We start from the raw sequence: 59,589 nt of genomic DNA, 5'->3' as shown, positions 1-59,589 counted from the left end.
GAGAAGATACAAGAAATTAGGGTAATAATAATTAACAGACACCCAATCATTTTACGTACTTCTGTCCAAGTAAATTTGCCCCATAATCAATCAACCTCTGCGTCTGGTCAACTTGAGGTCCCCTTCTTTCCTTTTTTGATATGTAGCTGATACTTTTTGTTTTCTATTTGCAGGACCTTGTAGCAGAGCTAGAAACTGATCTGGACAGAGCTAACAAAGGGAAGCCTCCTCTGAAAGATTCTGAAGGAAAGCAAAAGAGGAACCTGGCTCCAGAAGCGTAATATGAACTTATATGCCCTTAGTACTCTCTTATTTTCTTCTGTTATCTTGAGTATGCCCTTTTACTGTGGTTAGCTACACTGTTCAATTTACAGGATTAAAAAGAAGATAGCTCAGTCCAATGCTAAGATAGAGAAAATGGAGCGGGATATGAAAACAAAAGAGGATCTTAAAACTGTTGCATTGGGCACGTCTAAAATAAACTATCTCGACCCTCGGATCTCTGTAGCATGGTGCAAACGCCATGAAGTACCCATCGAGAAGGTGAAAAATGATTTCGATGTCCTAGTAAGTTAATGCTTCTTTTGTCGAATGGATTTCTGTTCTGATACAATTTGTCATTCTGTAGATATTTAACAAGTCTCTCCTGGAAAAGTTTGCTTGGGCAATGGATGTGGACCCTGAATTCAGATTCTGATCTCTTCAAGTCAGTTTCTACTCTTCCCCATCTTTCCAGTCCGAGTAAAACGTAGAGTAAAGAAAAGAAGGAAAACTAAAAAGGATAAGATATAGACTTTCTCTCATCAATTTTCTGTCGAGACTTTTTTTCTTTCTTACTATTTCGAGGGGATAATTCTTGTTGTATGTTCATCTAATTTAATCATGGGCCATGATTGCACCTCCTTTACATTTTTCATCTTTGATGAGTTGATTTTAAGAACTTGCAACAAAGAATTGTTTGCTTGGAACTTGGAACATTTACTAACTAGTCAGAACTGTCTGGAAACACATTGAGCTGAGTAAAATTTATTTAATTATTGCCTTCTTATCTCGTCCTTTCAATCTGTGTCATGAAATTTCTTGTGCGGATATATAGCATCTCTGAACTTTAATGAATTTATAAGCTCTTCCTAATCCTAATTGTGATTCGAAGACATTTGATTATGAAGTTGTAACTAATAAAGTTTGTTCGTCACTCAACAATATGGAGAAGTAGTTGTTTGAAGTAAAACATAGTATGGATTTTCATTTTAATTGGACAAACTTGTAAAACGCTTATCACGAAAGGTAGTTAAGCACAAAGTGCTATTTTCATTTAACAATCGATTTCACTGCCCGAACGTAGAATGTTTACATGCCGATGGATCGATCAGTGCTAGAAACCCTAGCAATTTATTCTTTTATTCATTATCTTTTTAACACCAACCTTATTCGTTATATACATTGGTTGATCAATGCATGCATGCATATGTATACTCTTTATTTTTCTTATTAGGAGCTAGTTATTTTATACAAGTCTTCTAGCTTAATTTAGTTCTTGCCATATCCTCCTTTACCGCCGTGGCCATAATTTCCATAACCGCTGCCTTTGCCTCCGTATCCGTAGTTGCTCCCTCCTTTACCTGATCCATAGCCACCTTTGTTTCCATATCCGTACCCTCCTTTGCTTCCGTGGTCATAGTTCCCGCCTTTACTTCCATGGTCGTAATTACTGCCTTTGCCTCCATATCCATAATCGTACCCTCCTTTACTTCCATGGTCGTGGTTGCTCCCGCCCTTACTTCCGTGGGCATAATTTCCGTAGTTGCCGCCTTTGCCTCCCTTTGATCCGTAGTTATACCCTCCTTTGCCGTAACCATAACCGTCATGCTGGCCTTCTTTTTCATATATCGTGTCAGCAGATGAGTTCGCCTTATCCTCTACGTGATCAAAGGGGAATTAAAAAATCATGTTAAACCATGAGTTTGCATAATCATTTTCTAATTGTATTGATTCTTACAGTCTACTCCAATCAACAATAAAACTTGGATCGTATTTTATTTTTCTTTTTTATCTGATTATAAATAATTTAAAATAGTATAGATGCTCACTTTCAGTTGACTCGGGGAGATCGCGAGCTGAGACTTGGGAAGAGAAGAGAAGAACAGCAGCGAATGCGAGGCCAAGAACGACGAGGAATATCTTTGAGTTAGCCATATTTCTTATTGTAATAATCAATGACAATTAGTAAGAAAATGGCTGTGTGGAGGTTGATATTTTTGCAGAGGAGGGTCTCCATACTTATATAGTGCTTGGAGTGAGATTTGTGATGCAGATCAGTAGGGGGTTTCGTTTGGAAATCGATCATTTAATTTGGAATTTGTTAACCAACTACAAGGACCTCGTACGGGATGTGAAGTCAAATTAGGTAGGTAGGTTAAAGTCAGATTTTACTGAAATTAAATAAAATTAGTAATACAATACGTATGGAAAATTTGTACCTTAATTCGAGAAATTTTGGATTGCATTTAACGGCTTTCCCTAACTTTTTCGTTATTTATTTTGTTTTGTGAATATGATTATCAAATTAGATATTAAAATCAAGATTCGTATTATATTTTTATTTTTTAAGTAAAGAGAAAAATAACTATCTGTCGTCGTTAAGATGTTTATTAGATGAAGCGAAAACATACTTAATTAAAAGGTAAATCATCTCCTAGAATTATAGTTAAACCCAAGCGCTTGTTAAGTAACTCAATCTACCTATTTATACTACATGGGTTAATAGTTAGGTAATTAATCCATTTTGCTCGCAAGAATTGGAAAATGTGTACACTTATAGATGAATTGCTTTCAAGTTTTAATCTCTGTTAAAATAATTTATGATAATGAATAACACAATTTTAGAGAAACTCAATTTTTATTTTTATTTTGGAATTGAGAGAAACTCAATTTTTTTATTGATACAATTGAGAAAATACAGTTGTCTGGCTTTTCTCTTTTATACAATTTTTTAATTTTTATAATCGGCAAATGTCATCATTCATTCAATAAACCGTCCAAATGGACAATGTCGGCAGCTCACATAATGAAACACAGACTGGAAACACGGAAGAGTTAGAGTAAAGTTTTGCTCGACCATATGCTAACTTATTCCCCTCCCTTTCTACAAATGAAAATGAACATAAATCAAACTTCAACCTAAGTAACTTCATCTTATCAATCAATAAACATGGGCCTGTGAAGCTTTGGTTCTGAGACATCAACTCTGCTATCAACAATCGATAATCCCCCTCCAATACCACTCTACACACCTCAGTGCTTGCTGCCCAATTAAGAGCATGCCAGGCAGCAATCACATCTCGGCGAGAGACGAAGATTTTATCGACTAATGGATCATCGGCTCGAAGGACGGTTCTCTATCAGAGGCGCTCAAAAGGCAATGCAGTTGGCTGCACAATGCATTAATCGTGATCCGAAAGCCAGATCTCTAATGAGTGAAGTCGTCGAGATTCTAAAGCCTTTGCCTTTCCTAAAGGACATGGCATGTTCTTCCTCCTACTTTCAGGCCATGCAATCAGAAAACTATTCGCGGTCGTCGAGACCGATAACTAGAATTCCGGCCAGGAGCTTGTCGATGCCTAGCAATGGATGTATGCCTCTCCGTATCATAATAATAACAATATTGGCCAGCCTCGTATGCCCAATATTTTTATTTTTATAATAGGCATAGTCAAATTCATTCAATAATAATGTCTGATTGGACAAGTATAGCTACATCAGCCGATAATTCTGAAAAAGAAAAACACTGAAAAGGAGCAAATGACGTAGATTGTAGTTTAGCCATTGCATCGGCTACTTTATTCTCTCCTCGCTTTATAAAAGACAATAAACAAGTACTATAACAAACTGAAATCGACTTAATGGCATCGTTGTATATCTCATTAAATCAACAACATATAATCATCAAGTTCTTAGCCGTAAAATTTGTTTCTTTAACTACAAGTCATTAGAGCTAATATATATTTGATCTTAGATTGTATCTGCGTCATCTCTCTTTCCGTGGGATCAATTCGGAACAATCTATCAGCTCTAACATACGAAGAATACTTACAAATGGGTCCTACCGCATTAACCATTTAACAAAATTTATTATTTTTCTTTATTTTTTACATTATATACTGCAATTAAAACAAAGGTATGCAATGAAAATAAAGGTATGCATTATAAATCATAAATGTAGAAAAAACTATATAATATCTAATGGTCTGGGTTTGGTCGGGCTATGTTGTTCCTTGATAGACTTACTGACCTGGAAATGAACTTGAATGCTATTCCATTTTAGTTTATATACAGAGTAGCTTTGTTAAGTATTGAAGAACATGACTATGTCACCTTTGGAATTTTTACTCAACATTTTTACGAATTTTCGATGGTGGTGAATAATATTTAAACAGTTTTTCACTACCACTTGCTCATCTTTCCACACGCCTAAAATAAAATCCAGATGAGGAAAAAATTTATTTGAGTTGAACTGTTGTTATGCTTTTCTGGTTTATAGAATACTCGAAATTAATAAACATGGATGTTGATGTCATCACCTATGAAAACTTAAGATCGGATGAAAATATTCTTTGTCTTCGCTGAAGGAGTGAAGTATGGTGCGGGATCGAATTGGTCATGGTTGTAGACTTGAAGAGTGTATTGAGTTATACAATATTCATTAGACAAACTTCCTGTTAATGATGACTTATACTGGTATTTGTTATAATCCATCCAAGTAATTTTGATGCCATGAACGAATCCTAACTGAGGAATAGAAAATAGATTTAAAAAAATGCAAGGAGTAACGATAAGAATACATATTTCATCTATTTATCCCATAGTCAACTAACTTTATTACTCAGTTGTAAGATTTGATTATTATATTGATGCTCCATCTTCATTGTTTCATTAATTAATTCTAACAAAACAAACAACCTCATGTTCGAATAAAAGGAAATTAAAAAAAAAAATCGAAGCTATAAACATCATTTATCTCGTATGTCCACCCAAAAAATGATTACAACAGGATCCATTCAAAAAGACGCGCTCGCGATAATGCATTTGCGTACATGCTCTACCACGTCGCTTCCAAAAATAATCTTCCCTTTTCTTTTCTTTTTTCACTTTTGTCAATATTCCCTCTCCAAGGCGTATTTTTTTTTTGATAAGAGGACAAACCGACAATACATAGTCAAGGAAAAAAATAATACATCGAGAGAAATAAAAGATATAACAATGCATGTTAAACTAGAAAGCTATGACCATTGAGCAAGCCTGTTCTGCTTTTTCTTATGATCGCAGGGGGAATTCTTTAATGGCGTTGAATATGAAAGTAAATCTGATTGAAGCCTTTTCTTCGATGAATGTAAGATGACATTCCAGGAAAGCCAGCTGAGCGAACCAATGACAGAACACATAAAACAAGCAAAGCATCCCAAAAATCAAAGCTAACTGCCAGTAGGAACAATGATGTTCAGTAGCAGCATATTAACAATATTCTAACTTCTTCTCTGTGCCTTCGATGGGGAAGGTTTCCTCTCTCAAGTCTCAACTCAGCTAATGAAATCCTTCATGCACTTTTTGGATCTTGCAATTTATATTCCCATCAAAATTAAGGAAACTGGCCAAAAGATTACTACGTAATTATTATCAGTCCGGTTTCATTGCCCAGTTAAATTGGTGATTATTCTAGGATTTTTGCTTATTGGTAGCTGATAATTATTTTAGGTTATAATAATGTGCAAATTCGATAAAGTCTTTCTACTAGAACTTAAACGAGTACACAGTTCACTTCAAAAATCATTTTATGTTTGTAAATATTGGTTTAAATTAAAATTAATTAAGCTTCACATGTAATTCATGATGAAACGATACGATCGATTGATCAGCAATGAAACAAAGAGACTTTAATTACGAAATATTAACAACATATTAATAATTAGGAGGTTTTATTTAACAGTTGATTCCATGCTACACGAATTTAGAAAGTGCATATACTTGCGTCTAATCATGGATGGATGATCAACGGATCGATCATCGATCAACCAATGCTAGAAACCCTAGCAGTTTATCTTTTAATTATTTTTTTTGAACAAAGTTTATCTTTTAATTATTATTTTAAACACCATCCTTATTCATTGTAAATATACTGGCCAGTCAATGTATGCTAGCTAGCTCTTTATTTTTTGAAGGAGCTAGCTATTGTTATATATAAATAGTTTAGTTCTTGCCACCGCCATATCCTCCTTTGCCGCTGCCTTTAACTCCGTATCCGTAGTTGCTTCCTCCTTTACCCGATCCGTGGTCGTAATTTCCATAGCCTTTGCCTCCATATCCATAATTGCTCCCTCCCTTGCTTCCATGGTCATAGTTGTTTCCTCCCTTACTTCCGTGGTCGTAGTTGTTCCCTCCCTTGCTTCCGTGGTCGTAGTTGTTCCCTCCCTTGCTTCCATGGTCATAGTTTCCGTAGTTGCAACCTTTACTCCCGTAGTCGTAGTTGTTTCCGCCTTTACTCCAGTGGTCGTAGTTGTTTCCGCCCTTACTTCCGTGGTCGTAATTGTTTCCGCCTTTGCTTCCCATGGTCGTAATTGTTGCCTTTGCCTCCTTTTGACCCATAGTTGTACCCTCCTTTGTTGCCGTAACCGTCATACTGACCTTCTTTTGAGTATATAGTGTCAGCCGATGACTTGGCCTTATCCTCTACATCATCATAGGGGAAAAAAATATGTTATAATACATATATTTGCAGCTTCTTTTTTCCTAATTATCGTATACCTAGATCTTTTATTCTAGTCTAGGATAAATTTGATGTGAATTTGTGATAATGTCTATTTCTATATATTGACATGAATAAAATTACACATGGAGACATTAATGTTATGGCAATAATAGCCTAAGCTTCATCTTCTATGTTAGGAATTGGGGGTTTGGAGGGAGAGTGGCGGAGATAATTATTGTGCCTCTTTATGTCCAAGTCCTAGTCACAATAGATGAACTCGAGTCAGCATGGAGAGAGGTCAAAAGCAAGGGTCCTATTTCGGGATAGTCTTTACACAAGTTGATTTTCTATTGAGGGGAACAACTTATGATAGTGTGTTTGAAAGGTAAATGAGAGATGAACTTTTCCTACAGATAATTTGGGAAACGATGAGAATAGGAAGTTTACAGGCTAGGAAGGAGGAAAGATCAAGGATGAAAGAAGGGGGGATTAAAGCATGGAACGATTAAGAGTTGGAGATTCTCGATAGATTTACGGGGATGAAAGATGATGAATTATTAGGAGGGCCAAGGGTAGGGACAATTGCAGAGTCAGGTAAAATGCTCTGATATTGTAGGATGAACTATCATTTTCAGGCTAGTCTTCCAAATTGGGCAAATATAACTCTTTTGAATTTCCCTGAGAATCCAAAACTTGATTAAAACTCTCTTTCGAGCTTGAATTGCCGGGGTCATTAAGTGAGGGACTGGGCTGCTAACTAACATCTGAATCATCATACGAGATAACTCTTTGATATCAAGGAAAACATCTTGGCTGAGATCCTCATCTAAAACAATGTTGAAAATTTCGGAACAAAAAGGTCCATATGGGTACATTCGACACACATGAAGAAGCTGCGGTCGCTTACGACACAGCCGCTAGGTCATTCCATGGGGCCAAAGCTAATACAAACTTCCCTCCTAATCATCATCTTTCATCCTCCATTTCGTCTCCACCTCGAAAATAGAAGTATAGGGGCGTGAGGGAGAGAGGAGGGCATTACGCGGCAAAATTATGAGATCTATTAAAGAACAAAAAGGTCCATATAAGCACATTCAGCACGCCTGAAGAAGCTGCATTGGCTTTCGATAGAGCTGCGAGGTCATTCCATGGGGCCAAGGCTAGTGTCAACTTCCCTCCGCATCCTTCATCCTCCATGCCTCTTGTCAATAAAGAATGTCAAAAAGAAGAAAAAAATAGCGCCAAATGGTAAGAAATGCGTTAATTCATATTAAGATTTATGTATCTCTCCGTCTACACAAATCAAATGAACACTCATATAAAGAAAATTAAACATAAAAAAGCTACTTCAAATCTAAAAAACTTTTTAGAAATAGTCAATCTTAATGCTAATTGGTGTAGGGACAACAAATAATTAGGAGGGGGTTGGTCGATCTGGTGGTTGCGTGTAGTTAAGATGATGGAAACTGGATTTGCAATTAGTTATTGAGAACTTCTACAGTGAGAGTCTAAAGAGATAGCCATTTATTCTAAATCTGTAAAGCCCGGCACCTTATTTTGACTTCTATCTGGGTTATAGATATAATATACTCGCTTCTCATCTTCCACTAGATTTCATTATGAAACACACAACACTCATCTCAAAGACACGATAAAAATCCTAGATCTAACAATCATTTTTGAATTTCTTTTATTCTCCTCCTCACTGTGCTCCTTCTCCCACCAACAATCGATCCCTTTCCCTTTCTTATCATCATGCCTTCTTTCTCTTCCCGTAGTTCACTCTTCAGTTGTGATTCCGGCTTCACAAATCACATGGCAAGCTGAAGAGATCAGAGATCCGTCGGCTTCTTTATCTATAATTGATAAAAAGTTAGGGTTTGTTTAGAATGGCTTCTTCATCTGATTCGTCTCCACCTCATGAAAAGAACAAGTCTTCTATTGTTTCGTCTCTACCTCATGACAATAAGTACATAGGAGTGAGTAAGAATGCGAAGCGTTATGTGGCAAATATCATAGATCCGTTAAAGAACAAAAGAGTCCATTTGACTACATTCGACACACATGAAGAAGCTGGAGTCGCTTACGACACAGCCGCTAGGTCATTCCATGGGGCCAAAGTTAATACCAACTTCCCTCCTAATCATCATCCTTTATCCTTCTTTCGTCTCCACCTCGTAAAAAAGATGTACTGTATAGAGGCATGAGGGAGAGAGAGGGGCATTACGTAGCAGAAATCAAAGATTCATTAAAGAAAAAAAAGGTCCATTGAGTGCATTCAACACGCCTGAACAAGCTGCATTGGCTTTCGACAGAGCTGTGAGGTCATTCCATGGGGCCAAGGCTAGTGTCAACTTTCCTCATCATCCTTCATCCTCCATGCTCTTGTTAATAGAGAATGTGAAAGAGAAGAAAAATTAGAGCCAAATGGCAAGAAATGCGTTGATGGAAAGTGTAGAGGCGTGTGAGAGAGATAGGGTCATTACGTAGTAGAAATCAGAGATCCATTAAAGAACAAAAGGATTCATTTTAGCATATTAAGCACGCCTGAAGAAACTACATTGGCTTTTGATAGAGTTGCGAGGTCATTCATTGGGGCTAAGGATAATGTCAACTTCCCTCCTCATACTTCATCCTTCATGCCTCTTGTCAACAGAGAATGAGAAAAAAAAAAGAAATAGAGCCAAATGGCAAGAAATGCGTTGATGCAATTGAAAGCACAAATGACATCACAAATGGTTCTGTGGTTGTAGAAGGATTGCGAAAATTGATTGCACTAGGTACAGTTGAAGTTTCATCAAAATATAAAGCAACAAAAATTTCATCAAAATATAAATTTGACTGCTTTTGTTTTGTTGTATCTTCATCTCGAACTCAAAAAAAATACATACTAGAAAGTCAAAAGAAAAATTATGCATTGTTATTTGACATTAAAATTGTATCATGTTTAATTCATATTAGATTTACCCATCTCTCCGACTACGCAAATCAAATGAAACACTCGTATAAAGAAAATTAAACCAAAAAAAAAAAGCTACTTCAAATCTAGAAAACTTTTTAGAAATAGTCAGCCTTAACGCTAATTGGTGTAGGGACAACCATTAATTAGGAAGGAGTAGGTCGATCTGGTGTTTGAGTGTAGTTAAGATGATGGTAACTGAATTTGCAATTACTATGGTTTCATAACAGAGTGAGAACTTCTATGGTGAGAGTCTAGTGAGATAATCATTAATCCTAAATCTACAAAGTGCGTCCCCTTATTTTGACTTCTATCTAGGCTACAGATATAATATACTCCCTTGTCATCTTCCACTAGGTTTCATTATAAAACACACAACACTCATCTCAGAGACACGATAAAAATCCAAGATCCAACAATCATTTTGAATTCCTTTTCTTCTCCTCCTCGTTGTGCTCTATTTCAAACCATCAATCGATCCCCTTGCCTTTCTTATTACGCCTTTTTCTCTTCCCGTAGGTCACTCTTCAGCTGCGCTTCCGACTTCACAATCACACAGTAGGCGGCAGAGATCAGAGATTCGTCGACTTCTTCATCTATAATTGATAAAATAGTTAGGGTTTGTTTATAATGGCTTCTTCGGTTGCTTTGTCTCCACCTCATGAAAAGAACAAGTCTTCCGTTGTTTCGTCTCCACCTCATGAAAATAAGAACAGAGCCGTGAGTAAGGATGCGAAGCGTTATGCGGGAAAGATCATGGATCCGTAAAAAAAAACAACAGGGTCTATTTCGGTACATTTGACACACATGAAGAAGTTGCAGTCGCTTACGACACAGCCGCTAGATCATTCCATGGGGCCAAAGCTAATATTAACTTCCCTCCTTATCACCATCCTTCATCCTCCATTACGTCTCCACCTCGTAAAAAGAAGTATAGAGGGGTGAGGGAGAGAGGGGGCATTACACGGCATAAATTAAAGATCCATTAAAGAACAAAAAGGTCCATTTGAACACATTCAGCACGCCTGAAGAAGCTGCATTGGCTTCGACAGAGCTGCGAGGTTATTCCATTGTGCTAATGCTAGTGTCAACTTCACTCCTCATCCTTCAACCTCAATGCCTCTTGTCAATAGAGAATGTGAAAAAGAAGAAATAGAGCCAAATGGCAAGAAATGCGTTGATGGAAAGTATAGAGGCATGAGGGAGAGATAGGGGCATTATGGGGCAAAAATCAAAGATTCATTAAAGAACCAAAAGGTCCATTTTGGTACATTCAACACGCCTGAAGAAGCTGCATTGGCTGTCGATAGAGGTGCGAGGTCATTCAATGGGGCTAAGGATAGTGTCAACTTCCCTCCTCATAATTCATTCTCCATGCCTCTTGTCAATAGAGAATGTGAAAAATAAGAAGAAATAGAGCCAAATGGTAAGAAATACGTTGATGGAGTTGAAAGCACGGATGACACCGCAAATGGTTCCGCGACTGTAGAAGGATTGCAAAAATTGACTGCACTAGATACAATTGCAGTTTCTTCAAAAGATAATGCAACAAAGATTTCTATTGCAGGGGAAACATCAATCGGTATAGAAGTTGTTAGCATGAGTATTCTAGATGTGAACCATGTGAATCAAAGCTTGCCATTTAAGAAGTGTTGTCCACTTTGGGAAATTTTGGAATCCTTTGAAGTTTTCCAAAAGACGCTTCAAAACCTACATTTCTAACCTCTGCTTAATCTAAATGAGGAGGAGAAGCGTGAGAGGCTTGCTCTTGCTTATGGGAGAACGTGGTTTTGACATTGTCCCACTACAAAAGAGGCTTAGAGGATTACTTTCAAAGAAAGCCGAAATAGCACATCTTCAATTGCAAATGAAGGAAACCGAAGTCTAAGTGAAGGACATGGAAGACGGAAAAACAAGGATGAAAAAAGTAATAGATGAGCATGCCAAGAGTATCGATGAGCATGACAAGAAGATCTATTTAACATGTAAAAGAAAGAAGATGAAAGAGAAATCCATGGAGGCGGAAGTCGAATCCATGAAGGTTGGAAAAGTTTAGGAGATTTATAGGTTACGATCGACTCTGAATACCGTCTCTAGAGTGCTTGAAGCTGCCATCCGAGGATTACAGAATGAATGAAAATTCTTGATCATGTCTCTGGTCCTTGCCTTTTAGTATGTAAATTTGATTGTTTTTGTTATGTTGTATGTTATCTCGAACTCAAAAAATTTCCATACTAGAAAGTCAAAAGAAATATTTTGCATTGTTGTTTGACATTAATTCATATTAAGATCTACGCATCTCTCCGACAATGTAAATCAAATGAAACACTCGTATAAAATTAAACCAAAAAAAAGCTACTTCAAATCTAGAAAACTTTTAAGAAATAGTTAACCTAATTAGGAGGGGCAAGTCGATATGGTGGTTGGGTGTAGTTAAGACGATGGAAACTGGATTTGCAATTACTATGGTTGCATATCATAGTGAGAACTTCTACGGTGGGAGTCTAGTGAGAGAGTCATTTATCCTAAATCTACAAAGCACAATCCCTTAATTTGACTTTTATCTGGGCTACAGATATAATATACTCCCTTCTCATCTTCTACTAGGTTTTATTATGAAACACACAACACTCATCTCGGAGACGCGATAAAAATTCCAGATCTAACAATCATTTTGAATTCCTTTTCTTCTCCTCCTCGTTGCTCCTTCTCTCACCAGCAATCGATCCCTTTGCCTTTCTTATCAAGCCTTCTTCTCTTCCCATAGTTCACTCTTCAGTTATGCTTCCGACTTCAAAATTCACACGGGAGGCGGCATATCATAGCGCTGTCAGCTTCTTCATTTGTAATTGATAAAAAGTTAGGGTTTGCTTACAATGGCTTCTTCATTTGCTCCGTCTCCACCTCATGAAAAGAACAAGTCTTCATTGTTTCGTCTCCACCTCGTGAAAATAAGTACAGAGGTGTGAGTAAGAATGTGAAGCGTTATGCGGCAAAGATCATAGATCCGATAAAGAACAAAAGGGTCAATTTAGGTACATTCGACACACATGAAGAAGCTGTAGTCGTTTACAACACAGCCGCTAGGTCATTCTGTGGGGCCAAAGCTGATACCATCTTCCCTCCTAATCATTATCCTTAATCCTCCATTTCGTCTCCACCTTGTAAAAAGAAGTATAGAGGCGTGAGGGAGAGAGGGCATTACGTGGTAGAAATCGGAGATCCATTAAAGAACAAAAAGGTCCATTTGAGTACATTCAGTATGTCTGAATAAGAAACATTGACTTTCGACAGAGCTGTGATGTCATTCCATGAAGCCAAGGCTAGTATCAACTTCCCTCCTCATTCTTCGTCCTTCGTGCCTCTTGTCAATAAAGAATGTGAAAAAGAGGAAGAAATAGAGGAAAATGGCCATAAATGCATTAATAAAACGTATAGAAGCGTGAGGGAGAGAGGGGGGCATTACGCGGTAGAAATCAGAGATCCATTAAAGAACAAAAATGTCCATTTGAGTACATTTAGCAGTCCTGTAGAAGCTGCATTGTTCTTCGACATAGCTAGGAGGTCATTCCATGGGGCCAAGGCTTGTGTCAACTTCCCTCCTCATCCTTCATCCTCCATGCCTGTTGTTAGTAGAGAATGTGAAAAAGAAGAAGAAATAGAGCCAAATGGAAAGAAATGCGTTGATGAAAAGTATAGAGGCGTGAGGGAGAGATGGGGGCATTGGGCTGCAAAAATCAGAGTTCTGTTAAAGAACAAAAAGGTCTATTTGGGTAAATTTAACACGCTTGAAGAAGCTACATTGGCTTTCGTCAGAGGTGTGAGGTCATCCATGGGGATAAGTATAGTGTCAACTTTCCTCCTTATACCTCATCCTCCATGCCTCTTGTCAACATCGAATGTGAAAAAGAAGAAGAAATAGAGCCAAATGGCAAGAAATGCGTTGATAGAGTTGAAAGCACGGATGACATCACAAATGGTTCCGCGACCGTAGAAGGATTGCAAAATTGACTACACTAGATATAGTTGAAGTTTCTTCAAAAGACAAAGTAGCAAAGATTTCTATTGCAGGGGAAACATCAGTCGGTTTAGAAGTTGTTAGCATGAGTATTCTAGATGTGAAGCATGTGAATCAAATCTTGCCATTTAAGAAGTCCCGTCTACTTTGGGAAGTTGTGGAATCCTTAGAAGTTTTCCAAAGGATGCTCCAAAAACCACATTTCTGCCCTCTGCTTAATCTAAATGAGGAGGAGGAGAAGCGTGAAAGACTTGCTCTTGCTTATGGGAGAACATGGTTTTGACAAGAGGCTTAAGGAATTACATTAAAAAAAAGCCGAAATATCACAGCTTCAATTGCAAATGATGGAAACCGAAGTCCAAATGAAGGACATGGAAGACGAAAAAACAAGGATGGAAAATGAAGTAGATGAGCATGCCAAGAGGATCGATGAGCATGACAAGAGGATCTATAAAATTATTAACATGTTGGAGAAAGAAGAAGAGTAGAAGATGAAAGAGGAATCCATGAAGGTTGACAAAGATTAGGAGATTGCTAGGTTAGGATCGACTCTGGGTACCGTCTCTAGAGCGCTTGAAGCTGCCATTCGAGGATTGCATAATGAATAAAACTCTTGATCATCTCTCTGGTCCATGCCTTTTAGTATGTAAATTGCTTTTTGTTTTGTTGTATGTTCATCTCGAACTCAAAAGTTTTCATACTAGATAGTCCAAAGAAAAAATCAGCATTGTTATTTAACATTATAATTACATGTTTAATTCATATTAAGATTTATGCATCTCTCCGACTACGCAAATCAAATGAAACACTCGTATAAAGAAAAGTAAACCAAAAAGAGTCAACCTTAATGCTCCACCACGTCAATCTGGAATTGACTTTTTTGAGTAAGTTTAATTAGAAGTGGATGGCTTTTTCCAGATTGACGGATAATTATTAGAGGTGTTTTTCTTGTTTCTAATAATTGCTTGGCACTGGTTCGAGAGATGGGAGAGTGGTATAAGAGGATCGGTGTTGGAACCTCAAGTGGAGGCGAGGAATTTTGGTTAGGAATTAATTTGTTTTTTGTGGAGTTCTACCGATTGGGATCTTAGAAGACAGTTCGTGACTTGTGAAAGTAACGGAGAGATTGAAATTGCAGCTACTTTTAGCAATGTTGTCTACCATGACAATGATATTTCCATGTGTCATTGCTTAAAACTAATTTGTATGGGGTTGGATTCAGCTCGTTTTGGATTTGCTTTAATATATGGGCGTGTGTTAATGCAAATTTCTTTTATACGAGTGAGTGATGCAGTTGTTCCTCGTGCATAGATTGTTATTTGTTTAGCAATGAGGCCATAACTTATTTCATCGTGAAGCTGCTTGATGGTTCTTGGCATTTCTTCCTCGATCTGTTATTGAAGCTTTTTGTTAGTTCTCTGCTTTACTTCCGATGGCGCACTATGCTTTTGAGGCAGTTTTATGTTTTTATGAATTTTCGTTCGTCATCCGCTCCGGTAGTTGAATTGTGGACGATGTTATATCCACAGCTTTTGTGCTTCGGCCTCTAATTTTGAGGACTAGATTTTCATTCGAGAATTGTAGACAATTGACACGATTTGACTTGGCTACCTATAAGCTTAATTAATAAATTTACATCATTTATCAAAAAAATGACCAAATGATATGAATCGATAGAAATGAAACAAATTAAGAGACTTTTATCACGAAAAATTAACAAATATTGCAAATTTTATTTTACATTCGATTCCATGCATGCTACACGAATTTAGAATGTGCATACCAGTTGCAAATTTTATTTTACATGGATGATCAACGGATCGATAACCAATGCTAGAAACCCTAGCAGTTTATCTTTAAATTATATTTCAACACCAACCTTATTCATTGTATATATACACTGGTTGGTCAATGCATGCTAGCTCTTTCTTTTTTTTAAGGAGCTAGCTAGTCATAGTTATAAATTATTAAGCAGCTTCCAGCTTAATTTAATTCTTGCCACCACCATATCCTCCTTTGCCTCCGTAACCATTGCCTTTGCCTCCGTAACCGTAGTTGTTCCCACCTTTACTTCCATGGTCGTAGTTGTTCCCACCCTTGCTTCCATGGTCGTAGTTTCCGTAGTTACCGCCTTTACTTCCATGGTCGTAGTTGTTTCCTCCCTTGCTTCCATGGTCGTAGTTCCCATAGTTGCCGCCTTTACTTCCATGGTCGTAGTCGTTCCCTCCCTTACTCCCGTGGTCGTAGTTGTTCCCGCCTTTACTTCCATGGTCGTAGTTGTTGCCTTTGCCTCCATATCCATAATTGTTCCCTCCTTTACTTCCATGGTCGTAGTTGTTTCCTCCCTTGCCTCCATGGTCGTAGTTGTTGCCTTTGCCTCCTTTTGATCCGTAGTTCCCTCCTTTGTTGTTGTAACCGTCATACTGACCTTCTTTTGAATATACTGTATCAGCCGATGACGACTCATCCTCTACATGATCATAGGAGAAAAATATATTAAATATATGTATAAGCATCTTTTTTTCTTTTTCCTAATTATCGTATACCTAGATCTTGTATTCTAGTCTAGGATAAATTTGATGTGAATTTGTGATAATGTCTATTCTCTGTTGACAGGAATAATTACACGTGGAGACATTATTGTTATTTTCTACAAATGACGAGTATATATTTCGTTAGAAAGCAATTTTATCTAGGAATGGAGATATATATGTTCCGTCTATTACTAATTAAAAGCTTTAGAATGACATGAGAAATTTTGTTTCAAATACAGAATGCATATTAGGATTGGAATATAGATACTCACTTTCACTTGACTCATCAGGAACTAGATCAAGAGCTGAGACTTCAAAGGAGATGAGAAGAACAACAGCGAAAGTGAGGCCAAGAACTACGAAGATCTTTGAGTTAGCCATTTCCGATTAATCCCAAGTAATTATTTAAGAAATTAATGGTGTGGAGTGGAGGATGAGATTTTCCCAAAGGAGAGTGTCTGTATTTATAGAGATCTCAAGTGACATTTGTACATGGATCAGCAGTTAGACTATGTGGTGTGCAATTAGGTGTGCAAAAGTCAGGGTCTTCATGAGTAAAATAATACGTAAGAAACTGGGTTTATATTTATAATATACTTCCATTTAAAATTACTTAACTCATGTTGAATAATTTTTTACATCTTATATATTTTAATAATGACATGGAGAATAATTCATGCATGGTTTTAGTATTTTGCCCTAATTAATTATATATATATGTATATATATATATTTGGTGTGATTATTAAAGACATTAAAATGTAGGATATTTATTTTATACATGTTTTTTGGGTGAATTCTTTATCTATTGAAGTTCATAAATACCGTCGGCGTCAACGCTAAGATGTTTATTAGAACGAAAGCACGCACTACTTAAAGGAAATTAATCTCCTAGAAAAGTTTACCTAAGCACTTGGCAAAAAGTAACTCAATCTACCTATATTAAATTTCTTATATGGGTTAATAAAGCTTAGTTAGCTATAGTTGGTACGTAAATATTTTTTGCTTGTTAGAAGTAGAAAATCACTATCAGTACTCTTCAAGATGTTTATATAAATTTCAAGTTTCAACCACTTTTTTCAATGCGTTTAGACTTGCCGATGGGCAAATGAAGTTAATATTGAAGCACAAAAGTGTTTAGGTTTCACTTTGAACGTCTTTGGACATCCAACAAAACATAAGAGATCGGGTAGAATAAATAATATCGATGAATGAAATTGGAATATTTATATTCTATTTAATTTGAAGCTCTTTTCTCATACACAATCCTCTGTACACCGATCACAGTATTTATTTTTTAAAACCGGGTGCTTCAATTAAATTCATTAGCTAGCCATATCCAAAGCGTTTCCATGAACTTAATCACCGCCATATCCAAATTGTCAAATGAATAAAAAAAAAATTGTTCTTGCTTATAACCTTATAACAACAAGCATTTGTAGTCCAACGGTTAGGATAATTGTCTTCCAAGCAATAGACTCGGGTTTGTCTCCCGGCATACGCAATTTGTTTTTACACTGCCATTTTTCAAAGCGAAATACCTTTTTTCCAGCTTAAATTCTCTTGAAAGCGATTTTTTTTAAAATATTCCCAGCACAGCTCGAACCGCGGGTGCAGTACATTATTTTTAAGAAACTTTATAAATGTTTGAAATAATTAATAATTTTATCATCGTCCTTCTTGAATCGGGAAAGTGGTATAGCCTATATTTATCCATTTGCTTCTTTCATACTGCTAGCTGAGGATTATTATTTTATCAGGAATTAATATTGGTTAAATTTCAACTCTAGCTAGCTAGCTATAAGTTGGTGATGAATTTTCTCTCGTTTTGGTTGCTAACTAATTATGCACCTGATCATTCTGTTTTTTTTCCTTTTTCACCCCTTGGTAAGGCGATATATATAGGTAGGGCGTACGAAGAAATCAATAACTTTTTTTTATTAATAACAATATATTACAAAACAGTTACAATCAAAGAGTAATTCTTTCGAGTCGTACTGATAGATTGATATATAGTATGAACCAAGTCATTTTCTAATAATATACTACCATTTACACACCTTATTTCATATTCATTTGAAATGTCATTTATGGATGAAAGTACAAAAATCAGGGGTGATAAAACATATATTAACCTGATACTATGTCTACGAAATAATTTTGCGCTCTTCCCTTTATCGCATACCCCAATTGATATTTGGTTTCCATAATGAATCTCTTATTAGCTTTAGAAGTAGAAATAAAAGAATCCACATATGGAAAATAAACTAAATTATCTTTAGAAGAATTATAGGTTGAGAGGGTTGCCTCGCATTATACCAACTACCAAAAGTCTGACCATATATTGGAATTTAAAAAGAAAAATCATTTTCAAAACATTCAACTGTATATGGCGCTAAGTACTAATATAATGATGCATATATATATATATATATTGATAAAGGGATGAAATTTTATTAATTAAAATAATTAGGTGGCTGAGTTCGCTAATGTCAACTATTCCCGAACCGCCGGATGAAACCACATGAAAAAACCGTACGTGAGAGAGAGAGCGTCGTCCAAAAAAGAACTACCGGAAAAAAAAACCTCTATTTATCCATTAATTAAAATATGATGATGCATATGTTACTAGTTCGATTATAAGTTATAACCATTAAATCCTGAAGAGAGAAACTTTATTCATGTTGGATAGGAAATAGAAATTTCCGTTATGATCAATTTCTAGAGAATTGATAGTCAAATTAGGCCGGAAGGTGTTCTCAGTGAATAAACATATAGAATTATTTCCAAAACTAGAAACAAAGAAGAAAGGAATTTTTCCTTATAAGAGAAGTGAAATGTACCTTAATAAATATTAGATATATGGGTATATTTCACATCGATCATTCACCAAAGTGTCAAATGGTTTATATACCAATCAAGAACATACTATCCTTGAACTTAAGCTTTTGGATAAATCCGTGGATAATTGTACGTGGCTGGTAAAACCACTCGATTATTTTTTTGGATTAATCTGTGGACCATCAATATGGTATTAGAGTCCATTGACTAACATAAAAAATCTTGGGCAGTCGGGCCCTTATCTTGCGACGTTTCTCTCTTACTTACCACAACGAGAATATCGACTTTTATTATATCTGCCAAAGTACTGGACTTATCATTGGTGGGTGGGAAGGATTTGTAGGGGAAATATACGAAGTTTTTGCTTGGTGCTTCTCTTATGGATAATCCTTTTGCTATTGACGGATCTGGCTCTAGCCACCTCTATAGAATTTTCCGTTTATAATCCACTTTTATTATATCCGCCAGAGTACTGGACTTATCATTGGTGAGTGGGACGGATTTGTAGGGGGAAATATACGAAGTTCCGCTTGGTGCTTCTCTTAAAGATAATCCTTTTGCTATTGATGAGATATATATCTGGCTCTAGCCACTTCTATGGAATCTGCCGTTTCGCTGGCCATTACAAGAGAAGCATCAAGTGGAGGTGGTGTCCATTTGGTAGGGATCACCTCCGAGGGAGTCGTCCGGCGAGTTTTCCATCCAAGATTTCTATGATTAAACAAAAATTTCTCTACTTAAGTTTGTGGAACTCTTTTCCATGTTCTAAGGGTGAGTGTTTTGATCTATTTTCACAATCAAATTGAACATCATTTGGGATTTAATTTGAACTCTTTCATGTAAAAAAAAGAAAAGAAAAAAAGAGTGAATGATACATCCATATATCTAATAGTATATGTATTCTTAGAAACATTAATTTTTCTTGTGCTGAGGAACAGTAAACGAGTATGAGCCTTTGATTTCAACTTTGTGGCTGATCTGGACCATCATATCCTCTATATTTAAAAAAAATAAATATGCGATATAACTCTGCGACACAGAGTATATGTCGCAGATCATGCAACACAGAGTATGTGTCGCAGATCATGCGACACAACTGCGACACATATTACCAGCCTATTTTTAAAAAACAACAGCTATTATCAGCGACGCAGATTTGTGTCGCCAAATTAGCGAGACAAGTATGCACCACTGACTGTGTCGCATAAGGTAATTTGACTTTTCATATTTTCTGCGACAACCGTGTCGCAAATGTGTCGCAGAGTTAATGTGTGTTGTTGACCGCTATGCGACATGCCTTTTTCCGACACGTGTCGCATATCTGATTTGGGACACATATTTTGAAGTCTGCGACACATATCTGTGTCGCAACACTCCCAGTCTCGCGTAGTGTATATACACTCCATCCGTCCTAAATTTGATGTAAATCTAGACAAATTTTTTTGTCCCAAAATAAATGCAAGTTTGACAACGTTAAGGTAAAAAAACATTTTCTTCCAATTTCGTCTACTACCATAAGTCATGCATATATATTTTATATTTTATGTATACATTAAAGAGACATTTAAGTTTCAGGTCCTTGTGTTAGTAAAAATAGGTTTGTAGGTCCATGTATCCAAAAAAGAGGGTTGCGATCACTGTGTTATAAAAAATTTGAGTCGGAGATCCCTGTGTTGTTTTGAAGTTAATTTTTGTTGAGTTGTCATCGATGTGGCTGACACGTGTCATTATGACTAATAAAATGATGACACATGTCGTCTTCTGTGTAAAAATTGCCACATGGAAAATTTGGTTTCAATTTTTTAAAATTAAATTACTAACAATAATTTTTTTTAAAATAGTTTTTATTTAAAATAAATTTCATGAATTTATAATTTTATTTTATTTTATTTTATAAATTTTCTTTACTTATTTTCTCAACAAACAATAATTTCATGTAAAATTAATAAAATATAATAATTAATTAAATTAATTAATTAAAAAATATTTGCAATTTTAGCAAATTTGACAAAATCAAAAAAGTTTAATTTTGACTAAAGTATCTTATATAAAATTAAATACTCCTTTTATCCCAAATTAGATGTAAATATTGGATTTTTACATAGATTAAGGAAACAAGGATGAAATTAGTAATTTGACAAACAAATTATTAGTAATTATTTACATATAAGTGACGTATATACAATACTAAAATGTGTTGAAAAAATTGGTGGGTCAACCTAACTTTGACCAAATTTTGTGTGAGACCCGCTTATTATTTTATAAAAAAAATTACTCAAATGTGTTTTACATATGTTGCAGATAAATGTGGTATAATCACTAATAGAATTTGACTTTAAAATGAATTAAAAATTATATATTGAAATAAGTTGTTTAATATATATAAAGTGCAAAATATGCATAACTTATTGTGGTAGACAAAATGTAAAGAATATGCTCTTTTTACCTTAAACTTGTCACATTTGGATGTAGTTTGGGACAAAAAATATGTCGAGATTTGCATCTAATTTGAGACGGATGGAATAATAACAAAAAAGATTTGAAAGATATAAATTATAAATTAACTAAAAATGTTAAAAAAGATAATTAAAAATATGAAAAATTATTTTAAGAAAACGTATAAATAAAAATAAAAATTCATTAAAACAAAAAATATTTAAATAAAAAAATTCTTAAAATTAATTAATAATAATTTTATTTGAAAAAATAAAATATTAACTTTGAAAAATCAATTTTACTTCAAATAGAAAATAATTATTTAAAAAGATTCGGAATAAAATTGTCTACATGGCAATTCTTATATATAAAACTACATGTGCCATCTTTTTATTGGTCATAAGGACAATGCAGCCACATCGATGGCATTTTGGCAAAATTTAACTTCAAAACAGCATAAGGACCTCCAAATCAAATTTTTTAACATAGGGATCTCCAACCCTCTTTTTTGGATACAGGAACCTTTGGACATGTTTTTATCAACACGGGAACCCGAAACTTAAATATCCTTACAATAAAACTTATTTCAACATATAATTTTTAATTCATTTTAAAATCAAATTCTATAATTGAGTATACCAGATTTTCATCTACAACATATGTCTCATTTGAATAATGTTTTGGACAAAATAACGAGCGAGTCTCACACAAAATTCGATCAAAATTAGATTGACCACTAATTTTTTCAACACATTTTCCGTTATATATATATATCTCTCATATATTAATATTTATTAAGATTATGTTGGTCAAATTACTACATTCACCTTTATTTTTTTACTTTATGTGAAAATTCAAATATTTGTGAATTTAGGACGGAAGGAGAGTATATATACTGACAAGGGAAGAATAATAATATCAAAAATACAAAATGACCAAATCGAATCGTGTCAATCACCAATTTTATTTTATTTTTATTTTTATTTTTTTTGATAAACGTCAATTACCAATATTATAACTATATATATATGTATATTACATAGAAAACCTTCAATATATTATACATATCTTTTATTCAAATACATATACGTACATTGATTAGCAATTATTGGATGTAGTCCATTAATATAGTCATGATCATATTTTCAGAACATTATTAATATCGATCAGATAAATTTTTTCGCTTCAGTTTCCCGCTGCCACAGTGTTAATTAATTATCACCATCTCGGCCATATCCGCCTTTACCTCCATGATCGTATCCATAACCTCCTTTACCTCCATAATTACCGTAGTAGCCGCGATTGTCGCCATGGCCATAACCGCCGTAGTTCCCGCCATAGCCACCTTTCCCTCCGTAGTTACCACCACCATGACCCCCTTAGCCTCCGCGATTGCCACGGTCATAGCCACCGTAATTCCCTCCATAACCACCTTTACCTCCCTCATGATGGCCATAGCCACCGGTAAATTATAAATATACCATCAAACCTTAAAACGTAAACAAAACAGGATGTTTTTTAATGTCTGTAAACAAATGCACCCTTTCCGTAAATTTCATTCACGGAATAGGAAGTCATTAATTAGAAAAATGTCATTAATTAAAAACATTATTTTATCTGTTCACAAAAATACTTTCAAGTTTTAACAAAATAACAAAATAGTCCTTTTATTATGAATACTGTTTTACGTGACCAACTAATCGATTTAAGACAAAAAATACTAATAGCCAAAGGCATGATAGAAATTTATGAAGACAATATACAACATTTTCAAGAATTAATAAGAGCACATCATGAAATGAAAACAATATATTATGCTAGTTATCTTATAAATCAATATGAACATATTAGACAAATATTAAAAAAGGAGAAAAAATATTTGAGAACTTTAGAAACTTTAAAAGTACAATTAGAAACTACATGATGGCAATAACATCTGATATAGTAAAAATAAAAGAAGATTTAAAAGATATTAAAAATGAATTAAATAATCTAGAAAATATGATTATAGAAAATAAGAAAACTATTGAAGAATCGTTTTCTATAATAAATGAATATATAAACCAACACAAATCAAAAGACATATATCAAGAAATTAATGATTCAAAAATTTTCTTAAAAATATTAAAGATCTATTAGAAAATCAGAATGAAAAATTTTTTCAAGAAGAGGGAGATATTATAGAAAAATTAAACGAAAAATTATACAAATTTGAAAAACTAAATTCAGAAAAAGAAAAATCTATAATTCAATACCTAAATATCCAACAAGAAATTATTATTACAAAACCTAAAAGAATAATTACTCTAGAATTACCTCGTAGAATTGTATGATGGAACAAGAAAATATATCCGACCAAATATCAGAAGTTAGACAACTTCTATCTCAACTAAAAATTATTGAAGAAGAAAAAGAAACTTATGAGCATAAAAATTATAGCATAGATGATGATAAAGAAGAAGTAGTATATAGATATGAATCAGAAGATGATTTACCATTTAGAATGAAACTAGAAGAAATTCCAGAATCAACTTCAGGTCATAAAAGAAGAAAAGAATTTTATCATAATGATTATATGAACGAAAAGGGTTATACTAGACAAAATGACAGATGGAAAAAAATTCCTTGATGAATATACACCAACAATTAAAACTAATATAGATATCCTAAATCTAGATTGTGTTCAGAATAAAGAATAAGCTTTAACTCTTTGGATGAATAATAGAGGATTATTAATTCAACTAGAAAAAATATTTCAAGATTTTAATCCTAATCTAGTTTGGACTTTTGTTACTTACAAAGTAACAGGATCCGAGAAAAACTATTTACAAACTTTACCACAAGCACAAATAGATATTTTACCTAAGAGAAAAAATAACAAACTCAGAAGTTTTCTTCACATTAATACATACCATAAATAGAGAATTCCTAGGAAAAGATATGTAGATAAGAAAAAAGCGATTGAAGCCGCTGAAGCAGAAAAAGCTTTATGGTATCTTAATAATATACAAATTTGCAATATGTGTGATCTAGAATCTTATACATGTGAATTTCAAAAATATTATTATAAATTACCTGCAGAATCTAGAGAAGCACACAAAGAAACATATTTAAATAAATTACCATAGCCACTAAGTAAAACTATAAAAGATATATATATGGCAGAAGTATCAAATAATAGAATAGCCCATACACTAGGAGGAGCTATAGAAATAACTCAAAATTATATAGCTGAACAATGTTTACAACGATCTATAAAAAATCAACTTAAACACCCTATCGGACAACTATGTTGTAAAAATAATCCTAGAATACCCGGTAATTATGGATGTAACAAAGAAAAAAGAAAAATCATAAAGAAATATAGATGGAGGAAATTCCCGAAAAATAAATATAGAAAATACAACTATAAGAAAAATAACTTTCAAAAAAGAAAGTTTTTCAAAAGAAGATTACCATATAAAAAAGAAAATTATTGTCCTGAAAATAAGAAACATGTAGATGATGGCTATGTAATGAAGAAGATCATTATGCAAATAAATGTCCTAATAAAAAGAAAACTGAAAATAAAGAAAAATTAAAAATATTAAATATAGCAATAGAAAATCATCTAGAACCAATAGAAGATTCAGATTCTGAAATAGAAGAAATATATGAATGGGTATCTGATAGTAGTCAATCTTATGATTCGAAGAAGATTATTCATCTTCAAATGAATAAACCTAATCCTAATTGTACATTCATAGAAATAAAATATAAAGAAAAATCTTATGATGCATATATAGATACAGGAGCAACTTTGTGTTTTGCTTCAGCAAAAATTCCTTTTCAATGGAATAAACTACAAAAACCATTAGTTATATCAATAGCAGATGGTAGTAAACATCTTATATGGAAAGCATCATTTTTTAATAAAATAAAAATAAGAAATTTATATATTTATAGTACCATCGATATATCAACAAGAATCAGGATTACCTATAATAGGAAATAATTTTCTAAAATTATATCATCCATTTCTGTCAATACTTGCATCATATAGAGCTAACTGCACCATCTTACAAAAATCAGAAAAGTACAATTATAAAAATACCAATATTAGTAAGGTTAAATAAATTACAAATTACTCAAAAACTTAAAATTATAAATAAAAGGTTAGGTATACCTATAAAATTACAAAAAGAAGTAGAAAATCTATTAGAAGATGTATGTAGTGATAATCCACTAGATCAAAATAAAAATAATAATCAGGAACTAATAGAAATAAAATTAAAAGATCCTAATCAAGAAGTAAATGTAGAAAATAAAATCCCATATTCAAAAATTGATGTAGAAGAATTTACAAAAGAATGTGCTGAACTTCTAGAAAAATGAATGTTAGAAGAATCAACTAGTAGGCATGCTGCATCCGCATTTTATGTAGAAAATCATAATGAAATAAAACGAGAAAAAGAAGAATGGTAATTAATTATACAAAAATGAATGAAGCAACAATAGGAGATGCTTATAAATTACCTAGAAAAGATTATATACTTCAAAAGATTAGAGGAAGTCATTGGTTTAGTACTTTAGACGCTAAATCAGGATTTTGGCAATTAAGGTTACATGATAACCCAAACCATTAACAGCTTTTACATGTCCTCCTCATAAACATTACCAATGGACCGTATTACCATTTGGATTAAAACAAGCACCAGGAATCTATCAAAGATTTATGGATAAAAAACTAAAAGGATTAGAAGAATTCTGCTTAGTATACATAGATGATATATTAATCTATACAAATAATTCGTTAGAAGATCATTATAAGAAATTAAAACTAGTCTTAGAAAGAGTCAAAGAAGAAGGTTTAATTCTGAGTAAAAAAGAAAGCAATAATCGCTAGAAATGAAATAGATTATTTAGGATTAACTATATCAGGAAACAGAGAATTAAAATTACAAGATAACGTTATAAAAAAACTAAATAGTTTTCCTTCAAAAATAGAAGATAGAAAATAGCTACAAAAGTTTGTAGGATCCTTAAATTACATTTCAGATCAAGGATTTTTTAAGTCCTTAGCCAAAAAAAGAAGATTATTACAAAAGAAATTAAGTACAAAGGTCCTATGGACTTGGAATAATAATGATTCAATACTTATAGACAAGCTGAAAAATGCTTGTAAATATCTTCCGAAACTATACAATCCACAAAGTGATGATTATCTGATTGTGGAGACAGATGCCTCTCAAGAAACTTGGGCTGGCTGTATGAAAGCAAAAATCAATATACAGACTGAAAAGTCAAAAAATATACAAGTCGAAAGACTATGCAAATACATATCAGGAAATTTCTCAGAAACTGAGCAAAGATATCCTATACATGAAAAAGAGACACTTGCTTGTCTTAAAACAATGAGAAAATGGAGGATTGAACTTCTTCCCAAAGAATTTGAACTCCGTACTGATAGCAAATATATTCAGAATTTATTCAATACAAAATCTGAAACAACTTCAATCAAGGAAGACTGATCAGGTGGCAGCTAGAGCTACGACAATTTCCAGCAATAATAAAATACATAAAGTCGGAAAACAACGTCATCGCAGACACCCTAACAAGAGAATGGAAGAAATAATCAAAGGAATGACAGAACATATAACTATCAATAGAAAAGAAATTGAAGAGAAACAGAAAGAAATAATAGAAACAGAAGAAAATATCTCAACTCGAAGCAGCCATAATTCAACTAGGAGAAAAGATCCAACCATCAGAGCTATGCAGCAAAAACGTGGTGGATCCATTACCATTATCAACATCAACAACAGTAATTGGATCTTCATCTAATTCAGGCTCGTCGAACATTCCCTCAACATCACAGTACAACACTACAAAGTCATCCCAAACGAAATTCTATGCAATATTTAATGAACCCATGAAAGGAGTCTACGATCATTGGCACAAAATTTCTGCCTTTGTTACTTGACAATCCAATATTCAACATAAGTCATTCACAACCAGAGAAGAGGCTCAAAAAGCCTATGAAGAATACCAAATTCAACAAATCCAAACAGAAACTCCCTACTATAAATCCAAACTACTCTCAACACCATCATCTTCGATCAGGCATTCAGGAAAAATGACCCCAATAGGTAAAATTCCCAGCTCTAGTATTCTTAACATCCCCACTAGAGAAGAAAAACATAAAGCCAAACAACCATCAATTTCATCATTTAATGAGTGTTATTCAATGCTCAGTCATTATTCAGAAAAAGAAATGAGCCAACACTTCTATCCAACAGTCAAACTAGATTCCAGTCCAAAAGTAATATTTCTTCCTGATGCAAACCCTCTAACACTATATAAATTTCTTATTCATTGCTTAATAGATACTAACTATCTAAGGGGCACTAACCTACTTTCAGAATTCCCTCTAGGATCAGCTCATGCTATAAGAAACTATATGTCCCGAATAGGAAAAGATAGAGAAATATTTATAAAAATATATAGTTCTCTTCCAGTATTCAACAAAGAAAAAATAATGGTTCCAAGTTATGCAGTCATGGTTCTCGGAATATCAAATAAAAATTATCCACCAAGAGATGGATCAACTGGACGAAAACTATCAGAGAACGAGGTTGAAGAACTCAATGCCAAATATTTCGCTGGAATACTAAGAAACACCGGAAAGATTGATACTCATGAAAAGTATTTTATTAACTACAGAAGTGAAAATATTCTAATATACTCAAAGTATAATCAAGAAATAAGTGCTGAAGGATTAAGAGCAGTTCAGATTTTCGAAGGACCATTTTTGGATTTCTCTGGACCACTACAATACCTGTCTTATAGGACAAAAGAAATAATATGCACTCTCCTACACAGCAATAAAGACAACAACTCTACAGATTCTATCTCAATAATAATGGAAGACAACAAAGAGAAAGAAGACAAAGAAGAAAAGCTAAAGGAATCTAATAAAGATGATGAAATAATTGCATCCACTAGTTAGAGCAAGATGTAGACATATGTGTCTTCTTGCAATAAAACGTAAGCCCTGATGTAAATCTTTAAGGGCATCAATAATGTAATATCTAAGGGTATTAAGTGAAATATAGTCCACTTACTATGTGTATAAATATATACCCTCTGGTTCATTTAGAACTCAGAATTTTGAAGAGTGAAATAAAATTCTCTTTTGTTTGATAACAAAGCAACGTTTTGATTTCCCATTTGTAGGAAGTCTGTTTACTAAACAAAAATTCAAAAATCAATTAGAAATATTATCAATTACAACCAATCAAGCATCAAGCAAACCAGGAGCAAGAAATCAAGGAATCATCTACAAAATGTCCACAGACCAGACATATTCAGGTATGGATTCACCAACGAATACACTTGATTTAAGTTCACCAATAGATACACTTGATTTATCTTTATTAAATAATTTTAGTACTACAGAATTTTAGTACTACAGAATCATTGCGAAAATAAAATAGCCGAATGTCATAATGATCTCATAATTATCAGAAATTTAGATCCAGGAAATATCGGAATCCTAAATGATATGCGTCGAGAAATATCAAATAAAATTGATCTTTACTGCATCATTCTAGAACAACTTAGACTTTACAATAGATAAAAATGGAAAAAGAAATAGTTTCGACATCATCATCAATTAATACTATAGACTACTTAGATCTACAAGAAGAAAAAGGTACCTTCAAAAGAGACATCTTAGTTAGCAAAAATATAATCAAAAGAATTAAAAAAAGAAAAATTAAATCTAAAAGAAGGACAAGATATAAAAAATTCATTAAAAAATCTTCTAAGTAGAAAAAATATTCTTTACTTTGAAAAAATTACTGCAGAATATCCAATAGAAATTTCAACTACGAGTGGAGAAACTAGTATACCTATTATAAGTGGTAGTGAAATTAAAGAAAAAATTGATAAGTTAAAAATAAAACAAGCAGAAAAAGATAAAATAGGTTATATTCATATATCAACTATTCAGATCCTAATAAAATCAACATTTATGGAAGGAATAGATTCACCAATAAGATTAGCAATTTGTGATGATAGAATTCAGGATCCTCGAGATAGAATAATAGGAATAGTTAATGGAAACTTAGCTTATACAAAATTAAAATTTAATGTATCACTACAATTAGGAATACCCTTATGCACATAAAATTTAGATAGATCATTAATAATAGCATATAAATTTTATAGAAATAATTTAATGGCTAAAGAGGACTATCCATTCACTATAACTTATGAAATAGGATATGCCTTATCTAATAGTCATCATAATATACAATTTAAAGATAAAGATAAAATTTATTTAGAAGATCTATTTGGCATTACAGCAAAAGTAGGAACAATAAAAACAACACCTATAAGTTCGGTACCTAGAATAGACAATACAATAATAAAAGAACAAATATTTCGTAGGTCAAGTATGAAATTAATTAGAGATAATATTAATTACATAACAGAAGAAGAATCATCGTCTTCTAAAAATAATGATATACAAAAAGAATTATCAAAATTAAATAAACACTTACTAACAATAGAATCAAAATTAGAAAAAACTTTATAAGGACTAAACTTTAAATTTATAAAATTTATCAGGACTAAAATATAATATTAGATAAAAGCAAAATAGAAAAAACAAAAGTGGATCCCACGTGTAAGAGATTAATTAGGAAAATTAGTCATTCCGTATTCTCAGTTTACGGGAAAAGTTTTCCGTGTTCACCTTCTAGGGTTAACATGTACAAAAGTAGTACACCCCCATAACTACCGTAGCGGCCATGTCTGCCATTGTGGTCATCGTCGTCGTCGTCGTCATTATCATGATCATGGTCGTCTCCATCAGAACTACCCAATTTTCTGTATATATTGTGTGCTAGTGCCTTTGCCTTATTATCCTCTGTGCATGCATGGTAAAAAAACCATGAAATTAAAATATAAAATGTATAGAAGCTAGTGTGGATTATATAATTAATAATTAATTAGCAGCAATTATATTAATATATACTCACTTTTAGTGTCAACAGCCTGGTTTTTCTGATGATCATCACCAGCTGAAACCTGGTGGAAGGATATAAGAAGAACAAATGCGAATGCAAGACAAAGGATCACAAGTATCAAGTTTGTCTTCTTGTTACCCATTTTTTCCAAACAATTAATATTTATAATTCAAAAGATCGACGAGTTAAATTAGTGACACTTAATTAGTGATCAGGTGCTGGAGATGAGAATTTTGGAAATGGTGAGCTCCCTTATTTATAGATATCCTCTTGGCTTTTGATCAGTGATACTGATCATGAGTACTTGAGAATTAGGTTTTTTTATTTGCGAATCAATTAATTAGGGTTCTACCAACTTTTTTACTATAATAACTAGCTTAACTTTAATTAACCGTTAGGAAGTCTATTAAGGAGGGGAGATTCCCATACTACACGTACTAACCAAAGAAAAAAAGGAGGATATTTCCGTACTATTACTATTACTAGCCAATTAGACTAGGTAACCAAATTATTTATTAATCCCTTTATTATTATTTATATTATAAATAAGAGATCATCGTAATTGATTATTCCACATCATGATACGTGTTCCCTCCACATAAAAATATGTCATCGATTTGTTCATATTGTCCTCGAGATGGAAAAAATTAAACGGTCTTTTTGTCATTTCATGTACATGCGTTAGAATTATTTTTTTATTGTAACGCTACACGTGTTGTCGCGTGAAATTTCATCTCTTCCACTTTTTCAAAATCGATCTATTTCTTTTCCTCTCTTCTACCATGATCTCTGTTTCGATTTCAAAATCGATCAGTGACCAGAGCCAACTCAATCGAAATTGGGAATTCATTCTTCGTCGTCCACCTCATCCGCTGGCAGTCGGATGATGCAGAGCCTCGGAGAGGCAGAGCGACTGAGCATAGAAAATAAATCATTTTACAAGTATTGATTAAATTGTTTCGATATCTAGAATTTCATCAGAGCTTAAAAAATATAATAGCTCTGTCCCAAAATAAATAAAAAATTTATATGTAATTTACATTAAAAAATTTGTATCGATTTGGTATATATTAACTTCTTTCCGAGACAAATTATATTATATTATAATTATAATAGCCTGCTAAAACCTACCTAAATTATTATATTGCAATATACATAGTTCTAATCTCAAAATTAATTAATAAATAATATTTTATAGATACCTCTTTGCATTAGAAAGATTGTGAGCTAATCAATTGATGCTATTAATATAATGCCGGTCTGTATTATTTATTTTATTTTGCTGCTCTTGAATTTAATCGGAAGGGATCGAGGAAAAATCAGAACAATTTCTTGTGGGGCTGTTCATCGGTTCGATTCGATTTTGACAAATTTGTGACCAAACCAAACCTTATTCGATTTTGAAAATGGCAACCGAATCCAAATCGAATTAATTTAGGTTCGATTCGGTTTTAACCGATTTTTTTCCGATTTGATTAATCGAAAAAAAACCGAATTGAGAAACTATACAAAGTGTTCAAATTTCAAAGCTTACCACTAGTTGCCTATTTGGCAGTACCACATTAAATATCGATTACACATTTACACTAATGAGTCAAGAGTCCAGACTCATCCATTAACTAAATAGTGAAAAAAATATTTTATTAAAGAAAAAGGAATTAAAAAAAAAACACAAACCCTCTTCTTTTTTGTTCTTCCACCACCACTCTGTTCTCTTTAAAATTTCGATAGGTGTCAAACTTTTTAACTGATATCTAACATTTAATTAAGAGAGTTAACATTGTTATCTTGACGTTATCTCCACCCAACAAACACGTTAATACAAACTCTTCATCTCCTATATCGTTCGAAGAAAACTTAATTGTATTTCTAACCATGTCTTACCTACTGTTTTCTTTAAAATTTCGACACGTATCATTTTTTTAACTGATATTTAACACTCGATTAACAGAGTTACCACTGTTATCTTGGCATTATCTCCACACAACTAGTGAACTAACACGTTAATAACTCTTTTCATCTCCCACTCTTTAACATCTCTTGATCTCCCGCTCATTCTATCACTCTCCTCTGTTGTGACTAACCCTTTCACGTAAACGATCTATCTCTGGGACAAAATTTGAAGGTAATTTCTTCACTCTTAAATTAATTTAAGTAATTTATTTTGAATACAAAGTTATTAATATTGCAATTACAAAAAGATGAATTTTTGACTTCATATACAAAGCTTGCAAGTTTCTCACGTTGATCATGTATTTGTGAAGAAATTATATTTGCTGATGGAACATGAACAAGATGAATATTCAATTGATTTGGGCCATTCAAACAAGCAAGATGAAAATCGTAGTTTTGGGGAGCAGTCAAACAAATCAGAAAACAAGGTTCAAACTTTTTATCTATCTAATTCATTATCTCTTCTCGTAGAATTCTAAAATTACATTTACTTATCACATATATATTTTTTCAGGAATATGCAAGCACTTCTAATCTTCCACCAGAACATGAATTAACAGAGACAGATATTGCACCATATATTGGTTTGGAGTTCGAGACGGAAGATCATGCTTATCGATTCTACAACATGTATGCTAACATTAAGAGATTTAGTGTGAGGAAAGACTGGGCGAATAAAAGTTGGATAAGAAGGTGGTGGTATCTCGAAGGTATGTTTGTTTTAAAGAAGGATTTAAGAAAAAGGTTAATCTTGAAGGAATAAAGGTTCGAAAAGATATCAGATGTGGTTGTTTAGCTGAATTGCTTATATCTCAACAATCAAATGGAAAATTTGCTGTGAAATATTTTCATGAGAACCATAATCATGAGTTGGCTACCCCTCGGAGCAAGCACAAATTGCCATCTCAAAGAAGAGTTTCGACTGCTCAAACTACTCAAGTTTAATTGGCTACTCGTTCTGGCATATGTCAAAATTTGGCATTTGAATTTATGAGTAGACAAGTTGGAGGGAGAGAAAATGTTGGATGCACTTATAAAGACGTAAGTAATCATTTGAATTCAAAGAGAATGAATGAAATGAAAGAGGGAGAGGCATATACTTTGATTGATTATTTTGAGTCGAGAAAATATGAAAATTCTTCATTCTTTTATGATATTCAATTGGATGTTGAAGATCAGATAACAAACATTTTCTGGGCTGATGCCGAAATGATTTTAGACTACGTAATTTTTGGTGATATGTTAAGTTTTGATACTACATATCGAACTAATAAGAATAAAAGACCATTAGCACCTTTTGTTGGATATAATCATCATCGTGAAATTGTGGTATTTGGTGTTGCATTAATGTATGATGAAACTACTGCATCCTTTGAATGGTTGTTTAGTGCTTTCTCAAGGCTATGTCAGAGAAGAAACCAAAGACAATTTTTACGGATCAAGATGCTGCAATGGCTAAAGCAATATCATGTGTATTTCTTGAGTCATATCATAGATTGTGTTTGTGGCATCTGCTCCAAAATGCTGTCAAGAATGTCAATCATGCATTTAAAAAGTCAGATACCTTTTCGACAAATTTGAATAGTTGCATCTATGATCATGAGGATGAGCTTCTAAGTACTTGGTCTTCAATGCTTGATAAACATGGGTTCACTGAAAATAAATGGATGCAAGACTTTTTTAACAAAAAAGAAAAATGGGCATTGGTGTATTGTCGCCATACATTTTGTGCAGGTGCTGATTCAACCCAATTGAGCGAGAGTTTCAATGGTCAGTTAAGAGGGTATGAAATCTACACAGAATGTGCTTGAGTTTTTTAGAAACTTTGAAAAATCATTGGAGGATATGCGAAGTAAAGAAATAGATTCATGGTTTGATATGCTTCAAAAAACTCAATCACTAAAGTTGGATATCCTTTTTCTTAGGGTAGCAAGAGATGTATATACAACAAAAATATTTGATAAAGTTGAAGAGGATATGAGAAATCATGCAGCATTATCATGGAAGAGATTCACAAGGATGAGCCACTAATTGAGTACAAAGTGAGTAGGATTGAAGGTTCAAAAAAGCACAAAGTGATATGAAACTTAGAAGAAAAATATGTTGTGTGTAGTTGCAAAAAATTTGAGTTTATGGGCATTCTGTGTAGCCATGCTATACGAGTACTTAAACTACTGAAATATACTTGTTATTCTAGAAAAATATATTCTTAAAAGATGGATTAAGCAAGCTCGAAGTGAAATTGTTCTTGACAGTAGTGGAAAGTTATAATTGTGGACCCGAAAATAGTTACTTCAAATCGTTCTAAGAATTTGTGTAGGGGCACAGTAGAAATAGCAAACAGAGCTGCTGAATCAAAGCATGCTTCATTTTATTTGTTAAAAGAATTGTGAATTTGGGGGATGAAATTGAGACTTTCTTGACTAAACTAGTCAATGAGCAAATTGATTTCATTAATGCTGAAAAATTAAAAAAAAAATATTTAAAGGTCAAAGACAATTAAAAAGAGACTTGCCAAAGTTATCCCAAATGGATATCATCGATCAAAGAGTTGTTTAGAAAAGAAATCAAAAACTTAATAATCTAGTTACTTTAAATTACGTTGTATTACTTAATTACTCATACATGATGGATGTTTTTGCTTCAATTTTTTTCTTTACATCTTTTTTGGTGAAATTAGACTTAGAACAATCGTTGATGATCAAGCAGATCTCAAAATTGTCGGATTCAGGTCGGAAAAGGGGGTGTGGGAAGGGATTTTATCAAGGTTAATGCGAGATTAAAAGATTTTTTAGGATTAAAGTCAGATTAACTATATTAATTGAGTGTTAGATATCAGTTCAAAAATGACACATGTCAAAATTTTAAAGAGAACAATAAATATGGCTAGAAATGCAACTAAGTTTTTCCCCAAACTCATACATTAACTAAATAATTATTTTATTAAAGAATAAAAAAAAAAACACAAACCCTCTTCTTCTTTGTTCTTCGACCACCACTCACTGAAACTTACTTCCAAAGGCTCTCATAGCCACATCTGAAGTTGAATCCTTGACGATTCCTTGACGATTATTAGTATAGCAAACTCTACATCTTCAGATCTGAATCTTAACATCATTAGAGGCGGTGGCTAGCGATATTGATGGTGATGCTAGGTGATCTCCTGCTCTACAAGGTTCCTCCCCACGGTGAGCCTTACTTCGCCGTTAGCTCTTACGAAGATAGCTCTGTCGTTCCTGACGGATCCGACACCTTAGCACGCCAGGAATCGATCTATTGAAGGTCGTGAAGGTCTCACTCTCGGATCCAAAATTTGTTGGTTGTTGGCGGGTCGGGGCTCCAGCTCTCACTCATTGTTCGTTTCCCTGATGCGAGGATGGTCGTCGGAGATGGGTGGTCGTGGGAGATGGGAGGATGGTAGTCGGACTCCGAGATGGGAGCGTGATCGTCGAGTGTGTATCGTGTGGACGAGATTTGATTGGTTAAGTGAAGAGCCGATTCCTTTCAAATGAGAACTAGACATGCGTCCCATATCCCCATGTGCTTTCTTTGGTTAGTCTATGATTTATGAGTTGGACTGGGCCTCCATGTGTTTGTCTTTTTGTGGTTTCTGAGCTAGGAGCGTTTAGAATTTTAGTTCTACTCATATATATATAAATAGCTAGCTACTAACAAGGGGGACTGTTATCTGACTATTTTCATGAATCTTATACTGGTAAATAGGGTAGGGGCATGATATTCAATAATTTGAATAAGGTATTTGTTGCACTTCCTGAGAAAGAAGTCGTCTTGGAGGCAGAGGCTTAAAACCCAAATCAAACTAGTGAATTTTATACTTGGCAGAAATGTTAAGTTAACCGAACGTCGAACCGAATAAACCGAAACCGGAAAAAGCATTATTTTTCAAAACCGAACCGAAATATTAGACAATAGCGTCTGTTGGCTGTTATTGAAGGACTATTATATTTTATTTGGAAGCTAGCTGTTCAATTTCATCTTTCCAGCTAGTTAATTTGGTGATGAATATTCCGTACGTCCTTTTGATAACAAATTTTACTTGATACTTCCTCTTTCTTTTTCACTTTGTTGTAAGCACGAGTGAGAAGAAATATCTAAATTAAACTTAGGAAATCAAGGCACCAAATTTTGACTTTGTGAGAAGAGATCGATATGATATACTATATTCAAGTAAATGACTTCAGAATTACATACTCTATCTCGCTATGAGTCAAAACTTATCGAATCGAACCTCAACAGTTTTCACGAGCCGATTCGGCTCATTACCAGCCCTTACCGGTTTTGTCCCAAATTTAATTACAGCCTATGAAGCCCATTAATGGCCCAATGGGCCTAGTAAAAACTCTTTAAGATAAAACTTGCATGAAGACCAATTATTATGCTTATTTGTCTGTATTCAAGGGAGGAAGATTACCATCTCTTAACGTGAACTGAAACGACAAGATCGATCTATTCGATTCGAGCTCCAAATTCATGTAAGATCCCACTTTAGCTCTCTCGTTTAATTCCGTGCTCTTATTCATTTTCAATGATATATAAAGTTTATAAGGACCTTGATTCTTCTGTTTTCAGAATTTCCATTTTTTTTTTTTTTAATCTTGTAGAGAATTGATTGATTGATCCGATCTTCGATTGCCCGCATTGAGATCTAGCGAATTAGATATGGGTTTCGTGGTGACAAGCCTTATCTTCGTTTTGACTGGATTCATTGCTTCACTTTGTACCAGAATTTGCTGCAACAGAGGGCCCTCTACTAATCTGTAAGTATTCTCTCTCTATGCCTTGCAATATGATACAATGTCAATGGAGATATATATCACTCGTCCATTATAATTGCCAAATTGATATTTTTGTAATGTTATTCATTTCTAGTTCATGCTAGCATTGAACAGATTGAGAATTTTGACTTAAAGATTTGAATTGAATGTTCTGGGATTAATCTGGTCGTGAATTTTCGGTTGTTTTGAATTTACACTAAAGAACTATTGTGCGATGTACTACATATTCACTGATGTATATAATGATGCAGGCTGCTTCTTACATTGATTATGACGGCGACCGTTTGCTGTTGGATGATGTAAGTTTGTGTTTGCGTCGGCCTTCGTTGTTTTCAAGTTCAATGTGCTATTCAGTGTTCATGTCTCTTTGAATTCAGAAAGTTTCATTTAGAACTTAGAATAGGAAACTGAGATAAGAGTTTGTGATCAAGATAAGTTCAAATAAATTCTGGATGGAAGGCTCATTTATTTGATTTATCAAATTTAGTTTTTGATAACTTATTCCCCTTGTATTGTTGGATATTCATCGGCAAATGTGCTTCATAAAGATTAAAATTGTTCGCGGATTGGTTGCATTAGATTTTCACCCTGAAAACTTTAGAAATAGAATTCTTCAGCAGATTGGAAATTCATCTTTCTTAGAAGTTAGCAAGACTGTAATCAGAGGGACAAAACTCAAAAGCCTGAAATAATGCTACTTGTTAGTCTTTTATTTATTTCATAACTTTCTTATCCTTGAATCTTGATATACTTCTTTGAACTTTCTTAGGTGGGCGATTGTATATCTTGCACAGATGAAACCTCTCATAGTCCCAATTCTGAGCGAGGGGGAGTGAAAATCTTTCAAGTATGCGTGTGGTACCTTATTGGCTAACCAGTGAGATGCAGATACTGTGTTTAGCCTTGGCAGAATATCGAGTTTAGGCAAATCATAGATTAATATCCTTTTGCTCTCATGTTTTGTCTGTATAAACTATGAATTCGTTTAACATTGCAGATTTACTTCACCTTTTTGATATAAGTTCCGTTTTATCTATATATTGTCTGAGAAGAATGGCTGATGGTCCATCAGATGTGAGATGCCGAATGTAAATTCATGTAATTTGGATAAATTATGAAGTAAGTTCGCTGAAGACCTAATCGTTCTTGCCAACTCTTTCATTCATCGGAAATGTTCAGACCACGGAATGTGGTTTTGCAATTTTAGCTAAGCTTTGGCTCTTATGAGGATTCATGCTAGCTTCAAAAAAAGAGGATTCATGCTGACTGTTAACACACATTGACAGGATCATGGGAGTATATAAAGATAATCTTTTGATGACATGTTGAACTTGATTGAGCTTTGAGAAGAGCTTCCTATTTTGTTGAACAATACTTTTCTTTTTGATAGGATTGGACAACAATACTATGTTGTAATGAGTGGCAAATGGCTTCTGTTTGGAAAAATCAAACCTTTATTTGATTCCATCCCACAGTGTAGGGCCATCCCTCGATTTTTCAACTAATTCTGTTAAAAGGAAAATTCTTTGATTTATTTAAAAGCGAAAGAGAGGCGAGAAAAAGAAAAGAGATGACCAAAATCTGTTTTGAATTACTAAACTCTAATCTTACTCCATAAACCCTAAAAACCTCTCTCACTCTCCACTCATCATCACTCTACTTCACCAGGAATTCAAACCATAAAACAGGAAACCAGGAGAAATACAATGGCAACACTGCCATTAGAGGTATTATCTTCGTTGTCATCTAACATCTCCTGTTCGTTTAACCACAACACATTACTCACTTCGAGATTTCTATCGAGAAATAAGACCTCCTCTAGAAGAAATGTCTGGGGAAGTCATTGTTTCGGTTCAAGGAATGGCATAAGCTGTTCATTCTCACCAGTGGAGACCGCAAAGATAAAGGTCGTTGGCGTAGGAGGTGGTGGGAACAATGCTGTTAATCGAATGATTAATGGTGGTTTGCAGGTGGGTTTCAATTTCTTGGGATTGGTTAAAATAGAATTGGAAATGTTAGTTTGTTATTAGGATTTAAAGTGACCCATTTACTGGTTTCTGATAAATATTGAAAAAGTTTGGAACTTTCTTCGACCATTAGCTGTTTTGCTGGAATTTGAAGTGATTCTCATCGGTAAATCTTTCCTACTGAAAGCAATTATTGTTTCCGAACAGAATTAGCTCAGTTTCAATTTTTATTTTTCCGGCTTTCTGTTTTATTTGTTCATCATCGTTGGAGGTTGAATTTTTTGAGGACTTACTGAAGCACATTTGCTGGCTTACCATAGTTTTGGCTCCAGTTTTGTTGTCCCAAAATTCCAGTAACCAGTTGTATTTCTCTTGAGCCTTGAGATGGCCCTTTGATTGAATCCATGCTTAACTGTTCCATATTGCAAGTATTCTTGAACCTCTCTGTTTTTTGCTTGTTACGATTATAAGAATTCGGTCATTTTTAACATAATGTGCTTCCTCATTGAATGGTTAAAATTGTAAAATGAACACGACACCATTGAATGCTAGCTTGACCGTTCTATACACCTTTAACTTAATAATGTTAGTCAATATCGTATTAAGGTAGCCTAATTGAATGATTTATTTCTTGCTTTTTTTACAAATTATGTATTATCAACTTCAACTATGTGATATCTTGTTTGTTCTGGATTTAGGGTGTTGATTTCTATGCCATAAATACCGATTCTCAAGCACTTTTACAAACTGCAGCGAATAACCCTCTTCAAATTGGAGAGGTTTTGACTCGTGGGCTAGGTTTGCCATTCTCCTTTTGATAATACATGCTAGCTTTTTATTTTTTTCTGTGTATAGAATTAGATAGTTGAGTATTTTTTGTGTGTGTATTCTCAATGTAGGTACTGGTGGAAATCCACTTTTGGGTGAACAGGCTGCCGAAGAATCAAGAGAAGCCATTGCCAATGCCCTAAAAGGCTCCGATCTTGTATTCGTAACTGCGGGTATGGGTGGCGGTACCGGATCCGGTGCTGCCCCGGTTGTTGCTCAGATATCTAAAGAGGCTGGTTATTTGACTGTCGGTGTCGTGACATATCCTTTCATCTTCGAAGGACGTAAAAGATCCGTACAGGCACTCGAAGCCATTGAGAAGTTGCAAATGAACGTCGACACTCTTATCGTTATTCCCAACGACCGTCTTCTAGAAATCGCTGATGAGCAAACACCACTTCAGGATGCTTTCCTTCTTGCCGATGATGTTCTTCGCCAAGGAGTTCAGGGAATTTCAGATATAATTACGGTGAGTGGTTTTTCGTCACACTTGTAAATTATAATACCATCAGCTCTTCATTCGTCCTCTTTAAGGATTTATTTACACTTGCTATGCAGATACCTGGATTGGTGAACGTGGATTTTGCTGATGTGAAGGCTGTCATGAAAGATTCTGGGACAGCAATGCTTGGAGTTGGCGTTTCTTCCAGCAAGAACCGTGCAGAAGAAGCTGCTAGACAAGCAACTTTAGCGCCATTGATTGGATCCTCTATCCAGGCAGCTACTGGAGTTGTGTATAATATTACTGGCGGAAAAGACATAACTTTGCAGGAAGTCAACAAAGTGTCTCAGGTAAAGATTTCTCAATTCTAAATGAAATAATACTATATTTAACCTGTCATTTAGGAAAAATATCATAATTGGTCATTTTCTTTTAAAAAGTCCGACATTGGTTCCCATCAGCTGTACTGAAAATTTGCATGTACTTTTTTTATAAGGTGGTGACAAGCTTAGCAGACCCGTCAGCTAACATAATATTTGGGGCAGTCGTGGACGAGCGTTATACCGGAGAGATTCATGTCACTATAATCGCAACAGGTTTCTCACAGTCATTTCAAAAGACGCTTCTAACAGATCCCAAGGCAACAACAATACGGCAAGAAAGTGAAATCCCAGACTCGCCTTCACCTGTTTCGGCCAACTCCCGACCAAGACTATTCTTCTAATTCTGTTCGTATTCTTTTTTCTTTCTTTTTTAATTATAGAACATTTGTTTCATTCATTCAGATAAGCAAATGACCACAAATCTGAGTGTTTAGTTATTTTTCTAGGCCTATAATGTTTCTTCCTTCCTTCGGACATGAAGTTAAATGGTGTACTACTGTTTGTCCAGAATGCTGCTATGAAATTGTAATTCGGTGTTAAATGAAAGATAGTGGTCAGAACTTTCTGACCTTTGATGTTGGCAATTGTATTATCAAAGAAATACTACGTAAGAAGCTTTTCAATTCCTTGAGGGAGATCATGTGTTCAAAATTAGCTTAGAGGTTGTCGAACATCATTGCTAAGTTATCATTCACAACGTTGAGAAAGAAAGATCAATTACACTTAATATAGTAAAATTGGAACGACAAAAAAGAAATACTTCACTTATGATTTACAGGGTTGTTCGACACATGTAAATTGTAATCCATCTCATCCTTTACTCGACGCAGAGTAGCAGAAATATGAAAAATACTTATATTATGTTTCACACATGACAAACGTCAACCAATTACACACCACAACAAACATGATAGATAGAAAGATGGGAGGAGTCTTCACCCTGTAGAGATTTACAAGAATCGGATTAGCAGATATATGACAACAACCAGAACTACAATGCCGATGACTGCAAAAAGCAAGCACATGCACGAGCAACCACCTTTGGTGCGTTTGTTCAAAACTGCCAGGTTCTTTTGCACTCTCTGTTACACGATGAGAATAAGATTTGTCAATTCTTCTATCAAAAGAGTAATTAATTCAGTAAGCAAACAAAAAAGATAAGAGAATTCAGATGAGCAAGGACATAGTTAAACCTTCACGCATCCTATTTTCAAAACCTATCGCATAGGATAATTACTAACACAGCTCGATTTATAGAGAGGAAAACATCAATGATGCAATTTTCCACTGAGCATGCACTACACATGTACTCCTCTTTAGAAATCGAGAAAATTGCATACATCAATAAAACATATATAAATAATAAGAGCAGTACCCTCAGGCGAGAATCTGTAACATCAACATGCTGGTCTAAGTCATCCTGCAAAGAGAGTTAAAATGAATTTAGATAACACTCGTGCTGTTGCCCTATTCTGCCGTTGAGAAGTAAAACAGAGATGAACAAGAATTCAAAAACAAAATACATACAATAAGTCTAGTGTGAAGGTCAAGCTCCTCATTGACTGCCAATGCAATATGCTTTGTGCTTAGCACTGTCTCCTCCAACTTTTCTAGGCCCTCATCTTGCTCTGTTTAAAGTAAATGAGCGTGAATAATAATCCAAAGACAAAACCAAAACAGAAAGTACTAAAAGACCAATAGAGCCAGCAACTAAAGCTGAATACTGGGGTGTTCGGGTGTCTGAATATGCATGCGGGAGAAGCCAAAAAAGGAAACTCACCTCTCATAATTTGTCGCTGAAGACCAACGAGGCCTTGGTTATCCAAGCCAACTGTTCTACTCATGGCATCTGGCTTTATTTCTGGCCCAAGCAAGCTGTCCCTGTTTCCGAAGTTTGACATATTCAGTCCAGAAGCCATCTGCTTCACTTTTGTTCTCAGATTCCCCAGCATGTCCTTGCGACGGTTCAATTCTTTATCAGAACTGCATACAAGAAAGAAAGTATAAATGGACTCCATATAAAAGAGCATAAGTTATATGGACCACGCTCCACAGCATATTAACATTGAATGGTTAGCAAGAGTTGTCCAAATACAAGGGCAGAGGTACCGGTTTTCTTTTTCCTAGCTTCAAAAATTTTAATGCTAGAGGATATCACGCACAAGAAACATCTCTCTAGTAATGATTCCACAGGCACAACTCTTTCCTAAGTGACTTTGCCACGGACACAGACGAGCCCACAGATAACAAAAATAAACAATTGCTGATACATAAACCAAGCTTTGGGCTGAATACATAAACCATGTGTAGCATGATGTTCAATAATAAATACTTACATGGGTTGCTTCGCAGGAAGTTTACCCAAAAGGGACTGTAAGCTGTCTAATCTAGTCCCTAAAATAGTAATTTTCCTTCGTATGGCAGACAAATGTCGCTGGGTATCAGGTCCTGAAGCAGGATACGAACCCCATTCTGTTATCATACCACTGATATCTTCTTGGAGTTTGACCGCTTCATTGTATTCTTTCATCCATGAATCAGAAGAAGATGCCATTGTTCTGCAAACAACACAGAAAAGTTGTAGTTGTGTACATACATCAATAGAGAAACCACAAACTCTGGTTAAAGCGGAAGAAACCAGCAACTCATAATAGCCTATAATGAAAATTGGCTCGCTTTTCGAATAAGAAGTTCATTTTTACTACAGTAATATTTTTTGGGAAAGAAAAAGACATTAAAGTTTAGACAGGCTCCCGATCATGCATAGTATGTTACCAAATAGGCAGCCAGAATAAACAAGCAGGGATTCAGAGGGTCATACACACAAACCATTATCAAAATTCTAAACAGATATCACGATCGCAATGGAGTGAGCAACGCAAAATCCCCAGTATTCAATCACATAAAAACAAAACTAAGGACCCTGGAGCTAAGATCACCATTTTCGTTACAAGTATTTTTGTATTAAATTGTTTATGACCAGAAAGTAATAACTTAGCTCGGGGGCTTAGCTTAAATCAAATAATCAAGTACTTAGCAATAAATCTCCCAAATAAGTATACAATCACATACGCTATGAACAAAATTAGCAGGAAATTTCAGAAATTGTGATGACGATCGATTGAATCAAGAAAAGCAAACAAAAAGATTACCTCGAATTATTCGAATTAAGATTCGTAATTGAACGAGAAGATCGGGTAAACAAAATTAATATCACGGAATATATAGATGAAACGGCGAGCTTTCTTTGGTTGAGGTTTATGAATCAACGAGTAAAATTGAAGCCGGTGGCGTTTGACCAGACCGCCCCGTCGTCGTTCTCGATTGGAATATTAGGTAATGATTGTATTAATGACAATAATACAAAAACAATGACGTGGCTTTTTATATAGTGTTGCGTTGCGTTTCGTCTCAGTTTACCACCATTATTCTGTATAAAATATTTTAAAAAAACCCTCAAGTTTAGTATTTTATAGAATTTTACCCCTTCCTTTTAAACGTTAAGTAAACCCTATTATCTTATGGGATAATGCATTAATACCACCTCGTGTTTTTTTAAAACCTGGTCCAGAGCACTCTGGGTAGAAAAAGTGGATTGAGATAACCCTGTCTTTTTATTCTTAGGTTCGATTGACCGTATGTTTATTTTCCGTTAGTTTTTGCCGATTTGGCAAACGAAGAAACACAACACCGTTACTTTTCTTTAGCTGGTGTACAGTCAGCGAAATAAAGCCAATAAAAAACAGACACATCTGAATGTTATGTGTACAAAATGTAATATTAAAAAAATTCTTTACTAAATCATTATTTCTTTTTCCAACTTCTTCTTTTCTAACCCTCACCGATCTGTCTCTTCGCTTCTTCTCCTACTTTCTTCTTTCTCTATACCGAGTCTCGCCGTCTCTTTTCTTCAGTGGGTAGACGACTTCAAGTGATGGGATATATCTGGGTACAGTATCAGGATATGGTTAAGGACATCACCTAGTTGTGTGTAATTTTTCAGGATGGAGATAAGTCTGGATTCCGTCTGGTAGCTCAAAATTAATTCTGGCCTGAAGGGTATACTGACTGAAACAACAGGTTAAAACAGATCTGCGGGGCCTAGCCCAGAGGTAAAACGGTATTCCACTATTCTTGTAACAACAGGACAGTACACGGGTTACAACTCGCTCGTCTATAACCTACTTCCTATTTTACTAAGTGTACTCTTCGCTCAACCTCACACAGCCTAGACAAGCACAGTCTAGGACTTACACAATATGCCTTACCAAACGGATAAGGACTTCTTGCAACCCTCTTTCAGATTACAAGTGCCACAAATGTAATGTACTGAAAAGACAACTCTCTAAAGTTTGAATGTGCTCTTTTAATCGCAAACTAGAAGGTGAAAAGTGCCATTCGGTTTGACACTTTGTCTTGCTTTTATACTGCTGCAAGCCGTGGAGAATTAAATAAGGATCTTCCTATTTAATTCGGCAATCACCTTGATACAGAATCCCTACTGAATTAGAGATTGATACTCTGTAGAATCCTTTTGCCGGTTGACTTTCCTTTGATTAACAGTTTCCTTTTCCAACAAGGAAACTAAGTATCAATATCAAATCACCACCATATCCGGATCGAATCAACCAGGATTCATCAGTTACTAATTTCCCAAACTGACTTGTACTGTAGGATCGAATCATATCTTCTGAAATAAATGAGGTTTGACGAAAATTGTCAACTCATAGATACTGTCGCAGACCTATGTAAACACAATTCTAAACACAAGTTAGTAACACAGACAGTTTGCAGCAACATGACCAGGTGTAGTGTTGTATTTTCAAATTTTGTCAAGGCACGCTTTTCTGCTCTAATTGCTGAGGTATTACCTTTTTTGCAGGCAATACCATGGTCCATGGCTGCTTTTTAAAGGTTACTCTTTTAGTAGAGATTTGAAATCGATTTTCTGATTAATAAAAGCTTACTACTTACAAGGCTACTGATTAATTATGTTATCAATGAAAAATGAGTTGGGATTAATTTAGCATGATTATAAAGAGATGGCAAGGTCTTTTATGAGTTCTCTTAATCTCTTTTGATTGGGTTAAAAGGGAGGCTAATATGCTATACTTCTTTAGCTAGGAAGTCTATTTTATATGGGGAAAAAAATTGAGTTTAACCATTTTGGAAGATGGAGCAGATTTGGAGTTCGAGAAAAAATGAAAGGGTGAGAGACGGGACGCTGCAGAGGAGAGGAGAGATAACGGGGTAGTTTGGGTATTTAATCTTAATTGATTAAGAATATAGACCAGATTTTGACGACGTCTTGTTTTTGTCATCCACGTCATGGACATGTCAACAAAAGATAACGGAAAGTTAGCAGATGGTCGATCGAACCTGAAAATGAAAATACAAGGTTTTCTCAATCTGCTTTTTTTTTTTTTTTTATCATGACCAGTTTTAAACAAATACAGGTATTTATGTATTATTATACCATTATCTTATCTATCATCTCATCATCATATTATATCATCATATCATATCTTTTTTTATGAATAATGGAGAAATTTTTTTAATTTGTTTTAATTGTAAATTTAATTACAATTCAATTGTAATTTTTATTGTCAAATCAACATCTGACATATGTCATTTTATTAACGAATAATAATTTGATATATGCATATAAAAATTTTGAATTTAATTAGATTTCAAGTTATAATTTTAAATCAATGATATTATTTTTTTTCTCTTTTCTAATTAAGAAATCAAAACACAACAAAAACATAATAATTTCTAATAAAATTCTACCAATTACTTTTTCTTAATATATAATAATTTTATTTCTAATCAATTTTTTATCTATTATTTTCTTTTAAAGAAAATCTTAATAAAATTATAATACACTGTATTTTTTTCTATTTTTTTATTGAACAATTTTTTCAAATTAAAATTTATTATATTCTTTTTTTCTATTCCTAATTAAAACGGACACATCTTCTTCTTTTTCCTATTCAAATGGCATATTGTTAAAAAAATTATTCCTAATCAAATAATAATATATATTATCTTTTTCAAATTCTTTTATTAAACTATATTCCTAATTTAGAACTTTGAGTTTAATTAGGTTTCAAGTTACAATTTTAAGTCAATGATATTTTTTTTATCCTAATTAGACAGTCAAAATACAATGAAAATATATTCTTAATAAAATTATAATACACTATATTTTTTCTAATTTTCTTATTTAACAAATTTTTCTAATTAAAATTCATTATATTCTTCTTTCCTATTTCTAACTAAAATGGGAACATCTTCTTTTTTCCTATTCAAATGGGCATATTGTTAAAAAAATTATTCCTAATAAAAATCCGTAATATTTTTTTCCTATTCGTAATTAAAACGGATATATCTTATTTTTCAAACAAACTAAATTTTAATTCTAATAGAATTGTAAATTTTGAAATAAAATCAAAATAATTATAATTGATATAAAGTTAAAATGATTTCTTTTTGATCTAATATTTGACATAGATTTAATAATATTTAATACAAATGATTATTGTATATTTTTTTGTAAAATATATTTAAATTATTAATTTTTAAAGTTACGAATTTTTCGTCCAACAGACGGGCCCATCGACTAGTTATAGACAATAGCGAGAATTTTTCAATTTTAAATTTGTTCCAATTGCAAATTCAATTGCAAATTTTATTGTCAAATAAAAATTCGACACATGGCATTTTATTAATGAATAGTAATTTGACACATGTATTTTACTTATTTGAGTTTAATAAGGTTTCACATTACAATTTTAAATCAATGATATTATTTTTTTTCCTATTCTAATTAGGAAATAACTACATAATAAAAATATAATGATTCCTAATAAAATTCAACCAATTACTTTTTTCAATATAATAATTTTATTCCTAATCAATTTCCTATCTATTATTTAATAACGTGTTCTTAAGAAAATTATAATACACTATATATATTTTAAATTTTTTTATTAAATAATTTTTTCTAATTAAAATTCATTATATTCTTTTTTTCTATTCCTAATTAAGACGGGCATGTCTTATTTTTCCTATTCAAAAGTGCATATTATAAAAAAAATAATTCTAATCAAATTATAATATATATTATTTTTTCTAATTTTTTCATTTAACTATTATTTTTAATAAAAATCCAATATTTTTTTACAATTCTTAATTAAAATGGGCATATCTTATTTTTCAAACAATTTTTAATTGTTCCTAATTAAACTTCATTATATTCTTTTTTCCTATTCCTAACTAAAATGGACAAATATTCTTTTTTCCTATTCAAACTGACATAAAAATTATTCCTAATCAAAATATAATATATATTATTTTTTTAATATTTTTATTAAACTATTATTCCTAATAAAAATACGCTATATTTTTTTCCTATTCTTAATTAAAATGGGCATATCTTATTTTTTAAACAATAGAAACAACTAAACTGATTGGATGCAATTATAAATTTTATTATGAAATCAAATCTTGATATGTAAATCTTACGTTTTGCTATATCTATTATTTTTGAAAACAAAATAAAAATTTAATTTTAGGATTGTAGAATTTGAAATGACATCAAAATAATTATAATTGATATAGAGTTAAAATAATTACATTTTATATTATATTTGACATAGATTTAATAATGTTTAATACAAATAATAATTATATAATTTTTTATATGATATATTTAAATTATTAATTTTTGAACGTACGGACGGGCCCACTGACTTGTCATAGACAATAGCAAGACTTTCAATTTTAAACTGTTCCAATTAAAAACTCAATTGCAAATTTTGTTGTAAAATCGAAATTTGACGAGTGGCGTCTTATTGCTGAATTGTAATTTGACACATGTATTTTAGATTTTTGAGTTTAATTATGTTTCAAGTTACAACTTTAAGTCAATAATATTATTTTTTTCTATTCTAATTAGAAAATCAAAACACCATAAAATCATAATGATTCCTAATAAAATTCTAACAATTACTTTTTTCTAATATAATAATTTTATTCATAATTAATTTCCTATCTATTATTTAAAAAAAAATTCCTAATAAAAGTATACTATACTATTTTTTTTTAATTTTTTTATTGGACAATTTTTTCTAATTAAAATTCATTAAAACCTTTTTTCCTATACTATTTAAAACGGACATGTCTTCTTTTAACCTATTCAAACGAGCATATTATTAAAAAATTATTTCTAATCAAATTGTAATATATATTATTTTTTCTAATTAAACAAGCACATTTTATTTTTCAAAAAATTAATAATTTTTCCTGATTAAAATTCATTATATTTCTTTTTTCCTATTCCTAATTAAAACGGACACATATTCTTTTTCCTATTCAAGCTTGTGTATATTATTAAAAAAATTATTCATAATCAAAGTATAATATTTATCATTATTTTCAAATTTTTTTATTAAACTATTATTTCTAATAAAAATGCGCTATATTTGTTTTCCTATTCTAAATTAAAATGGGCATATCTTATTTTTTAAAAATAGGAACAATCAAATTGATTACATGTAATTTTAAATTTTATTATGAAATTAAATCTTGATATGTAACTTTTACTTTTTGATATGTTTATTATTTTTAAAAAGAAATTAAATTTTTTATTTTAAGATTGTAGATTTTGAAATAAAATCAAAATAATTATAATTGATATAGAGTTAAAATAATTATATTTTATATAATATTTGACATAGATTTAATAATGTTTGATACAAATAATTGTTATATAATTTTTTATACGGTATGTTTAAATTATTAATTTTTAAAGGTATGGACGAGCCCACTGACTTGTATAGACAATAACAAGACTTTCAATTTTAAACTGTTCCAATTGCAAACTCAATTGCAAATTCAATCGCAAATTTTATTGTAAAATCGAAATTCAACAAGTGGCGTCTTATTGAGGAATAATAATTTTTACTTCTATTTTGGTGAAAGCACAATTTTATTTCAAACCAAAAAGAAAACACCCAAAATATACAAAACAGACCCTTTGCAAACCAAAGATCATCTCATAATAACTCCTATACATGCCAACTAATAACGCAAATGAGAAACAACACTACAATTACTTCTAGCAAATAGCATCACCGAATCTCGAATTCGCCTGACCACGCCAGTCGAGCTTCCATTTCCAGCATTGAATACAACATTGTTCCTTTCAATCCATACAAAGTATACCACAGCTGCAAACATGAGCCTTCTCGGCTCAGCCATCCCTGATTTGCCTCCAGCCTTCCTATTAAACCAAGACACTTCCCTGTTCCATCTCCCAGATCTCCTATGGATATCACAAGTCGGCATTACAACATCCCAGACAGATCTAGAAAAGTACAGTTAAAAAACAAATGTTCCATTATTTCATCTGCCTGACCACACAAACAACAATCCGGACTACTACATATTCCCCATTTAAACAATCTAGATTTCACTACTAGTCTGCCCTTAACAGCCATCCATAGAATAAAACTATGTTTATTCAACATACCTTTTTCCCCACACCACCGAATACCAAGATACTTTCGGCAGCTTTCGTCGATTCAATTCATAACCTGATGAAATGGAATATATACCAGAATTATGAGCAGTCCATATAATGGTCGTCTCCTTCTCATAAGAGAATTGTACTTCCCTTGCAAGCTCCCAAGCACTCGGTATTTTAGCAGTAATTGGACTTGGTAATAACCAACGTCCATTTTTCCATACATTAGTAATCCAAGCATCACGCTTCACCTCAGCATTTGAGAATTGGATACTAGGAAACATATCTCTTAAGGCCTGACCCTCAAGCCAAGGATCGTACTAAAACGAGACCCTTTTACATACACCCACATTATACTGATAAGCTCTTTTAAACACTGGTCGTAACTTCAATAGATTCGACCAGGCAGCTGACGGATCAGGTGACCTACGAGCTCCCCAGAAGCTCAATCTCTCTAACTTGGTCTTATTTACCCATATGGCCCATAATGAAACTTTTTTCGTTACTATCTTCCAGATTTACTTGCCAATAGCCGCTTTATTCCACACTGATAAGTTTATCACCCCTAAACCCCCTTTACTTTTGGGCAAACAGACACTTTTTCAAGCAATAGGACTCCTCCTTGAGCTCTCTAAACTAGTCCATAAAAAAGATCGACATTTTGCATCTACCATCTTAACTATGGAAGTTGGCAATAAGAAAGCCAAGCACCAGAACACCTGCATATTCCTCAAGATTGAATTAATCAATTGTAACCTCCCTGCATATGGTAGAACTTTTACAGCCCAACCAGACAGTCTGTTTGACACATTCTCCACAAGCTCACTATAGTGTTCTTTTTTCAGTCTAGTAGATATCAGTGGCACTCGAAGATATTTCACCGGCAGTTGACCCTCTTGGAAGCCACAGATTTGCAAAACATCCCCTCTACTAACAGTATCACCACCACTTAAAAACACACAGCTTTTTCATCATTAATAAACAAACTACAGACATTCGAAAAAGCATTTAACTGACCTCACAGCCAGCCAGCGGAATCAAGATCACTATTACAGAATATAAATAGATCATCTGCAAAACTGAGATGCGTCAACTTCAACTCGCTGCATCCCTTATGATACCTGAAAAACGAATGAGGTTCCATGAGACAACGTGATAGATACTAGAACAAACAGTAATGGAAAAATGGGATCTCCTTCTCTGACTCCTTTCTTCTCCTCAAAATAACCCTCCATACTCCTATTCATGAGCAAGGAATATCGTACTTTACGTACACACACCATAACCCATGTAACAAAATATGCTGGAAACCTCAAACCCACTAACACCTCTTCTAAAAAATCCCAATTAATAGAGTCGTAAGCCTTTCGGATATCAATTTTAAATGCACATTGCAGAGCCCCTCCATTACTTTGATAACTTCTCACTAGTTCATGAGCAACTAGGATGTTATATGTAATCGACCGTCCAGCTACAAAAGTTGATTGTACCTTACTGATGAGAGCAGGCAACACTCTAGCCAATCTCGCCGTCAAAATCTTCGAGATCACCTTATAGAATATCGTACAACATGCAATAGGTCTATAGTCTTTCAATCCTTGGGGATTCACATTCTTTGGGATGATTGTGAGCGTAGTAACACTAAATTGTTTAGCCAAACAACCTATTTTAAAGAAGGACAAGACTGCATCAGCGAACCCTTCTCCTACCAAATGCCAATTCTTCTTAAAGAAAAATGCATTGAAACCATCAACTCCAGGAGCTTTAGTAGAACCAATATCCCACAAGGCATCATGAACTTCTAAAATCGAGACGTTCATATTTAAGCTATCACTGTCCATTTAAAAAGAAGAGAGGCCCACGAATGAGAACCTCCTCTTCAACATGACATTCCTTTCCTCTGGCAGTTCCCAATAAATATTTATAAAACCCCACCATATGCTCACTAATCCTCTTCTGATATGTACAAATACTGTTATCTAGCAATAGTAAACTAGTGATAGCATTTCTCGCCGTACGAACCTTAACCGAATTATGAAAAAATATTGTGTTTGCATCTCCCATTTTCACCCAATCCACCCTTGACTTCTGATGATAAAAAACTTTTCCTTGCTCTAACAATCCCCGAAAATGGCCAACTACAGCTCTTTCTTCATCCAGAAAGAGCCCATTTAATGGATCATTCTGTACAACCAGCTGAATTGAAGCAACAACCTGCCTCCATTGCTCCACTCTGTTTGAAATCTAAAAAAACTCCCTCTTATTTAATACTTTTAAGGCTTGGCGGGTACACTTTAATTGGTGCCACAATCTGAACATAGCAGTCCCTCTAACAGCTCCTTTCTGCCACCCACTTTACGATTTCCTGTAACTGAGAATGAGATTGCCACATATTAAAAAATCTGAACATTTTACATGGCCCTCTATCAAACTCCTTTACATGTACCATAACCGGAAAATGATCCGACAAACCACATTCAACATTCACAACATACACTCTCGGGAAGACATCCCGACAATCAGTATTTAATAATGCTCTGTCCAATCTACACCAAATCTATCCTCCACATCTTGGTAGTTCGACCATGTATACTGACATCCCTGGCTTGCCATCTCTAACAAACCATTTGACCACAAACACTGCTCAAAATTAATAATGTCTTCATTTAACAAACGAACACCCCCAATCTTATCAAACCCTCTTAGCATAGTGTTAAAAATCACCCTGGATAACCCAAGGACCCTGAACATTCCTTTCCAACACACTTGAATCATCTTATAACACACATCTCTCATCAGCAGCATTGGCACCATAAACTACAGTCCACCAAATACTAATAGCTCCACACACAAGCTCACAATGAATCCACTGAGAAGACATACTAACCTGGCTTATTTGAACACGATCCAAATTAAATACCAACCGAATTCTTCCCAAAAGATGGCAGTCAATGTTGTGCGCAAAGCTCCAATGTCTGAAACTGAGGCCACGCGAAATACTATTAATGTTATTAACTTGCACCCGAGTCTCTACTATACCACAGGCAACTAAGTGATACTCAGCAATCAACCGTCTGATTTTTGATTGCTTGAGGGGGGAGTTTAACCTCCTAATGTTCCAAGAAGCGATTATCGTCCCTTTTCAAGGGGTCTTCCATTCCTCTGACCCACTACTGCCTTCTCATTACAATCCAGAACACTAATCGGGCTAGCCATACTCTCATTTTTAGTAACACATACCTCAAAAAAAGATAATGGACATGCCGAAGCTAGAGGAATAATGATCTTTGGAGCTATAGCTGGTTTCAACCCCTTTGATTTCAAACCTCTCTTAAGTATTACAGGATTTCAACTACCCCCTTTCCCATCTGCCAGAATAGTCTCACTATGCCCTGGTGTACTAGTAAATTTCTATGTACTTGAACTAGGTTGAGCAGAAGCCAGAACTGGTGCAGGAGTAAGAGCAAAAGGCAAATCACTACTAATAGCAACTTTTGGCAAACCACTGTTAATAGGAGCTATTGTCTCATTCACCACTGAAGTTGAAGCCTCAATCACAGCTATATCCTTCTTCTTCATCCACACAGTAGCTTTAGTCTCCTAAACAGACTGATTTCTTCCCAACCTTGTACTATACTGCATTGCGACCAAACTTTTGACATTTCGAACAATGCACTGGTGTCCACTCATATTCTACTGGTTGAACGTACTCATATTTTCTATCATCAACAAGTCGAAACTGAGGGTGGGAACGGTCCAACTACATCCATCTCTACATAAATGCAAGCATAACCCAATCGACGCTGTTGAGTCATAACATGATCAGCTATTAACGGAGTCCCCAAAACACTCCCAATCTTGCTCAGAAACTCAGGTTGCCAGAAAACCAATGGAAGCATTGGGAGCTTAACCCATATTGGTACTTTCCTCACATCATCCAGAATAAAATCCATAGATGATTTCCACTCCCTTAATAATAACGGCCGATTATTAAAAGCCAATGTTCCCCCATTAAGAGCTTTCAGCTTCCCTTCTTCAAAACCAAAATTCAAAAGAAATAGGTTTTCCTTTATCAGATGAACAGACAATAACCCGATGGTCATCCAACGATTAGCCACAAACGATTGAAACTTCATAAAAGCAGGCTTATCACCATAAACAGTAGCTACTAAAGCATTCTTTCATTTCTCAACACTACTAATCACCTCAGAAGTATCAAATCTAACAAACTTTTCACCATCCTCAATAGCAGGAGGAATGAAACCGTAGAGAATTCTCACCAAAAATCGAACGATTGTTACTAACCACAGAAGCCCAGGTGACCGGAGCAACACCAGTTGCATATGACGACCCTTTTACGCCGCTATCTCTTACTGACTTTCCTAGATCTACTTATCAACCTCCCTTCGAACCATTCACCAACAAACCATAACCATTATTCTCCAAAGCCATAGTCAAAACCAGATGGCAAACAAAGAATCAGATCTACTGTAAACCCACTCACAGTCACTTCCGATTAAAGACGGCGAAGCGCGAACGCGAGGCGCCGAGAGCGAACATGATAGGTTTTCTTTTTTTAGTTCTTTTGTTTTTTTTAATGGATTTTAGTAACATAGATGGAAAGTTTGTGTAGGGATAATTGCAATGTGTGAGGAATAGTAATTTGACACATGTGTTTTAGATTTTTGAGTTTAATTAGATTTCAAGTTACCATTTTAAGTCAATAATATTACTATTATTCTTATTCTAATTAGAAAATCAAAAAAAAACATCATGATTCCTAATAAAATTTTACCAATTATTTTTTCTTAATATAATAATTTTATTCATAATCAATTTCCTATCTATTATTTAAAAAAAAAAATTCCTAATAAAATTATAATACAATATATAGATATATTTAATTTTCTTATTAAACAAATCTTCTTAATTAAAATTCATTATATTCTTTTTTCCAATTTCTAATTAAAATTGGCATATCTTCTTTTTTTCTATTCAAATGAGCATATTATTAAAAAAAATCCATAATCAAATTATAATATATATTATTTTTTCCAATTTTTATTAAATATTATTCCTAATAAAAATCCGCGATATTTTTTCCTATTCTTAACTAAAACGGACGTATCTTATTTTTCAAACAATTAATAATTTTTCTTAATTAAAATTTTCCTATTTTAATTAGGAAATCAAAACACAATAATAACATAATGATTCCTCATAAAATTATACCAATTATATTTCTCTAATATAATAATTTTATTCCTAATCAATTTTCTATTTATTAGTTAAATAATTTTTCCTAATTAAAATTTATTATATTCATTTTTCTTATTCCTAATTACAACGGGCATATTTTCTTTTTTTCGTATTCAAATATACATATTATTAAAAATAATTATTCATAACTAAAATATAATATTTATATATATATATTATTTTTTTTCTAATTTTTTATTAAACTATTATTTCTAATAAAAATCAGTTATATTTTTTTCCTATTCTTAATTAAAATGAGCATGTCTTATTTTTCAAACAATAGGAACAACCAAATTGATTAGATGCAATTTTAAATTTTATTATGAAATTAAATCTTGATATGTTAATTTTACTTTTTACCATGTTTATTATTTTTGAAAAAAAAAATATTTTACGATTGTAGATTTTGAAATAAAATCAAAATAATTATAATTGATATAGAGTTAAAATAATTATATTTTATATAATATTTGACATAGATTTAATAATGTTTTAACAAAAATAATTATTATATAATTTTTTATATGATATATTTAAATTATTAATTTTTAAAGGTACAGACTTTCCGTTCAACAAAAGGGCTCACTGACTCGTATAGACAATAGCAAGACTTTTTCAATTTTAAATTGTTCAAATTGCAAACTCAATTGCGAATTCAATTGCAAACTTTATTGTCAAATCAAAATTCAACACATGGCGTTTTATTGATGAATAGTAATTTGACACATGTATTTTAGAACTTTTAGTTTAATCAGGTTTCAAGTTACAACTTTAAGTCAATAATATTATTTTTTTGCTATTCTAATTAGGAAATCAAAACACAATAAAAACATAATGATTCTTAATAAAATTCTACCAATTACTTTTTCCTATTATAATAATTTTATTCATAATCAATTTCTTATCTATTATTTAAAAAACATTATTCCTAATAAAATTATAATACACTATTTATAATTTTATTTTTTTATTAAATAATTTTTCCTAATTAAAATTAATTATATTAATTTTTGCTGTTTCTAATTAAAACGGACATGTCTTCTTTTTTCCTATTCAAACGAGCATATTATTAAAAAAATTATTTATAATCAAATTATAATATATATTATTTTTTTCTAATTTTTATTAAACTATTAATCCCAATAAAAATCCGCTATCTCAATTAAAATGGGTGTTTCTTATTTTTCAAACAATTAATAATTTTTTCTAATTAAAATTCATCATATTCATCTTTCCTATTCTTAATTAAAACGAGCATATCTTCTTTTTTTCCTATTCAAACGTGCATATTATTAAAAAAATTTATTCATAATCAAAATAATATATATTATTTTTTCTAACTTTTTATTAAAAAATTATTTCTAATAAAAATTTGCTATATTTTTTTTCTATTCTTAATTAAAATAGGCATATCTTATTTTTAAAACAATAGGAACAACCAAATTGATTAGATGCAATTTTAAATTTTATTATGAAATTAATCTTGATATGTAACTTTTACTTTTTGCTATGTTTATTATTTTTGAAAAAAAAAATTAAATTTTAAATTTTAGGATTGTAGATTTTGAACTAAAATCAAAATAATTATAATTGATATAGAGTTAAAATAATTACATTTCATAAAATATGTGACATAGATTTAATAATGTTTAATACAAATAATTATTATATAATTTTTTATATGATATATTTAAATTATTAATTTTTAAAAGTATGGACTTTCCGTTCAACGACCGGCCCACTAACTTGTTTTAATAAAATAATATGTATTATCCCTTAACTTCACATGACATTAAAAAGTGTCCGCTAATCATGGTTAAGAGTGGATGAATTCCTTTTATTTTTTCACCTTCCTATTAGTCTTCCCATAGACCGGGTCGGTCCGGAAAGAAGTCCAAATAAAATCACGAGGTCTCAAAAGTCAAAATCATCGATAATGATAAACAAACTCATTCGAAATCGAATTTATTAGACAAATTGTAAGCGGTTTGCGTCAAATCGTTTACGATTTTAATATTTTTTACATAATAAATTCGATGAATTCAATTTTGAGCGAGTTAAAAAATCATGCCTCCAAAATCATTATGCGGAGGATTTGAGATATTAGTTTATCACTTAATTGCTATGGTGCGTGTTTGCCGATATGGGATAGAATGGTTTGGATGTTGTTTTTGGGAGATTGTGGTGGGGAAGTTCTGACTTGTCAATCAGCTTTTCTGAATGATCGCCTTCCCAATATTGCACATGTTGAAATTCCAGGTGTACTTTTGAGAGCGCGAAGTAACTATTGAATCGGATACATGAGTTAATTGCTAAAAATGATGCCGCAGAAGTAATAAAATACATACCACCCACAAAGTGAGATTAATGCATTACGCCTCATCCGAAGATAATTCCTTTCTCTGATGACAAACCAAGAATACAATATAATAGCTCAATTATTAACGTTGATCTCACATCGATGAAGCATCAATATTTAGTGTGTTTTATAAGTATTGACAATCCTCAACATACTATACTAGTTTTTTGGATTGGCGGTAGGTCCATTTACATAATATTCGAACTATCTTAACTTTCACGTCCATTTTTCTCATACATATCATGATGATACATGTATATTTAATTTTTGTAGGAATAGATTTTAAATGGATAGATTATATCCACGTTTAAAAGAAGCGCAATATACATAAAAAAAAAGTATATATAGAAGGCACAAAGTGAAGAGTTGCACCTTTTGTCATACATCAAATTAAACTTGCTGAGTATGTTTCTTTAAAAACAAGACAAGACAAAACTCCTATCATTTAGTAATACGTATACTATATATGACGTACAGTACAGGCCGAGTATAACAAAATTCCTATCATTTAATTTATTGCATAACAAAACTTCGATTGACAATATATTTTCGCTAGACTTTAGAAATTACATTCATGCATTCATGTAGTACAGTTTTTGAGTTTGTATAAGATTGACTTGGAATTAATGTGGGATAGTGAAGATAGTTACGCTTACAAATAGTACGTAGTCTTCACATATACTCATGTATGTATGTATGTATACAGAAATAATCAAAGTTACAGATATTAAAAAAATCAGATGATCAACCGTATAAAATTTGGTACATCCGACTCAGTATACCCAGCTAATTAATCAATTCATGGGTCCAAAAATATCAGTAACCTAAATTGTTAATAATTTCCCTGTATGCAAAATTGTCCCAACTTTTTGTATATGTTTTCTAAAAATTCCATAGAAATGAACCTTGGCTTGTATTACCACCATCAAATAAGTAATTATCCTCCCTGTAATCAATGTTGTCTATTGATGATGACGGTGCGAATATATCGTTTGAAAGATCGTCGAAACCCGGGTACAACCCATACTCCGTCGCGAAATTACCCGACCCGTATGATGTCAACGGGTTAAAAAACGACGACCCATCAAACGTTGCACTACTCATCATCGTACACGAGACAGATGGAGTCGGAGACTCTGTCTGCATTTCAGAAACTGACATGGACGATTCTTCCACGTTTTCCACGTGGGACTCCTCATCTTGATTATTAAAATCATTCGCGTACTTAGCCGCGGCTGCCTGAATTTCATTCGGTGTCATGGATCGGCCACCGTCGATTTCCGGCGGGTTATCGGGAAATTGAACTTGGCGGAACGGCCACGTAGGCAGTATAGTGCCGCGTCGAAAGCACGCGCCGCCTTCTCGGGTGAATTGTAGGATCCGAGCCAAATGCGTTGACGACTGTTTGGAAGTCTGATTTCGGAGACCCATTTCCCCCATTTGCGCTTACGTACTCCCTTATACTTGGAATTATCGCTCCGTTCGTCGGCGCTGACAGGTTTCATCATTACTGGAGTTTGACTTTGAAG

The 59,589-nt window shown here is 33.3% G+C and overlaps 5 protein-coding genes and 1 pseudogene across 6 annotated transcripts; 4 read left to right on the top strand and 2 right to left on the bottom strand.

Moving 5' to 3' along the window:
• Positions 1-6: 6 nt before the first annotated feature.
• Positions 7-697, top strand: LOC139884468 (DNA topoisomerase 1 beta-like; the record flags this gene model as incomplete). Its single annotated transcript, XM_071868492.1, has 4 exons — positions 7-21; positions 174-277; positions 375-543; positions 629-697. Coding segments are annotated over 4 exons (357 nt in total), but the record flags the coding sequence as incomplete, so codon positions are not given.
• A 32,790-nt stretch (positions 698-33,487) lies between these two features.
• LOC139884466 (protein FAR1-RELATED SEQUENCE 5-like) lies at positions 33,488-34,308 on the top strand (annotated as a pseudogene).
• A 2,869-nt stretch (positions 34,309-37,177) lies between these two features.
• On the top strand, positions 37,178-38,129 carry LOC139884471 (V-type proton ATPase subunit e1-like). The gene is made up of 3 exons (XM_071868497.1): positions 37,178-37,275; positions 37,545-37,592; positions 38,063-38,129. Exons 1-3 carry the CDS (start codon positions 37,178-37,180, stop codon positions 38,127-38,129), a joined length of 213 nt encoding a protein of 70 aa, XP_071724598.1.
• Positions 38,130-38,999: 870 nt separating this feature from the next.
• Positions 39,000-41,254, top strand: LOC139884465 (cell division protein FtsZ homolog 1, chloroplastic-like). The gene is made up of 5 exons (XM_071868491.1): positions 39,000-39,263; positions 39,959-40,058; positions 40,160-40,557; positions 40,647-40,880; positions 41,027-41,254. Exons 1-5 carry the CDS (start codon positions 39,000-39,002, stop codon positions 41,252-41,254), a joined length of 1,224 nt encoding a protein of 407 aa, XP_071724592.1.
• Positions 41,255-41,863: 609 nt separating this feature from the next.
• On the bottom strand, positions 41,864-43,476 carry LOC139884470 (syntaxin-51-like). Of its 2 annotated transcripts, none has more exons than XM_071868494.1 (5): positions 43,250-43,476; positions 42,694-42,896; positions 42,441-42,541; positions 42,289-42,333; positions 41,864-41,995 (listed from the first exon to the last, which is right to left on the bottom strand). In XM_071868494.1, the coding sequence occupies exons 1-5, from the start codon at positions 43,465-43,467 to the stop codon at positions 41,864-41,866; spliced, it is 699 nt and encodes a 232-aa protein (XP_071724595.1). In that variant the 5' UTR covers positions 43,468-43,476. The 2 variants fall into 2 exon arrangements, with proteins under 2 accessions (XP_071724595.1, XP_071724596.1); XM_071868495.1 differs by having other exon boundaries at positions 43,259-43,473.
• Positions 43,477-58,942: 15,466 nt separating this feature from the next.
• LOC139884469 (ethylene-responsive transcription factor ERF017-like) lies at positions 58,943-59,568 on the bottom strand. The gene is given in 2 exon segments (XM_071868493.1): positions 58,943-59,352; positions 59,355-59,568. Coding segments are annotated over 2 exon segments (624 nt in total).
• Positions 59,569-59,589: the final 21 nt, after the last annotated feature.

Source organism: Rutidosis leptorrhynchoides, unplaced genomic scaffold (assembly GCF_046630445.1).
Source record: "Rutidosis leptorrhynchoides isolate AG116_Rl617_1_P2 unplaced genomic scaffold, CSIRO_AGI_Rlap_v1 contig556, whole genome shotgun sequence".
In the NCBI taxonomy this organism is placed as follows: domain Eukaryota; kingdom Viridiplantae; phylum Streptophyta; class Magnoliopsida; order Asterales; family Asteraceae; genus Rutidosis; species Rutidosis leptorrhynchoides.
Note: the sequence above shows the minus strand (reverse complement) of the source record. Positions and strands in the feature narration are given on the sequence as shown.

Coding starts and splice junctions, on each gene's coding strand:
- LOC139884470 (XM_071868494.1), bottom strand. CDS start 43,467: ATGGCATCTTCTTCTGATTCATGGATGAAAGAATACAATGAAGCGGTC. Junction 42,334..42,440: donor ACCTTCACACTAGACTTATT/GTATGTATTTTG, acceptor CTCTCTTTGCAG/GATGACTTAGACCAGCATGT. Junction 41,996..42,288: donor TTACAGATTCTCGCCTGAGG/GTACTGCTCTTA, acceptor ATCGTGTAACAG/AGAGTGCAAAAGAACCTGGC.
- LOC139884465 (XM_071868491.1), top strand. CDS start 39,000: ATGGCAACACTGCCATTAGAGGTATTATCTTCGTTGTCATCTAACATC. Junction 39,264..39,958: donor TGATTAATGGTGGTTTGCAG/GTGGGTTTCAAT, acceptor TTCTGGATTTAG/GGTGTTGATTTCTATGCCAT. Junction 40,059..40,159: donor GGTTTTGACTCGTGGGCTAG/GTTTGCCATTCT, acceptor TTCTCAATGTAG/GTACTGGTGGAAATCCACTT.
- LOC139884471 (XM_071868497.1), top strand. CDS start 37,178: ATGGGTTTCGTGGTGACAAGCCTTATCTTCGTTTTGACTGGATTCATT. Junction 37,276..37,544: donor AGAGGGCCCTCTACTAATCT/GTAAGTATTCTC, acceptor ATAATGATGCAG/GCTGCTTCTTACATTGATTA. Junction 37,593..38,062: donor ACCGTTTGCTGTTGGATGAT/GTAAGTTTGTGT, acceptor GAACTTTCTTAG/GTGGGCGATTGTATATCTTG.